Genomic DNA, 72,089 nt, shown 5'->3' on the forward strand with positions numbered 1-72,089 from the left:
TTCATCCACTTTTATCTTTGTCCTCTGTAATCTGGCTCAATTTCTTCAGTGTGGGGAAAAATATAGGAAGTCAATCTGCTTCACCTTCTCCTCTAAATATAAAATCTGTTTAATGCAGCAAAGAGAGCAAAGCCAATAATGGATGTAAATATTGACACATTTAAAATGCATCAGAAATCCTTTCTCTCAAAGCATCCCATAATTTTGAAAAACTAAGTCTAAAAATTATACTCTGTGGAAGACAATTTGGATTTTTCTCCCTTGACTTGCTAAATGGGACCTTTCTTAATTGCAGTGAGCACAGTTCAAATAATCTAAAAAACCATTTCAATTAAAACAAAAAATTGGTTTCACTCCACTAATTTAAATGAAATATTTGAAGTACCAAAAGCTTAAATAGGAGAATGCAGATTTAAATTAGCATAGATGCTATTGGTAATAGAATATAAATTTGCAAATCACTGACAATGAGGATCATGCTTCATTATTAACTCAGCAGGATATAGTCCAAAGATGAACAACATTATTTGATGTGTGTGCTCAACACACTGACAACTTCAAGGTGTGATTTGAACAAACTGAACTGTCATAACATTTTTTAAAGGAAATGCTGTCTATAATTCTATTTTTTTAAGGGTGGCAGAAGAATCTTTTGTGACTCTTTCAGTTTTTCTATATTAATGATGACTGTTTCTCAACAGTAATGACTAAATAATTTTTTTTTTTTTCTTCCTGGATGAAGTAATCCAAAAATACCTGGCAACTGTGAAGAATTATATGACTGAGATTCCACCTTCCCTGGGATTTTGTTTCTGTAGTGACAGTAATTAATAATTATGAAGTCATTAGGATTAAATGAAAATGTCACATTGATGTTATTATTAATGAAGTAGGTTTTCCTAGAGGTGATAATGTGCCTCGCTTACAAACCAGTGTGATGACAGCCACTACATATTTTTGTGGTAACTGGTGTGGTCCAAATTTTCTATGCTCCCAGGAACAGCAGCAACATGTGTTGGAGTCATCTGGCTCTATAATCAGAACATGAATGTAATTACAGACACACACACACTGCTCTGACTCCGTGCCCACGAGGGCTGCTGCTGCTGCGCTCTCCAGGCAGCACCTGGGGCCAGCTCCCACTTGGTGCTGCTTCCCGGGCAGGGAATGGCTTTATCCTGGGATTTTGTCCTGCTCTGGAGCTGGAAACACTTCCTGTTCAGTCATAAGCTAAGGAAAAGTCTGGGTTTCTAAAACACTTGGGTTTGCATTCTCCTAACTCCACTTGTGTTTCCCATCCCTGCTCCCTCCCAAAAGCTGTGTATAAAAGCAGGCATTGGATTCAGAGTATTTAGGAATCTAATTTCCTCAGTTGATTGTAATTCTAATAGAGTTAATAATGTTCCTCAGAAAGCCAAATTACCCAACTATTATACATTTATAGTGAGATAACATTGAAGCTGCCAGTCAGCAGCCAGTGATGCTGTATTTATTAAAAATGAACACAGTTTCTGCACTTCTCTGCTTGGCTTTAAGTGGTGGCTGGCTTAGTTTTGTTTTGTTTTAACTGCACAGCTTCTACTAATCTACTTCTCATTAACAGCACCAAGGCATATCCTTTCTTTCTGCTTTGGCTGGCAGTTTCAGAATTGTCTGTACTTATAGTGCAAACAAATTTTACCTTATTAATACCAACCGCCCACCTCCCGTGCATCTGATTAATCCACCTAAGATATGGTGCTCAAGAAACACCTATTGCTGTGGTGCAATTTAATTTCCAGGTTAAATATAATTTGATTTCACTGGGAGGGAATTACTTTCCATGGCACGGGTGGAACTCATGGAAGGTTTGGAAGAAGCTGCTTAATGAGCTACTTGGGGATTTAGTGGTGGTAACCCTCTCCTGGGAAGGCAAAACACTAAAGAACATAACCATCCCTGGTGTGTGGCTTGAACAAGGAGAAAATGCAAGTGTGAAATTAGTGAAAAAAGATATTGATGGGAGAATGGAGCCTTGCTTGGACCACTGCTGCAGTCCCCACCATCCTTGTGTACTGTTCACATCTGACTTTGGTTTATGTCAATAGGATTATAAAGCTGTTGATACACACGAATGCTATTACCTCCAGTAATAAGATGCTGAATTAGTAGTAAAATACTTAATCCTCTTCCACTGAGTTTAATGCTGTGAATACAGTGCAAGAGAAAACACAGACAAGTCTAAACTTCCTTGGAAGCAGACATTTAGATATTGACTTTCCTTAAAGGCACCTACTTGGCTTCCAGGGATTTCTGAGATCTGGAATACTTGTCAAAAGAGGGAAAATAGTGTTTTCCTATGTTGGCAAAGGCATTAATGAGTGTTTCAATGTGGATAGTTACTATAGTGGCTTCATATAGGGCCATAATTTATCATACTTAATTAGAAAATCATTGAGTTTATTTTCTATTTTTCTGACAAAACCTGACAGAACTTCTGATAAATCTGGCTTGAATCAGTTTGGTTTGATTTACTCTAAGAGTGATAGTAATTTGTGGTGAAAGGGAAAGAGAATAAATAGCTGCTAAAAACTGCAGAAAAACACAGCAGATATGATAATGGAGCCCCAGGCACCAAATGGATTCTTACCCCTTAAGAAACACAGATTAATCTGAAAACAGTTGCAAAAGTATTTAAAATTAGGCTCTCGTCAACAAGATGGAAAAGCTGTTGATGTCATGGATACACTGTGATTTCTAGTGCATGTCTATCTGCTGTACAGGCAGCTTCCTCAGTTATTTTCAGACTACTTTCAATCCTCTCCTTTATAGTAAGATTGTCTTTGCCATGGTGACTAATGACTTTTTCCTACATTTGTCAAGGTTGATTTTTGTGCTGCCCTTCTGTCTCACTTCACCGAGTCTCTAGTGAGACACTAAAGGTTCCTTCTCACACTGAGAATTATTCCCCAGGCCTTGGATAATATGTGAGACAGGGCTTCAAGCATTTCCACCACTGACTCTGTCACCTGAAGGGAAACAACCTGCCAGCAAATACAAAAATCCCTTTAGTCCAGCACTTCCCCAGCAATTCACACCTGACTCCCACCCAGATAATTTAATCTGTGGAGGCTTCAGAACTCCATTTATCATCTCTCCCTCTTCTCATTTACAAGACAGCTAAAGTTATCTCCACCTCCTTCTGCCTGGGTCCCATTACCCCCTTAATCCATTTAAATCCTTCCATTTTTTTTTTTTTTTCTCTGCTAAATCCTCAGCTTCAAGGTCCTATGTGCCACCCATTAATGTTTCCAAGAATATTCTGCACTAAAGTATTGGAGTGGCTTTTGCCAAGACTGAGTAGAGCCTTGCTGACAGTTTATCTTTGGCTTTCTTTCTGCTGCTTATGGCTATGTAGCAAAATGGACTTTGGGCTTTTTTTCCAGTCTTCTTGCAGGTTCAGGATCGCACCCATAAGGAAGTAAATAATGAGTGGACTCAATGATCTTAAAGGCCTCTTCCAGCCTAAATGAATAAATCTCTGAATGAGTCTAACTGGTAAATTTGTTTAGTTGAATACAGCATTTCAACAACAGACTAGTTTTTGTCTCTTTTTTTTCCCCCAGAGGAACTGTATGATCAAATTCATGCCTTTTACTCTTTTAACTTCAACTCGATTTGTATTTTTTAGACCTCTTTTTAATGAGACTTGTTTCCAAGAGAAAGCTAAAATAAGATGTGTGTTGCTCTACATCTAAATATCCTTTAATCCTTTTGGGCAGTGTACTCCATAAAACAATCTCATAAACTCTCTGCTGCCTCAGCCAGGCCTTTACCTCCTCTCCCAGGTTCCATTTCAATTGTCAGCATCATAAGAGCGTTAAGAGGATTTTATGAAGATGACACATGCATGGAAACAGCCAGTACCCAAACCCTTTGATTTTGTGTCCTATATTTTGGCCTCAGTTTGGATTTCTACAGTGTGCTAATGGCAGAGAGAAAAGGCAGAGAAGGGTGTTGGGTAATGCAAGCTGAGTGGTGGGAAATCAGCTAATGGAGAGCAGGAAGCCACTCAGGGATGCACCACCACACCCAGGGCTGACGAGGAGCTCTTCCAAAGCTATCATCAGGTTGGTTTTCCAGGTTCCCTGGCACTGACTGGGCCAAACCAAATGCTACTGAAAACCAAACTCCTTTGGAAAAGTCTGCACCTGTCAGTTCAGGGGAGTTTTTTGTCCATTACCAAAAAATAGGAAATCTGTGGAAGCTGTCACTGTTATTGATATTACTACTACTATTTTGGGTTGTAGTGGCTTATGACATTTCACAGGAACAGCCAACAAATATCCAAACTTAGTATCTGCCCTGAATCAATTTTATGTACTTTCTGAATCTCTTCTGAATTGCCTTTACCTTCTGAAGTGTCAGTAAATCACATGGTTTATGTGTTTGGTAAGTGCAGAAATAACTGGTTTTCCCATTATGATACAACAAATTCAATTTTTCTTCATAAAACCCTGATTTTTATTTTTTTTTTCATGTGGGGAAATAGCAAGTGGAAAAGTTAGTTGCTTTGGTGCAAGTATGTGTCTAAAGTTTTGAGTTATTTTGCTGTGTTGCATGAGGAAACACAATGTGATTATTTCCTTTTCATTCCCTTTAAAAGAGATTTTTTTTTTTATTCCTAATCCATTGGAATTAACAGTCTGGGTGATGAAAAACAGAGCAAGTTTCTTATTTAGGGGAAGGGAATGAAATTCTGCTTATCAAATGACACTAATGACCAAACTAAATTTACTTCCACACAAAATGCACATGCTGTTTTTCAATCAACATTAATTTGTCTTTTTCTTTCTATTTTCAAAGTCTAATGGGACATTTCTAAGGATATATTTTAGCTGCCTCTTCTAGATTCAGAAGATCTGCAATTAATCTAAGCAAACTTATCCAAAATATTCTCTAAAAATTCTTCATCTCACTATGTCTCATCTGTGTTTAGATATGTGTTAGAAGGGGACTAATTAAGTGGTTTCATAGATGCAGTGAAACAGATTAAAAATCTTTTCTATTTACCCCTGTTTATTACAATTTGTCATGAATAATTTTATTTTCTGAGTGTCTACAAGAATTTAGTGGCCTCAGCCTGGGGAAAATATAGTTTATATTGTAATTTTTTTTTTTTAGGATTATGCTGATTGTATTTACTAACTTTATGAGCACAAAAAATTCTGAATAGTATGACTATTCAACGAGACCTTGGTAGAGCAGTGGAAGATGCTGAAACAGTTTTGCAGGGGCAAAGGCCAGAGGAATTTTGAGGCATTCCAATGAAGAATTTTGCAAGGATCACCAGGACAGCTCTGAACTTGCTCCTTCTGCTCCTGACTCTTCCAGTGCTCCCACTGAGTTCCTGCAGGTGCTCCTTGTTCCTTGAGCCTCCTCATAAGAAAGGAACATCTGTATTTGCTATTTTGAGCACGCCCTACGCTAAGGGAACAAAGATGGGCATGACTGCATTCCATTTTATCTTCCAAAGTGCTGGTAAGTCTGGAAGCTGAGCTTATCGATAACCCCAAATTTGCATTTGATAGATGTAGCACCCTTACAGGTAAGGCAAAGGAAGGTAGAGTGCTGCCCTGGCTTCACAGGAAACAGGATGGGTGGGTGAAGTTTGTTTAAAAGGATGGGCAAAATGAAATCCTACCATTTTCTCACTTCTGAAGTGATGATTTGCAGAGCTCTCACAAAGTGAGAAGAAGGGCAGCAATCAGTGCTGAGCGACCTGGGCAGCTTGCCTGCCTGCCTAAGGATTGCAGTGGAGTGTCTAAAATGCACAAATTCACAAATAACATGAAACTCTTGAGCCAGGGTAAATAGATGGAGAGAAAATGTGTTAAAATGACTCATTATAGTATTACAGTGTGCCTTCTTGCATAAAAGCTTTTGAGCTACTACAGGCCTAGGGCAGAAGTTTGTAAGAGCTTATACAGCAAAAGAAGTATTTTGGTTATTTATTACTCCAGGTTTAGCCTGAAGAGTTTATGCTGATTCAATAACATCAGTCAAACTTAGCTGGTTGGAGCAAGTTTATGCCTATCTTGTGTTACTGAAGTGGTACAAAATATTTTGGCAAACCTTACCCTAGCTGCCATTTGACCAGGCATAAGAAAGGAGATAGGAAAGATTTACTGTTTTTATTGTACTGATGGAGAAATAGAAGCAGGTAAGGTGACATGAGTTGCTCAAGATCACAGAGCAGGTCAGGGCAAGTGTTCAGACACTGCCTGTAACACAGACTGATGAAAACACTGAGATTATGTGAGAAACATACATATATATATATATATTTACTTAAGTTATTTATACACAAAATTTCCCAAAGTTCACAGCTTATTCATGTGTTGTATAAAGCAAATATTTTGTTAGGTTTCACTAGGTCTATACAAAATCTTGTGTCAGCATAATGTCTTTCATTATTGTAGTTCTTTTGAATATTCACATGAGAATCAGTTGCCTAAGATTGTAACAATTTCCTCCATGCCTGGTCTGAGAATGTAGCTGAATATACTTCTGGACCAACTCACATAAAACGTTAGTTTCATGATTTAGCTTTCTCTTTTGACTTGCTGCTATGGATATTTTTTATTTCTACTCCACAGACTTTTTCATGCCATCACTTAACAGCATCTAAATTCTTCCCTTCCCAAAGAACAGACAATTATATTTTCATCCAGCAGGACAGCTGCAGCACCTGTTTTCAAGAATATCATTGCTTTAGTGTTAATTTTGGCTGGCCTTGTGCATTGTCAACTGTTATTAAATGGAATGGTGATGTTATACCACAACTCATATTGCACAAATATTGGGTAACATGTTACTTCAAGGTAGGAGGAAGCTGAAGCAGATTCATGTTCCTGTACACACAGAAGTATTTGAAATTAGAATGACACAGGCTGGACAGACCACAGCACTCCAGAGCGCTACACCAACATGCATTTCTTGGATATTAAAAGCAGTTGTTTGGGATATTTTGATTTTTTGCATAGCTGGCTAAAAATTTAACTGGGTGTCTGATTTTGCAGGCACCCAGCTAAACCCTTGCCCAGTAAGTATCAGAGGTTGAGCATCAATTATTAATCAGAAGATTCCTATCTTCCTACTTCTTTGAAGATGCATGTTTGTGTGCGTATAAATATTACACATACATATAAAAAAGATGCTGCAGCAAATCTTTAAAGCCAATGCCTGGGTTCTGCTCAAGAGGCATAAAAAGTGCCTCCAAGCCTATCAACTAAATTTAGTGTGCAGTTGGGAGGACGGTGCTCTCACGTCAGCACAGAGCAAGAAAAAAAGCTATTCCTGAAGGAATTCAGAGCATTTAGACTGATCCTCTATTTTGAACAGCCACTTGGCAGAGTGTTTTCCTTGACAGCATAAGCAGGGACAAGCAATTGGACCAACGTGATGATAGTAACACACAGTAGTAGATATAAGCACAGTTATAACTACATGTGATACAAATTATAATTTCCAGACATGGATGGTTGTCATTAAGCTACAAAATGAACATCCACCACTGCTGGGTATTCAATGCACACATGTACTTGTACAGAGGATGAGGATATGTGGATGCAAACCTCTGCTTTTCCTTTTCTGTGGCTACAGGACAGACCCTGGCCCCTGTGTACCAAGGAACAGAGAATTGCCTTTTCTAACCCAAAGCACAATAGCCATTTCTCTACCAAAATGGAACTAGATTATGTTGTGGTGGCAGTTCTGTAGTGACCTAGAAATGAATGCTGTCAGCCTGGAAATGGGAACTATTTCCTATTCAGGGAGAATGCGAATACAGCTCCCTCCTCTCCTGGCCAACTGTTCCAGCCACCACATGATCCTATCCCAGATCTTTTGTTTAATTTTGCTTCAACTTAGTCATTCTTGCATCCTTTGTTCACAGAGCTCCAGTTTCAATAGATGGGATAGATAGTACTCCTACCCAAATTACCTGGTAATGAGGAAGGGTGAGGAAAGAGCTGAAAGGAACTATTATGCTTCTTGGCTATATTCTTATGTAAAAGAACACTATTACCTTCATCTATTGAAAATCAAAATTGTGAGTGCAAGTCCCTGATAAGTAGAAAAAAAAAAAAAAAGCCAAACAAAACCAACCCGCATTATGTTCCTCTTGAAAAAAGACAAGAAGGAACAAGATGGTCAACTTAACCCAGTTCCTGAGGAGCTCAGGAAGCACATCCTCTTGGAGTCCATTCCCAAGTATGTGACTAAGTGACTCTGAAGGATCTAATAACTGTGAATAAAAACTAACCAGCCCTTTCTGAGGCCTTTGACATCCATCCCCTGTAGCATCATTTAGGAACTGAGAGATTCTGACCTGGGGCAATGGATGACCAGGGATGGATGGATGGATGGATGGATGGATGGATGGATGGATGGATGGATCAGAGACTGGCTGTGGCTGCCAGACTGGATACGGGCCACTCATGAACAGGACTTCCAGGGGATTTTGTGGAGGCATCTTATATGGCGCCTCCACAAAATCACCCAAGTGTATCTCAGCGTAGACAGATTTTAGGACTAAGACCTGAAACAACAGTATCAGAGGAATGCTTTTGCCTGAATAGTTCATGTGGCAAGATTTCCACTATTTGCTGAGAAATTATGACATTTTTTATGTTTATGTTCCTATGTTATCCTAAGCCTGCACTATCTTTATTTACCATCAACCTCACTAATTTTAACTGTCAGAGAATGAAAGCATCTGAATTAAAAGACAACGATGCATGAAAATCAGTAACTCCAAAGTTACAAAACTAGTTAAAACGACTACACCGTGTTTAAGCAGATAATCACGCCTCAGGCCCACCCTTGCAAAACATTTCTTTCTGAATGTGAATCACTGCCTGCCCAAAGCTCTGCCCAAGCCGTGAGGAGCTGGCGAGGATGTGCATCCCTGGCTCCGGGCTGGCTGGGACGTGCGTGTGCCCCGACCACGGACCCGCACGGGCTGAGCCACGCGCCGAGCACCGTGGAGGGAACAGCGCTCCCAGCCACACACACGGGACGGCTCCAGTTCTGATGACTCCAAGGATCAGCCTCACGCTGCCATTCTCATGGCGATCCATCATGCTCCTCCAGCCCATCAGGACTGCCTGCTTTCACATCCTGAAACATGCTTTCACATACTGAAATAATTTAAAAGCACAGAGCAGTCTTTGCTAATACTCTGCAAAAGATGTGGCAAACCATTTAGAAAGCATAAAATATTTTTCTTAACCCAGCCCCTCAGGTTTTTCCGTTGTTACTGCAGACTTCTTAATGTTACAACTTTTTCACTCAAAGTTTCTTCTTTTTTTAGCCTTAACCAGGTAAATACAAAACCACATCTAAAATCATGCACAACACAAACATCCCATCATTTAAAATCAGGGGCATCAGTGTGGCTCAGATTAACTAGGAAGGTTCCCACAGCTTCAGAGCACTGCAGCAAAAACTATGGAGTATTTTTGAGCTGGTTGATGTTTCTTTTTTTTTTTTTTTTAGCTAGGAAATTTGGCTTTATTTCATCTTCTTTTAGGCCTTATCTGTCAGCCCTGTAGCCTGCAAAGTTGCAGCCAGTTAGATCACAGCTTGTTTGCTATCTATGTCAAAGTAAGTTATACAAAACCACAAAAGTAAGGTTTGGTTCTTATCCTGATACTGTCTCATTAACTACAACGTTGCACAATTGTATCAGAAATATCTGACCCTTAGCTATAATAATTCACCAGGATGATGTCATCTGAGCTGTCACCTTAGGTATAGGAGGTACTACGCAAATAATCTTGATAACAAAATGCCTCCCTTTCTTTTGAAGGTTGACATCAGGGTCTTAGTTTCTTGTGTACAGATGAAAGATCGCGGCTGCGCCTCTTCATGACAACCTTGGGGTTTTAACCCTTTGAACTTATTTTTAGGGTTTTTTCTTTTTTCAAAAAAAAAAAAAAATTTAGCATGAGAAGTGTTTATATGCTGTTGCATCCTAATAGTAATTAGAGGGAAGGGTCAGTGCAAGGCCATTCACCTTTAGCTTGCACATAGAAAGTTTTTGAAAGGTCATGCTTTGGACTTTGCAAGATTTTGCCTAATTGTACTTTAGGCCTGCCACATTTTTTTTCTACCTTCTGTTCCTCTCTCCCTTCCCCTCTCCTCCCATTTGTAATTCCAGCAACTATTTCCTAGTCCTGATGTCAGCTGTAGGAAAGGGAAACTTAGCTCAGATGCAATGCCCAAGTGCCCACCAGTTAGTTTTAGGGGGTTAATAATTTTGTGTCCTCTGTACCACACTAAAACCAAATCATTGTCATCTGGTTCAGGATTTATGTATTAGCACGAAAGGTTAAGTATTTTCACAGTTATTATCTATAACTCCATCATGCATACACTTAAATATCTAATTTTAGCAAATCATGCTGTTGTTCCACCTGCTTCACTATATTCACACCGGATGTTGTGAAATCTGACAGCGCCTTTTCATCTAAATTGTCTTCTCACTTGTGTCTTGGTCATCAGAAAGGCAGAAGTTGCACTTTCCCCTGCATCTCATCCTTGTCCAGTGTCTTATTTTTTTTCCTCCTTGGGTCACCTACCAATCCAATGCTTCTGCCAAGATCTGCTTCTTAACCTGTTGAATCTGCAATTATTTCTTGTGGGTTTTTTACCTTTTTTTTTTTCTCTCTGTCAACTTCTGTTTTTTCTCTAGCCTGCTGAGCAGACTGGAGCTGCAATCCCATCACTCCAATCATTATCTGTCTCCATCCCTTTATTGTTTAAAGAAGAAGAATAAAAAAGAAAATATTTTACAGTTCAAAGTCTCTTAAACTTTTATTAGCATTAGTTTTGGAAGTCTTGAGTTTCCACAACATTTTGAAATGGAAGGGTGGTGCAGCTAGGAAGAAAAAAAAAAAAAACAAAACCATAAAACTAGCCTAGAGAAGATTATTTGCCTAAACTGTAAGGTTAAAAAAACCTAAGTCAGAAAGCTTAAAAAAACCCAAAACAAAACAACCACACAACATTTTCTTACTGCTAATCATATTTCTGTTTCTCCCCCACTCCCAATTGCTCTGCGAATTTGTAATTCACTGCTTCCAAAGGTTCTTAAACTTGTTCTACTGGTTTTCAGAAGCAGACAGACTTGTTTTTCTAAGCTCTTCAGTACACCAACTGAATTTATTTAATTTTTCATTTCACCCCTGCAAAGAACCCCGGGATGCTCCTTGAAGGGCCCTAAATCAATCACTCCGTTGTATCCTATGGATATATTCAGTGTACTCCACAATGCTGTAATTACCTGGTGTACAAAACCATACAGAGCCGTGCTAAAATGAAGGCACTGTTTAGCAACCATAAAGACCTTGATCCTTGATGGAAAAGTGCCTTATCACAACTAATGCAGCCAGCTGCAAGGGGAGCAACTTTTCATGAAAATCCTTCCTTTGCTCTCTTATAGACAAAATAAAGGAGAGCGGTTGCTTTGTTGTCATGGGTGGAAGGGGCTTCATAAGGGCCTCCTGAAGGTGTCCTGGAGCAAGATCCATTCTGTTTTCTTCCCTATCAAAGTTATCCTGGAGGACATTCTACCCTGGTTTCTTCCATATGAAGGTCCCTGGTTCCAAGGATTTGTAGGGATCAACAAACTGTAAAGCTCAAGGGTCGCTTTAATGTGGTCTAAGGGAAGGATGCCCCTTGGAGCTCTCAGTGTCTCGGAAACATGATTTTTGGATCTGTGTGAGGTTAGGAAGGTGGAAAAGGTTCAGAGTTGCTGCTACGATCTGGGGCGGCTGTCAGGGTAATTAACGGGAGCTCTGTCGGAAACGGGCCAGTCCGGGGCACAAGGAAATAAGGCAGCGAGAAGACCAAGCTCCGAGGTCCGTGCTGGTTCAGAAAGGCGACTCAAACAAGGCGTGAACGCGGGGCCCCGTGCCAGCCCCGCGCTCAGAAGGGCTCGCCTCCAGCCAGGACCTTTTCCGCCCGAGTTGGCGGCCGCGGAGCGGGGCCGGGAAGCGGAGCGGGGCCGGGACGCGGAGCGGGGCCGGGAAGCGAACCGGGGCCGGGAAGCGAACCGGGGCCGGGACGCGGAGCGGGGCCGGGAAGCGGAGCGGGGCCGGGAAGCGAACCGGGGCCGGGACACGGAGCGGGGCCGGGAAGCGGAGCGGGGCCGGGACGCGGAGCGGGGCCGGGACGCGGAGCGGGGCCGGGAAGCGAACCGGGGCCGGGAAGCGAACCGGGGCCGGGACGCGGAGCGGGGCCGGGAAGCGGAGCGGGGCCGGGAAGCGAACCGGGGCCGGGACACGGAGCGGGGCCGGGAAGCGGAGCGGGGCCGGGACGCGGAGCGGGGCCGGGAAGCGAACCGGGGCCGGGAAGCGGAGCGGGGCCGGGACACGCCGCGGGCCGGGCGGGAGGCGCGGCCGCCCCCTGCAGGGCCGCGCCGGGAGGCGCCGCGGGAGCGGGCGGGACGGAGGCGGCCCCGGGGCCGGGACAAAGCCCGGGGCGGCGGCGAGGGGCACCGCCCGTCTCCCTCCGCCCCGCACTACTTCGCCCCAGATGTCCCCGCCGCCGGAGGGGAAGGGGGCCGGGCCGAGGCGGGGCCGGGGCGGGCGGAGCGGGGAGCGAGGGAGGCGCCGAGCAGGGAGAGCACCGGGCGGGCTGAGGCAGCCGCGGAGCGGGGTGGCCGCGGCCCTGGCACGGCGGCGCCCGGGGGCGGGAGCCCGGGGGCCGGGCGGAGGAAGAGGAGGGGCGCGGGCAGCGGCGAGCGGAGCCTGGAGTCTGGAGGAGCCGCCGCGCCGAGGCGGCCGCGGAGGTGAGCGGGCGGCGGGAGGAGGCCCCTGCCCGGGCGGGGCTGACACCGGCCCCGGGGTCCCCGCCGGGCGCGGAGCGGGTGTGCGCGGGGCGTGCGGGGGCAGAGGCAGGGGAAGGGGAAGGGGAAGGGCTGGGGCGCTCCCGGCCGCCCGGGGCTTTCCCCGCAGGGAGGTGGTCGCGCTGCCGGGCGGCTCCGAGCCGTGCCCGGGCGGGCGGGGCGGCGGCCGGGCCGGGCTGAGCGCGGCTCGGGGGCGCGGTGCCGGGCGCGGGGCGGCGGCGCGGGTGTCACGCCGTGACCCCGGGGCTGCCGGGCGCCGCTGCCGCGAACAAAGAAGCGTGCGGGGAGCAGCGCTGCCCTGCAACGCGAACTCCCGGAACGCCCGCAGCCGGCAGGAGGAAAATGGGCTGAGGAGAGGGTTCGGTGATGAAGCCTCGCTAGGAGGAATGTTTCTAGGATGGAAGGATATATTCCGTTCTCCTCGGGAGGAAATGCAAGACTTGCTGTGGTTTTGAGGCCACTGTCATATCTGCTCATTGTTTATTGTTGGGGATTTTTTTTTTTTTTTTTTTTGCATGTGGCTAATAACGCTTGGTAACAACAAATTTTCTTTAAATCGTGTCTCTTGATTAATCCAACAGTATTAGGAAGAATAAGGAATAAGAGTCCTTGACTTTGGTCTTTGTTGTCTGCGTTTGCAGCTGACTGAATTATGACTTGCATGTAGGGTTAAAAGTGCTGTCTCCTTTATTTCAGAGCTCTAGGGGAAGATCTTGTCTCTCCTGACATCTTGCGATTGAGATACCTGAGAACAGGTTCAGTAAGAATCAAGTTCCTGAAGAAGACACTATGAATGTATTGAAATAAGAAGCTGTAAACATTTTTTTTCCCCTGTCGCTTGTACTGTATAAGAAACCGTAATGTGAAGCGCTTCTCGGACACTCTCCCAGATGTATGAAGTCTGCAAAGCTCGCTGGCCAGACTGTCTGCTTTAGTCAGTGCTACTCGCCACGTTTGTGGTGTGTATGTAGTACTCTGAAGAGAAATCACTTTTTTTATGAAATTCCCAGAAGGAACATTTTATTATGGACAGCTTTTTCTGTATGTATATCCAGAGAGATTAATGCCTAGAGTTGAAAGGCGTTTAGTATACACTGCAGAGTTGGCTTTCCCTCAGCTTTTCCAGATGTATTGTCTCCCCTGTACACTGGGAACACACACAACTGCCTGAGCCACAGATGCAGCCATGGAGCTGCGTGAACTTGTGAGCAGAAGTCTCGCCGAGGGCTGGTCCCAGCCGCCGCTGCACGATGTCAGCTGAGCTGTGATTGTGCCGTGCTGATCCCAGCACAGCGCACAGATGGAGTGACACCCGTCCTGCACAGGGGAGGCTGCTGAGTTTTACCGGGAAGGGTGACCGGTTGCTGTCACCTCTGTCAAGTTCCGCACACAAGGTCGTCCTGCGCCGGGTGAACGCGCCTCTCCCAGCTCCTGAGATGTTGAAGATGTGCTGCAGCTTATGACACATCCAAGAGAAGAAGCTTTATAAAATGGCTCAAACCAGCTTGCTGCAGGGAAAGCAGTTTTACTGTAGGGAGTGGGTTTTCCACAAGCTTCAGCACTGCCTCCAGGAGAAAGCGAGCTGCGGCGGCAGTGCTGCCAACAAGCCACCTCTTGTAGCGAATCCTGGGAATAACAGCGGTGTTGTCTCTGGGAAAGGAGCTGCCTGGGGTGTGTTGTTGGTAGGAGGGCCCGGCAGTGGGAAGACAGCCCTCTGCACTGAGTTACTGTGGCCAAGCTCACCTGCAAACCTACAGAGAGGCTTACATCGCCAGGCCCTGGCCTTCCACTTCTGCAGGGCCCAGGACTCCGACACGCTCTGTGTCGGAGGCTTTATTAGAGGTTTAGTCACACAAATATGCCGCAGTGGACTGATCCAGGGATATGAGGACAAACTAAGAGATCCTGCTATTCAAAGTCTCTTGCAGCCCGGGGAATGTGAGAGGAACCCTGCTGAAGCATTTAAAAGGTAAAAACAAATTAAAACAAACAAACAAAAACAGCCCTGTTGAAAACAAACCCAAAATAAAACAAACAAGAAAAGTCTGCTGTTTAGGTCTTCCTTCCAGTAAGCCTAAGATGCAGATAGTTTAAAACATGTTTGTTTCATGGCTTGTTATCTCTGTCGGAGCGTGCAGACTTAACATGGAAAAACCTAACTTTGTCGTTATAGCTGACATAAATAAATATTTACTTTTAAAACAAAATTTATTATTAACAGTGAATTTATTTACATTTGTATGTTAGTACCCTCAGATGTGACTGGGTGTTTTGGAAGGACTTGAAAGTAATTGACTTCAGAGTGGAAAATATCTGGTCCATGGTCTCTATGTGCCATAAAGGTAGGGCAGTTATCCTTCACAGACCTGAAAGAGACCTTACAGGACCCTTGGAAAAGCTTCCAATAACATACTCTGTCTAAGAGGAAACTGGGCTAATGGACCCCTGGGTCTGATCCAGCACATCGGTTTTATGTTTGTCTAAAAATATGTGGTAAGAAAATGTCAATTAACTCCTTATGTTACTTCTCACAATATGCACAGATTGTGTCAAATCTTTACTGCTGCTTCTTCTGTAAGTACTTCAAAGTGTTGATGGGATGAGAAATTGATTGAGAAATTGATCAGAAATGGATCACCCTGACCCTTAAGAGGTTTGTCAGCTGTCTAAGCTGAATGGAAAAGAAACAGGCTTTTGTTACTAGTGTTCCCTAACAAACCATAGTCTCCTGAGTATATCACTGATAATTCTGTTTCTTTGAGGATAAGGGTATATGAAAGGATAAATTACATGTATGTAAGTGTATATCCAGAGATACTTAAAACAATGTACAGTGTTGAGCACAGCCTTTGTCAGCATGTGTCTATTGGTCTTTATTCCTTTGGGTCACAATGAAGAAAATTCATGAAGGGTAAGGCTTGTCTTCATGAACAGGGCTTCAGATGAACGTGTTGCCAGTATAAAACTTCTCTGGAATATTGGTTAAACTGATTTTTTTTTTGGTACTGTGTAGCGGTGTAACTTTTTTTGGTACTTGAGGGTTTATTGCCTATTTCCAGTATGAAATTCCTCTCCTCTATTTTTTCTTTCCTGCCTACTAGGAATGTGGAGACAAGTACTGAGGTTGAACTGTAGTCCTTGCTTTCATTGTCATGGTGGTGTAAAAGAGCCTTTTAGTTCTGATGGCTGTTATGTCCTTGCCTGCTGAATAAACAGGATGCATGTCTACATTGTTCTCAGTGTAGTGTCTTAAAACAAATAGTCTAAACCGAGACTAGTTCTGGATTTTTTGTTTGCTGCTAAGTGAATATGCAACTTCTAACAGCTATTAGGGTCCTAATTTCAGAGGTATTAAGCCCTCTTAAATTCTAATGAATAAAAACTGGGTTCAATTAAGGGTCTATAAATGGAATAGCAGACTGGCCATCTAGCTTCAGGCAGTCTTTTAAAATCATGAAAGTGGATTAATCTGGTGCATAAGAGCCTGTTTATGTTTAAAAGTCTATTACAGGGAAATCTGACTAATTTAGTACAGGCAAGTTCTCAGTAAGAGCTGGAATCCTTCCTCTGTTCTAAAAGTGATGGCCTTACTGCACAGAACAGGAGCTAGGTAAATGTCTTTAGACAAAAATGCAACCTAGAACTATAAAATATAAGACAGATTTGTTTAGACTGATTTTTATGAACATAGGGTTTAATGATGGACTGTTTTGAGTAGGTCAGTACACACGGTTCTTGGTTTTGTACTGGAAAAATAAAATAGGCACAACATCCAGCAATAGTCTTTTCCTTCTCAAATTTTGCAGCACTGATTGTGAACTCCTGTTATTACACTAAAAATACTTATGGGGTAGTACAGCACCTTCAGTCATGGAGATTTTTCTTTTTGTCCTTCATGTATTCCCTTGCTCCCACTTATCCTGATCTCCTGCTCTCAGAAGCAGCTGTGGTGGCTGTTCTTCCTTCTCCTGTTTCAGATTTAAGAGAGATGAGGTGTTGGAGACAAGGTGCTGTGCTGGGAATATAAGTTTTCAGCACTGTGGCAGGGGACCAGGAGGTGGCTGTTGACAGCAGCACCACGAGCTTGTTCTGCTGGCTGATACAATCTCTGTCCACAAACAAGAGGCACTTGGCCACCCCCTTCCCACCATCAGACACCTCAATCATTTGTTTGATTGAACCTTTGCTAGTCTATAAACCGTGCAAGGAAGGTTTTAACAAAATTATCATTCAGGATGTTCTGTGGTTTCTGAGTCTTGCCACTGAGCACTTGGATCCTCTGCTCCGGTATGTTCAGAGTTTAAGTGGAGGTTGTTGTAATGTGAAATGAGTTCTAGGAAGGCTTACCAGTCAGATGATTGCACCTCTCCTTGTGTAGAGGCACTGAGGAAGTACAAAGTGCTTGTCTCAGTGCTCCATCGATTTTTGCCTTATTTTAGTTTTTTCAGAAGAAGAGGAGAAAGATTTTTCTTTAACGACGCTGTCAAATTTTTGCTCTGCTTTTCACAGCTGCTCCAGACCCAGCTGTGTATTCATGGCCTAAAATGGAAAGACTTCTCTTCATAAGTGCTAAACAGGATGATACCACTCTATTTTTGTGCTAATTGTCCTGGAAATACTGAGAAAGAAAAGCTTCTTAATGTCTGATAACATGCTAGTTTATAAGCAATGTAAAGTTTGTTAGTTAAAATGGTGACATGTTTTCCTGAAGGATGTTTCTTAAATAGATTTTCAGCAGTCCTGATGGTCAAAGTGATACATGTGAAGCAATGACCCTCAGAGTTAGGGTATTTCTCACACTATTTAAATGGCTTCTCTGTAAAACTTGTTATGCATTTATAAGTTTTAAATGCCCTAAACATTCTTTTGGGGCAGATCTTGAAGTTTTGAAGAACCAGAAGGGCTGAATTACACAAATGCATTTAGCATTTTGAATTTGTTGCTGCACTGACAGCTGAGAGAAAGAACAGTCAGTGTTGGAGCAGAAAGCAGCTTAAAATGTGAGAGTGCTGAATCCTCACACTCAAATTTTCAGTGAAAGTACAGCAGAAGGGAAGGAAAAGATGTTACAGACACCAGAAGTTAAGTAATTATGTGATAAACAAAGAATTTAATTCAAAAGGTCCATTAGGCTCTTCTTCCCTATTGATACAAAAAAAGTTAAATTATATATAACCCAAATTTTTTAATGCTATCTCTAGGGTTGTTTTGGTTTAGCTGCAGCAAGTTTATGCTTCCAGTGATTTGGTAGGAATACAGGCAGATACCACTTATCCAAGGCCATGAGGGCATAGAGCAACTCTGATATAAGCTGTGGATAATGCTGAAATTTGTGTAAACCAGGCTGTAGAAAGGTATTTCCCTTATGTTCCTGGTTTATGTTTTCCAGACAGAGGAGATGACATTAAACACCTTCAGACAGTAGGGTAAAGCACATAATTCTCATGTGTTGTGCTGCAGTTGGGATTCTTGGTGGGAGGCAGAGCTTGCTTCATTCACAGCTCAGAGAGTGTCTGTCACTAGAAGTGTGGGCATGGTTTACCCTGCAGAGCTGATTCTTTTTTGCAGCCATTGCTCTTGAGTTTGAAAGATAGCCAAGACCAAAGCTCCTGGGGTAGAGAATTTAGAGGTAGAAGGTATTAAATAACATCATGTTTTTTAAGTTCCACAAAACTCACCTTTAGTGTGTGTTGGTTTGGTACAAACTTAAACCAAACTTTGAATTTTGCTTGGGTGTGTTGTACAATTAATAAATCACCAAAAAAATGGTGAATTTTCATGTCTCCCACAGGCTGGTGCAGGTGGAGCTGCTCTGCTCTCACTCACAGGTGAAGTTTCTTTCCAGCTTCTGGGCATCTTTTCAAGGAACTTCAAATCTTGTGGACTTTTCACATCCTTATTTCTCACATACTGAATTTGGGTCAATGGTGTCCAAGTGTTTTTTAGCTTGTGAAATATCATAACATTTTATTACTGAAGTATTTCTCATAGAACTACGTTAATGTAAGAGGATCTGAGTGACTTTTGTCAGGAAAAAGAATGAAGCTATGAATTCAGATTTCCACTTACTGCATCACTAATGTTGCATTCCCATGCAAGGAGATGTCCCTGATCAGCAGAGACCCAAACTCCCCAGATATTTAAAAGAAATAAAGCCAAAAAACCAAACCAGAAAGAGCTGCTGAACAAATCTGTTGCTCTTTAAGAACTTCATAGATATTGTCTCAAGCTGATGTTAAATCTTTTTTACCAAAAGTGAATATAGGGAAGCTGTACCCCAGAACTTTTTTTTTTTTAATGTCAACATCGAAAGATGTTTATTTTCTTTCTGTTTCCTCCAGAAAGGACACCAGATTCTATGCATGCTGGTGCTAAATTCAGTGCAATTGTTCCTTTTGTGCAGATTCCCAAACTATCAGAGCTTTTCTTGTTTCTAACTCCTCATCTCTGTGTGCACAGCAGATTTGCCTTGTGATTTAACGTGGCCAATAATGTTAAGTGATGTAAAAGGCCAAACAGTTTTATAGTTCTCTAGAATATGCAAATACCTGTAGACTTCAGTGTAAGAGGTGTGAGAGGTCATGTAAGGTTCTCTGCTGACTGTAAGTTTGAAGCAGGGGTTTATTTTGTTTAAATTTGAAAGCCTTGTATGAGTTGTGTGAGTCACTCCCTTGGACAGCGTTAAAGTGCAGCAGGGCTTGTGCCAATTGCTGTTATCTATGTAAAGTTCCTTCTGCCTACTTGGAGAACTCCAAAGATTGAGCCTCTGGTGTTTTTTTCTTTTGCAATGTAATAGAAACCTCATAAAGGGCAGAATTCAGAGGAAAAACCTCTGAGTTTCAGCCAGAGCTAACAAGCATTTCCTTCCCCCAGCCCTTCACCTGTATTGCGTTTCCAGGTTACTAAGTTATTTATCTTTTTCTTACCTCTTCCCTCAAGAGTGGTATATCATCAGAAATTTGCAAATGTGTAGGTGATAGAGTTTTTACTCCTATCTAAATGAAATGGGGCAACAAGCTTTATTTCAAGTTCTGGTTTCTTTGTCTGACAATGTAGAAAAACAGTGGTTTGTTCAGCAAACCTTCTGTGACTTTTATCCAGGGACTTCCAATCTGCAGTACTGAAATGCATTTTTCCTGCTTAGATGAAGGAAAAGATTTAGACACTGAGTTGTAAACGATGACAGATGAAGTGTGAAGAAGCTGTTCATTTTTAGAACTCCTTGTACCATCTTTGAAGTCAGTAATATAATTAAAATTATAATGGATTGTGTAGGCTTTATTGAGCAATTAACTAGTGAGCTTTTCGCTGGTTTGGAGTAGCCTATTCTTAATTGCAAAAATCTGAGTGCATTTTGGAGTAAATTTGAGATGAATTAGGAGTATCCTGACTCTAATGGGTTTTGATATTGCACCCTACAAACTTGGGGAGTTTTCCTTGCTAGTGAATTAACCACAGTATGTGCTTCTACTGCAGTTTGCAGCACCCGAGTTCCAAGACTGCTGTGAAGAGGTGAGAGGCATGATTGGACACAATTAAAGATGCCTCAGCTTGGGCTACTGGAAAGCTAAAAGCTGCTGGGATTTCTGTCAATTTACTCTAGAAGACATTAGTAATTCAGATTAATCTTTCATAGATGATAAATGATTCACATTTTCTCACCCAGGTCTCAGACTGTCTGGGAGTGATCTACTTCTTTTTTCTCTCATCTACTTCCTTCTGGAAAGGGCTGCTACAGAGCCTTTCCCTCTGCTTCCAGAGCTTCAGTACAATCCTGGGAGCTGTAGCTCTCCAGTGGTTGCAGGAAGGGTGTGAGGATATAGATTTTGTCAGACTCTCTTAATTTTGTAGAGCTATAAATGGTAGAAACAAGGGCAAGGACTAACTGTATCCTGTTTCATGCAAAGAAGGATCTGAATGCATAAAAAATTAATTTACAAGATCTTTTATAGAAGTAACTTGTTAAAGCTCTAGTGTTTTTGTTACACATTTACCACATGTAAAGTTCAAATGTGCAACTGACTGATTTCAACCTTGAGAAGGTTGGAAGGGGAGCTCAGAAAAATCAAGTCCAACATCTCCTTCACCAGACAGAAAAAACTGAAGATGCTGACTTCATCTGCTCTTATGCTTCACAGTTCTTCTAGAAAAAAAAAAAAAAATTCCATATGTTACCCTGAGTTGGTTTCTTCTTGCTATAATCTTAAGTTTTTTACTACTTAGGGTGTTCTCCAGAGATAGGGAGAATGAATTCTTTCTTTCCTTTTTGGGACAGCACTTTGTCTTTAAATACAGCTTTATTCTGTTTAATCTCAGCCTGAAATTCAACAATTCATTTTGTTAGTGTGTCCTCAGAGGTCACACCTAGGAATGTGGCATTAAAAAATCCCTTACCTAAATAAAAGGGTTTGGTTTCTAAAGGGATTTTTTTTTAACCAATGTTTTAGCTGTGTAAATTGGCAACATTCTACTTTGGTAATTTCCCAGATTTTTGTCCATTCCTACATCGTTCACTTATGCTTGACTAGAATCCTGAAGCTCGTTGGACCCTAGCTCAGAAGAGCTTGATCTGGTAGAAGATTGAATTCTCCTTTTAGTAGGAGTCTTCAGTTGAGAACGATCTCATTACAGTTAAAATCAAATTGTTTTGTTTATCTGTGATTTATTTAATACTCAACAATGATGGAGGCAAGGTACAACTGAAAATCATACCAATTTATGGGTGAGATGAGAAACTGTTTCTGTAAGAGCATGCCACGAGAGGGTTAAAAGCCATCTGCCAACTCAGCCTGTCTTTCCAGTGGGGTTGCAGAAGGTAAATTTGCTTTTGTGAGCGCATCTTGACTCTGCTGGAGCTTCTGAGTATTTATGTGCAACTGGGCCTTTAGAGTTTGAACTGGTGCTGGGTTTCATAGGAAACTCTGTGTTCTGGTGCTCTCCAGACCAGTAGAACCGTTGAGATTGCCTGAAGCTTAAGTACTTTGTGGTATGTTTCTCTTTAGGCTTTTCCCTTAAATCTGTGGAGTTAACGGGTCACATAGCAGCAGTAGGTGTTTCTGCAAGAGCAAGCTGTATGTTCCTCTTTCATTGTATGGAAGCACAGCCTACAGACTGAACATAATACCGTTTAAGGTTTTAACCTTTTCAGATTAAATTACCATAAGAAAGTTTCCCCGAGGCATTTTAATAATGACAACTTACATAGACCTTTTTGTCTTTTACTTCTATAGGCATTAACATTTTGGCTTTAATCAATGTGGCTCAGACTTAAATCTTACAGGTTTTCCTATAAGCTGTTTAGTTAGATGGACCTTCATAGCAATTCTTACTTGTTAATTATTTCCCTTCCCTTCAGTTTTCTGTGCACACGTTCATAGCTTGTGCAAGGGTTTAGGTTTCTTTTACTGTCTTCTTTTTCAATTAAAAAAAAAAAAAAGGATTTGGCGGATTGTGAAGTAGAAAGGATGTAGTGTGTCTTACATACTGGGAGAAGATAATATTGAAATACTGCCTCCTGAAAGCCATGACTTGAAGAGGTTTCAGTTTCTTGTGTGTGATGATGAGTACAATACACTGGGAATGGTGAGAAATCTTCTGTCTTTGTCCAGGAGCAGGAGTGTTTAGTAAATGCAAAGACATTTTGTGATTGAAGAATGACTGATGAAAAAGAAATAATTAGGCCAAAAAGGCAAGAAAATAATTACATTGACCCAAGGCTTGAATTGTACAGAGGTTATTCAAAGGTATTGCAGAGGAGGTGCTAGAAAGAGTGGAGGTGGGTCAATTCCTGGTCTGCTTGTTGATATCAAAATGTGTGAAGATAGCATGAAAAAAGGAACTGAAAATGAGATAATGAAAAGAAGGCAACTGGGAAAATTTGCATAATGAAGAAATAAAATGGGCAAAACAATTGCTATCAAATTCCTCTCTCTCTCATGTTTGCAGATACCTTCACACAGAGTGAGGGCCATGCAGGCAGGTAGAAGGCCATCAGACTTTTGGGCTCAGTTGTGGATGCTGCTGTTTAAATTGATGGGAGTGAGAGGAAGGATGGAATAAAGGATCATATGTGAGTGGACTTTGAGTCCACAGACCACCAGCAGTGTCTTTTCCTTGGGTTTTTTTCTTTCTCATGTCCTAGTAAGAGGTGGTAGTGCTTATGTGAAGAAGGGGAGGTGGGCTCCTGGCTGTGCAGAAAATGCAAGTTGTGTGCTACAGATCTGTGATATCTTAGAACATGAGAGAAGGAAGAGGCCCTGGCAGCACCTTATTTAAGGTTATTTGCAGCATCATGGACTTGTCCTGGAAGAAAGAGAGCACTGTTCAGAAGTTCTACGTTGGTTAAGGAAAATACCAGCAGTGTAAAGATGACAGTAAGAGGCAGGTAGGAATGAACCTCAGGAGGAAAAACTGTTCAGAATGGGATTACAGCATGATCTCCATCTTAGAGCAGTTAATTAACAAGTCTTGATTTAAATACATCAGCTCTCCTGCAGTGATAGTGAGCATGAAACACTAAGCTGTCTAACCTTTTTCTACATTTTCCTGGAGTAGAGTTCAGCAGGACTTTTTTAGAAAAAAAACTCAGTTTGTAGGTAAAGTGAAGCTGATCCATGATAAGAGAAACAGTGTCCTGTGGGATTTTGGATTACCCTAAATGACCACAGTCTTAACAGATGTTAACTGTGTTTCTATATTTCTTTTTGTTAATACCTTCTTTAATTTTAAATTGTAGCTTTCATCCACAGTAAACAATTTGTGTACAAATAATTGGACAGGAAGAAGAGGAAGTTGTAGTTTCTGTCACTTGTTCTGTTGTAGCTAAGGCTAATAAATATGAGGCTACAAAAGCAGTTTCAAAGCTAAATACAACAGTGCAGCAAGATTATAGAATCAGGTCTACACAGTGCTAACCTAACCGTGTTTTTTGAGAGTAAATTATGGTGACAGTACAGAAAGCATCAATTGGAGTTTTGCAGGCAAAACAGAAAAACTGTATCTGCTTGGGGCTGGGGATGAAAAAAACCCAAACCACAAGGTAACTGATAAGGCCCCAAAGTGGTGCATGAGGAACATATGCTGTGAATCATGCTTTGGGGAGTAGGGGAGAATAATTTTGAATGGGACACATGAAAGCTGCTCCATGTGTTGCCTCTTCAACTAAGTGCAATAAACATTAGGATTGTCCGTTCTACTAAGATGGAAAATAAGATGGATAAAGAGATGTGCTAACAAACAGTAGGAAAGCTGTCTTGAGTGTGCTTGACTAGGAAGGTAAATTCTCAACAGCTTTTCATCTGGTATTTGTGCAGAGGATTTTCTCAAAATGAGGTTGGACAGTATAATCCTGCAATCAGTCCAGCAGTGAAAGTGTGAGGTGCTTTATGATGGTGTGCAAGACATGACACAGGCAGGTGTGGAACCACTTGATTAGGGAATGCTCAAGATTTTAAAATGTCAGCTGTTGTTTAGCCTGGCTCTTCCAGGCTGGCAGTTCAAGAGCCCCCTGTTCTGAAGGAGCAGCTTACTGCTGAAACAGCCACTACAGCTCTTCTCCCTGCTTCCCAATCAGCAGTTTTGGGTTTTTTCCCCTTTGGAATGCATAGGACAAATTTAATTAATTTGGGGGTTGTCAGACTGAACTGCAGTAATAATGGTGGCTCTTTTATTGTGTGTATTAATAGGCTGTATTCTCTTTTATGGTCATGGAATAATAGAACATAGTAAACAAGCATATAGCCTGACAACAGGCACACAATTGAATTTATTCAGTGCAGTTTTCTACCTGCCTCATCTGGGAGTTTTTAGATTTCTTTTTGTGCTTAGCATTTCTCTCATGCCAGCAAATACAATCATATACCTGGAAAGAAATATCTGTTCCTTCAGTTGCGTTTATGCACTGCATAAATAGAAACAGAGAAGATAAAGGGATTTTTGTCTGTTTCCAAAATGTAGAAGAATACCTAAAAATTCAAATGCCTGTAAAGTTACAAGAATTTCAATTCCATTGTGTCTTAATGTGTTCAGATGACACAGCTTATAGAAGTTACATTTTTGTTTAACAAAGAAATATTAGTTTTGCTACAACTAGGGAATCAGGTAGTTAATAAGGAAAGCTGAAAAGACTGAATGTATGGGTGTATATGTATTTTTCACTTGCTGTACCTTTGATTTCATAAATTATTTAAAACTAACCTTGTGATTTTGATACATTCTGTTGCATATCTAAACTTGTTCATTTTCTTATTGTGGTGCTCCACTCGTACATGTTGCATTTCAACCACAGGCTTTTGAATATTTCAAAGTAAATTGTTATCCTAACTTTACATGTATGCAAAATAAGGCAAAGTATAGGCAATTCTCTCATTTCTACTGATGATAGTTTTCAGTAAGCCTGATTTGATGCTTTCATCTTGTTCATTTGATCCAAAATGTATGTTCTTTGACACCTCCTACTTTTTTTTAAAGAGAGATGGATTTGCAGGAAAAAATACCATTAAGAACTTAACTGATTGCTTAACAGAAAGAAAAACATTGATTTTTTTGACCCTAAATAAAGAGCTTTAAAGCAAAACATTGTGGGTGATAAATTCCAGGAATAAATCTAAATAACAGCAACTTAGACAACAGTTCAAAAACTGGGGATGGAGGGGGAGGGGAAATGGGTTTAGTCATGTAGGTCATGAGACAGACAAGAAGATAAGTCAGGGAGTAATCAAATGCCGTAGGTGTCTATACTAATGGAAACAAGGTAAGGGGTGAACAAGCAGAACTGGAAATTTTAGTGTACAGTCAAGACTGAGTTCAGTGCTCTAAAAGATCTGTCAGGATAACTTGTGTAGCAGGTATGTGTTTAAAAAAAAGTAGCTTGTTTTGTGCATAATATGCTTGTAGTTCCAGAATAAAGTTAAGAAATGAAAGCCACTGGAAAATCTGAACAAAATACATATATCACATGTAGTGATAGCCCTACATGTGGGATTTTACTTCAAGGTTTTCTGGACTGTAAATCAAACTACCTACCAACTACCTATCAGACTATATTGTGTGTCTTAAGAGTTTACCTGCTTTGTCCAAGTAACTAAGAGAGAGTCCCTCACCTCAAAACCATGTCTTTTGTAAAATTACAAGTGCTTTACCCTGCCAAAGCAGCAAACTCAAGTAAGCTAAGCTGCTTTAAGATAAGAAGTGTTGTCGTCCATGGCATATAATTTGGATGATAATGTCTGCAGAGTTAAAAATTTGAATAACAAATAGGAGATAAACATTAGCTGGGAGGGCATGATACAAGGAATCTGCCAGTGACCATGCTCCTGATGGTGAAGAGGAAACAATAGCTTGTAGGGAGACATAAATTAGCTTTAGTCAGATTGGAAAAAATCAGCTGAGGAAGTGAAAGAAATCTTTTTGATATAGTGACTATGAAGTGATCTTAAATGCATGTGTTGGGTTAATGGTTGGACTCAAAGGTCTTTCCCACCCTAAATGATTCTGTGATTCTTTCCTTAGAAGGGGAGGAAGAAGAAAGACAAACTAAAAAAGATGGAAATGTTTACCGTCTCAGAGGATTTGTGAGTAAGATCTGATGAAGACAAGTATAATGAAAGGAATTGGCTGGGAAGAGCACTGAGGTCTTAAAGCACTGTATTAAATGTCTGGTTCAGTGAAACTGAGCTCCTCATAGCTTACATATTGAACTCTAGCAGGAAGGTGGCAGAAAGAAAGTAGAACGGTCACTAAATGTGAAAGTGATGTAAAAATGAGAGCCAGACTGCAAGTTCAAGGTGTGTTGATCATGCTTCCTGTCAGGTATGTTTCACAAGAAGTAACTCCATGTGTTAGCAGAAAAAAGACAATATCCACCAAGTTATTCCTTAGGGAGAAAAAACTGATATAGTAGGAGAGCTAAAATTTTAATGCTCCTGTATATTGCCCTTTCTTTAAAAGCACTCATTTTGCAGTCAGCTAACATAATTAAAAGTAGCAAGAAATAGGTAAGATCAAAGAAAAATATAGCCCAGGCCAAAAACCTCAAACAGGTATCCAACACAGAATAGGTGAGATGTTCTCAAACTGTTACTGACTGTCTTCAAAGGACAGGTTATCTTTATCAGGATTGCTGAAAATTCAGAGTTGAAAGAAAAATGTGTGTATTTAGTGCCTTGATTTAAGACTGATATAAAAGGTCTGGGGAATTAGAAGTGTGTCAGTTGAGATGAAAAATGCCAGAAGAAATAATCAATCAGACAAACTATTTCCAGACAGCTGGGAGATAACAAAGAGGTGAAAAACAACTAACATGGTATGACATGGTTTGGTTTTGATAAATTTAATCTAGTGCCTGTTTGGAAGAGTCACAGGACTTGTGGATAAGAGATAACCATAAATGCCATCTTGACTGCTTTGCTTACAGGAGACTGGTGTAAACAGGCCATGTGCAAGGTAGAACTATATTTGACTACGTGGAATAAGACATTAGTAACTGTACTTAATTATCAGTACACCACTTTCAAACTGACACAGCACATCAAGTTGGTTTCATAGGGGTCTATTCTCTGGGTTTTTTTTTTTTCTTTTCTTTTCAGCCTGTTCCTTAATTCTGTCAGGTGACTGTAGAGAAAGTTATAAATTTTGGGTACTACTGGCTTCCTTGTAATGACCCTGGTGATACCTGTGGGACAGAAGTTATAGGCAGGAAGTACAAGATTTGAATTGCAGGAAAGCAGGTAAAGGTTAGACACAGGAAGGGAAGGAGAAAACTTCCCAGTTTCAAGAATATTGAAGCGCTGGAATGGATTGCTTAGGGAGATAGTACTGATTTGTGGAAATCTTCAGAAATGCCTAGGCTTGGGTGGCAGGGTGGCAGGTGTGGAGCTGATCCTGCTGAAGGTGGGGAAGTGGACTAGTTGACCTCTCCATCACTATAAAACAGAACTGTGAGAGTTTGTTTTGAATACATTGTGCTTTTTATTTATATTACGTGTTTGGGGAAAAATATTTTCATTGTGTTGTGTACTCTTCCCCTCTTTGCCTTTGGGGACACAGATTTTTGTATGTCAGACAGTGTAATTTAGAATACATTTTATATGTTAGGACATACGGCAAGTATATTCCATTTAAAATACAGTCAGCCCGCTCCTGGTAGCATTGTGAATGGTTTTCAGCCACAGTTTGTCTGTCCTTTATAATAGCCAAGTTGTTTGCAAACTGTTCTGGGCAATCCATTATGACACCAAAATATTTGCTCTTGGGGCTTCTATTTTCCGAGGTTTCAAGTAAATGCGCGAGTAGATCCGCTGGCAGTGCTTCGCGGGCAGAAATCACCTCTGCATTTGTGTGAGGCTGTAGGAGGGCTCTAATCGCTGGCCAGGGTCCAGCATGGGCTGTTTCTGTGGGACCAGTGGTGCTGCTCGCACCATAAACTCAGCTTTTGTCTGGCCCGATGCCCTAGAGCTGGCTTTTGTGCTCTCCTGGTGGGGCTGCAAGGCCGCCTTACAATTGCAGATAAAATCCAGGTTGCTACAAGACATTGCAAAATCAGGTATTGAGTTGCACAAGACTCGCCTGCTGTTTCTAATTCACCACTTCTGAAAAGGCCAGACCCTCCATTTACATCTGTGTACTTCACCTAGAGCTTTCCCGATGGGTGATTCTCAGGCTGGCTTTTGTTTTGTTTGTTTGTTTTCCTCTTCTGCTTCCTTCATAGGATTAACCATGGTTGGGTAGAATTGTTAGAGCCGGTTTGTCTTCCTATGCAGCCTACAAATAAATACATTTACTAGAAACAATAATCTGTATTATACTGTAGCCCAGGAGTGTGCCTTAATTCCAGTATTACACTTAGTCAGGAAATCATAATCAGCTGCAGTGCACTTTATCTTGTTGAGAAAGTACAGAACGAGCTCCTCGATAACCAGATCAGATCTGTCAGTGTGTACACAGGTGTGCACACATCCAACTGGGTCCCTTCACTTTTGCCTTATGGGTTACATTTTTCAGCTTTTTAAAGTGTGGAATTGTTCCGTGCTTCGCAGCCCTCGTATTTCATAAATATTCCCAGTTAGTTAAGGGTCCCGTGTGTCTGTTTTTCTGGATGTTTTTACCAGTATGAGCAGCTAGGCAATTAGAAGGAAAGGCCTGTATTCCACATGTATATAGTGCCAAGAATTGGGGTGGTGATATACAGAAAGCAGCTATTGATTTGATCATTAATTTCCCTTTTAATCATTAGCCAGAATGCATTATAAGGCAGGTAAATAAACTGTTTACTGTAGGTCATCCACAAGACATAAATGCCTTGTCACAGGACAAAATAAAACTCACTTCTCTGCAAACAGTGCTACAAGTAATTTGTAAAGATGCTCTGGTTTTTCTTTCTGTGTGAATACAGCTGCTAAAAGTACTTGGAAAGAGGGTAATATTTCATCAGCTGAACAGCAGGAATTGTCAATTTTATTAGAATTTAAATTCATCTTTTCTTTTTTTATGGCGACCTGTGCCCCAAATGCAGTTTGGAAAACAAAAGAGAAAAATGCAGCTATTGGTGTAAGTCTGTCTTTGCTGAAGCTTCTAACAGTCTTTAACAGCTTTATCTTCACTGGCTCCATGCTTTTAAATGCAAATAGAGACCTGGGGGCGGTGGGGACAGACAGTTTTAATGGATTATACTCCCTGCTAACCAACCCCTGGATTATTACAATGTACAAATGAACATGTGTCTGTAAGCATAGGAGAAGTGACCTCTGGTGTTTGCAGTCGCTTGTGAGAATTTTTCAAGTCGGGATGATTAAAAATACTTGAGGTTTAGCATTTTGTTTAGCATCTCATTTAGAGGCAGCAGCATCAGGTTCCCCCTTAGTGGTTAGGATTTTTGCTAGGTCTCAGCATGTGATTTTTAGGCAAAAATCCCGCTGTTTCTTACATTGCTGGCAAAAATGACTACAACATTATGTAAATATAGCTGGCTTATTTACAGTCTTGCTGAGCACTTTATTTTCAGTTTTTGCCAAAACAACATAAATGGAAGTAAGTGTCTTAAAAATCACATTGTAAAGGGCTGTGATATGTCATGTTGTAAACCACTTACAAGGAGGAAGATGCTTGTTTGCTTGTTTGAAGATTGAGATGAGTGCTTGGAGAATTGTTTTGTTATATACCAGGTATTGTTAAACTCTTTATATATAAACATGTAATGACAAAGACATTGATCCAGTATATATAGAGGCATATTCCTGATCAATATGCAGGGTTTAGGAATATGACAAATAGCTGATGAATTTCCTCAAGGAATCTAGTGTAGAAACGTGGGAAAAAGCAGGAGGAGGCTATGTGTAGAATAATGATGTTGTCCACTTTTTTATGAACTTTCTTCAGAAAGAACAGTGTGTGAATTCCTGATGCAGGAATGTATTCTCAGGAATACAAGTTGGAAATACCAAGATATAACCTCTTGGGAGGTGTCTCTAGAAGCAGTTAGTTGAAGCATTGTTATATGGTTTAGAAAAGGAAAGGTAAGAACTCAGTAGTAGTAGTACAGCAGATTTCCAAGTATGTAATTTCCATCATAAAATTTGAAGTGTGTCATGCTTTGCTAAAAGTAGCAGCACTTGGAGTCTGACAAATCAGGGGTAGTGGTTGTGTTCTTCTTTGTGGGTTTGGTGGTTTTTTTTTTTGTTTGTGTTGTTGTTGTTGTTTGGTTGTGGGTTTTTTTGGGTTTTTTTTTTTTTTTGCCCTGCTGCTCCTGGCCTGCTTAGGAGATGATTTTTATACAGTTGTTCTGTATGTTTGTCAGTAGAGAATGCTGACAGCAGGGTAGAGAAACAGGAGCACTTCTAGGAAGCTATGCTCCCAGTTTAAGTGGGACATAGCTGAATTTTTTATACACCAGAGACAGTCAAATATGAGGAGCACATTATGATTTCTTTTGCTCCTAGAGCCACACTCATTAATTGCTATTTGGCAAAGTGTTTTCTTTATTCTTTTTTTTTTTTTTCTTTTTTAAATAAGTATGTGCACTCCACTGTGACTCTTTTCAGCTTTTTGGACAACGTTGCTGTCTTTCTTCTCTGTTCTGTTGTGTTTTTGTGGATCCAATCTAAAAATCCCAAGGCCAGCCATAAGTAGAACTTCAGCATAGCCTGTATATATTCCTTCCATGTGTGGAAAATCATGTTTGCATGTGTTCAGTCAATTCAGTAGCAATCTTGAAGAATTCTATGGGATGGCTCATTGTTCTGAGGAATTCTTGTTTGCTGCAGAGCATGTGAAACATCTTTGCTCTGCATAAGTAAGTCATTAGATTGCCATTAAAATAATTCCATCCTATAAAATACCTAATTGTGCTGTTTTCTCTGGAGATTTTATATTTTTACAAATATCCAGGTTAACTTGTTTTTTTTTTTTTAATTATTTTAAATTGATAATATTTTATATCTATATTAAATATACAACTTGTTAAGAGAAAGCTGTTACTCTTTCAGAAGGTAAAGAAAGTCAACTTGCAGTCTTTTGAGAGGCACTCTGCAATTAAGCAATCTGTTACAACAATCTGTAGATGAATCACCCTTGAGGGAAGTGCTTTAAAGACATTGTTAATTCCTTGTTGATTTATGTTATTTTCCTGTGTAATCAAGAAATGGCAGGGGAGTGGAATTACTAAGTCATGTTGTAGAAAAGACCTTTGAGATCTCTGACCCAGTACTGCCCAGCCCACCACTAAACCATGTCTTGGGAGAAGAGGCTGACTTAGGGAGGGCTCGCTGTCCAGGTGAGTGATAAGGATACGAAACAGAACTGGCCCCAAGACTGAGCCCAGGCAATCCCACTTGTGACCTGCCCCCAGCTGGGTTTAAATCCTTTCCCCACCTCTCTTTAGACTCCACCATCCAGGTTTGTGCAGGGGATGATGAGGGTGACACTGGCAGAGGCTTTACTGGAGTCAAGGTGAACACCATGCGCAGCCTTGCCCTCATCCCTGAGCAGGTCACCTTGTCCTAGAAGGAGATCAGGTTGGTCAGGCAGGACCTGCCTTTCCTAACCCCATGCTGTCTGGAGCTGATCCCCTGGCTGTCACATAATGGGACTTTGGCAAATTAGCACAGCACTTCCCGAAAAGTTTCACTATTATGTTCCTTGGCACCCGCTCTGAACTCGTGATGTAAAGTGTCTCGGAAGAACAGAATTTTATCAAGCAGTTTCAAAGGGCACTTAAAGAGAAAGCCTGATCAATATCTTGTTAATGCCACACTTTTATTAATATTGCTCTAAGCTGGGAGAAGCCATTGTGCCTCATTTCTTATGTGCATATATTTTTCCTAGTGGAATTTAAATTATGTTAAGATTCAGAAATAAAAGCATTGTGGAGTGGAAAGAAGCAGAGCACAGAGAGACAAGGGGCTGTGGAATAGCATTTTGTGGAGCAGCTTCAATATGCTAGGACTCATCTGCCTGGGACAAAATAGCTCAGAGAGGCTGTGGTACAAATGGCATAGATAGTGAGAATATGACATTACTGCTCACTGCCCCTTCCAGTCAGAAGTTAAAGGATATCAAATGGAACAAGGACATTTTGCTTTTTAAACCACAAAAGGAAGAACCCTTCCATTTCATGCAGTGTGCAGCTAAGCTGCAGACAGCCTTGCTGCTGTGAATGCCAGAGCCTTAAACCAGTTCATACAAGACTTGGACAGACCTGTGGAAGTGTGGTCAGTTAAAGGATGTTAAATGCAAAGTCCCTGGAAGCAGTGATTGCTGAGAATGATGGTAAAAGTTGGCCTTCTAGTGCTTGCCCAGTGCTTAAATTGTTCCTTACACATCTGCTTCCAGCCCTGTTTAGAGGCAGAGTGATTTGGGAATCTTTCCCAGACAAGACTTTTTGCTTTTCTTGGTGGTGTTCCCAACAGGTAAAAACTGACACAAGAATGTTTCTGGATGCTCCTAAGGTATTTCATAGGCATTTTGTTAGGGTCACATGGATTTTAAGTGAGATTTTTAATTTAAGATAACCATTACCATTTCTTTATATCTCATAGTAACATTCATTCTCAAAAAGTAATTTCATACAGAGAACTATGTGAGAAGAAAATTAGTTTTGATAGGGAATGAAATGTTGCAGGAAAAATGCCTTGACACACAAATAGCTGAGGGGGCAAGACAGCGTTGTGGTGGGGGAAGGGGTGGAAAATGTGATCATTTCCAACCTCCTCCTTTCACTGTGGGATTGGCATCACTTGGGAAAGTAATTTTAACCTCATGGCTACTTTAATTTCCTGTTCTATAAATTGGTAGCTGCTTAACTTCCCAGCGTAGTGAGCAGTGATGTCAGTTGTACATCAGGCATCCTCTGAAGGAGTACCTAGCTGGGGAATTACAAGAGTTCCAGAAGTCTTGTGCTTCTGAAAAAAAGGGGGGAAGGCCATGTTTTAAAATCCATGTAGTACTGAATATTTTCAGATCACAAGTATTCTGTACTTCCTTTTTATACCTCTGAGGAAATTACCCCCCTAGTCTGTTCTGCTAGATTCTGCTGTTACTGTCAGGCGTGAAAAGTGCACCGCTGTTTCCATTTGGCTTTTTTATCTGTCAGAAAACCAGAAAATAACCAACCTCCCCCAACAAGGCTTATGAATCATTTCTGAAGTGGGTTAAATTCTTGCATTAACAGGCAGGATTTTCCTATTCCCATTTGAATGCTTGGTAGGTGATAATATGTTGACCAAAGTCTGCTGAAGGTAAATTTGTTCAGTAAAATAAATGAAAAAAGGTTATTATGGACTTGAGTAAAACAAAAAATACTTATGATGGGCATGCCTTCTGGACATGTGCAAACAGCAAATTTACAAGAGAGTAAACTGTCAGATATGTATTTTTCTCACCTCGTTTCATTTTCCAAATCCTTGTACTATAAAGTCAAAGTTTACTTGCCAAGTGTATTTAAAGATAATTTAGTCAGTGAAACTTACAGGCCTAAATCACTATGAAAAATAGTAGTGTAGTGTGGAAATACTGAATAGATGTATGGATGGTTATGTAGTGCTATTTAAAGATACATGTAAATGCAGTTAGGTATATTTTTAAGAACCACCTGCTAAAGAGACCAACAGTAGATGCAAATTTGAATTTTTTAGTCACACAATCAGATGTGTTGTTAGAGCTGCATCTCAAGGATGCAGATAATCCTTTCCCAGTAACAGGAGCTTGGCAACTTCAATATAAATAAAAGCTAATACATCAAAGTCACTACCGAATGCCTCAGTCTGTTACTAATTTGCATTTTATTTGTGAAGGTGTGGCAGAAATTCTGTTCTTTGTAATAGTGTTATTCATTCAGACTTGAACTCTTTGAGCTTTGATATTTCATGTGTCTTTCAGACTTTTTTTTCATGACCAGCTATTGTTCACTATTAGTTTCTGATAAGCAGTTGCAACAGCTTTGGCAGAGACAACAGCAGTGAAGTTTTTAAGCTTTAGGCCAAGTAGGTTCTTAGTGAAGCAACATTTTTCCAAGTCTTCTAATTAGCCGTGGACACTATTACATAATGTTTAAGTATTGTTATAAATTAGAAGTTCGTGAAAAAGTAATGGTGCCTAAACAAGAGCTAGATCACTATCTGCCTGTTCAAAGTATTTCTTCTAGTTTAGTCTACTTCAATGTTTTCCATAGTAACTTTTTTAAAAAGTAACTTTGCATTTTAAGTTGATCATGACTTTGTCCTGGATGTGACAGTGACGTGGCACGGATGCGATGTGACAGTCAATGCATTGTTAAATGCATTTAAAATACTGATTTTGTGTCATGTTGCTTCCAGGTGCATTCTGCTGCCTCTCCTGGGAATGAAGCCCCCTCAGCAGAGCCTCTTCATGCTGGTGGATTCGGTGGACGAGGGCTGCAACGTTTCCGAGGGTGAACAGACTTCCACGAGTTTATCTGGGACAATAGCAGAGATTTTAGCCAGCCACTTCGAGTTCTTCCCTCCCTGGCTGCTCCTCCTGTGTTCTGCCCGCAAGCAGAGTAAAGCTGTTACAAAAATGTTTACAGGTGAGCACAGAGCACAGGAATTGTTTGGGACCTGTACCTAGGATGTTGTATTTGCCAGGCCCTGGGGATGGTGGGAAGCACTGCTGCATGCTTGCTTGTAAAAAATGACAATAGGAAAAATAGCAATTCTAAAAAACACACATCCCTCTTTCCCAAGGACTATGGAGAGTTTAAATCAACTACACATTTTGGAGTTAAATTTTATCTTTGCAAAGCATCCATGTTCTCTTCAGTGTCTTGAGTTTTCCTCTTGCTTTGCTCATTTCAGGAGGCTTCAAACGGCATAGGTGATGTGTAAGTACAGAAGTATTTCAGCTGCATACACCCATTCCTTACAACCTCAGAAGGTTTTCCTTTCATCTGCCATTGAAATCTCTCACCATGTTTGCAGAAAGTGGGTAATAATCTCTGAAGGTGAAATGGGAGAGAGGAACAATGTAGATGTGGATTCTTGGACTGTGCTTTTGGCAAAGGTTGCACATGAAAAAAGATTTTTACAGCTTCTTCATCCAGGCTCTACTGTGTCATGAGAACATTTCTTCACTGTAATGACATTGTTACTGGAAGTTCTCTGAAATGTAATAAAAGGCAATATCTGGACTGGATTCCAGGCCTTATGTATAAAGCCTGTGTGTATTAAGGACACAATTAGGACAAAAAATGTGATTATAGTACTTAGACCCATAGGCTTGCTCGTTTTTACAGTGGCAGAAGGTCAATGGGATAATTGCATTTTGGAATGAAGTACTGTATTAATCAGTGGCAGACATGAAGACTGGTATTTGGGAGTATGTGACAACTAAAAGAAACTTTGGGGTGGCTTCACCGGGTTCCTTCAGGCACTATTCATATGGGAATAGTTTTGTCAGAGTTTGGCTGATTAGATATGTTGTTATTGCCAAAAAAACAGACAAGACTTTCTCACAACAGTCCTGTTTCCTTTCCATTGAACTATACAATGTTACAGACTAGCCCTAAAAAAGTGCTGTTGTCTTTTAAATATATTTCCAGATGGAATTCCTGACAGGAAAAATCAGCAGAACTAATGCATATGCCTTTAAAATAAATTTAATTCCAGCAAGTTAATTTTTCATTTCCACAGAGTATGACCTGATGAATAGCATAAAGGAAATTGGTGTGTGATACTATAATCCCACCTTCAATGTGGAAAAGGTACAGCAAAGAAAGAATTGGATACAAATTGAGAAGAAATTTTAGGGTCTATTTGGAGGCAGTTGTGGTTTAGCCACTATGAAAGGAAAATGTGACAGTACAGCCAATGTGATGGCTGCCCAGTTAATTCACTGTTGGAGGATTTTCCTGTTACCAGCCAATATTCAGGTTTGCAGTAGTGAGGATCTGAGGAACATGGCTGAAGCTTCCATTAACTTCAAAAACTATGTAACTTGGTGTTGTAAAACTGCAAATAATGTGGGTTTCTTTTTGGGTTCTGGCCTGCAAAGGATTGACTGACATTAACTCTTCTGCTGGGGCAAGTTCTTCTCCTCCTTTGTGGTATTCGAATGTTTACTTTTAGCTAAGCCATTTTTTAAAGCTATTTATATTTAGTAGGTGGGCAGGCAGAAGTGGAGACCACCAATAGGTATTTGGACCAAATAAAAATCAGTTGCACTGTAACTTGGTGAGACAGATTGAGATCCCTTCAGAATTGATGAAGAAAATGTGTCCCATCTGTAGTTTTTTATTTTAAAATAAGTTTTGGAGTATGGTATGAAATACACATTGGCCAGTATTAATTTGTTTGCAGTGAGCTTGTATCTGTTTTCACTTAAAATTTTCATTCAGTGAAAAATTCTTCTGAGTCTGTCTGACAAATAAGTTTAGCTCTCATGTCAGCAAAGTGTTCCCAATGACTGGAAGCGGGCTTGCTGCAGTTGCCTTGTCCTGATGATGCTCTTTTTTGGGCGTGCAGTACAGATGGGAGTTGTGCAAGCAGCTCCTGAGACAAAAATAGTGATGACATGGAAGAAAGAGTCCAGTCTTTCTCACCCACTGTCATCCTGACACTGCCAGTGGTGAATAATCATCCCTAGCACTCTTAAGAATGAGAAGAGGAGGAGGGGTGTTTGTTCTGGTCCTCTTTGTTCTTTCACTTCTGGTGGCGACTTATTTATGAAAACTGAATAGCTGTGCCTGCATCTGCTGCAGCTTGTGCTCTGGGCCCTTCTGTATTCCAAGATTCTGTAGTAGCACAACGTGCTACAGATTTTTTTTTTTTCCCTTGCTCAGATTCTCAGCTTTCATTAATTTAAAAAAAAAAAAAAAAGTGAAAAAAAAAAAGTTTTGCCTCTTTTGGCTACAGAGACAACCTCAAAAATACGAACCAAATGTGAGACAATGCCTGGCTGAGTCTGTGGTCACCCTCCACAGTGAGCAAATGCCAAATGAGTTAAAAAAGGAGAGGGACAGATAACTGCCTTCTCTTCATATGCTCTGTCACCAACTGCCACATGCTGCCTGGTGGCTTTTCCTAGTGGATTTTCCCCTAAATTTAGCAATTCTGTCTTGCACCCGTAGTTATCCATGTTGTCTCCCCCATCATCATTTGTTATCATTTGGCTCCAAGTGTGGGCACTCAAGCAGCTACATCAACACAGCCTTTCCAACATGAAAGTGGCACAGAGCATAAAATGTATTTTTTTTCATTTTTAGCTAATGAGCTAATTTTAATGCTTCTTCTAAAAGGAGACTAAATCTTGAAAGCATAGAAAACATGCTTACAAAACAAATTTCCTGGTTTGAAAATCCCTCATATTAGTTGGAAAACTTGAGACATTTTCAAATCAGGCAATTTTACATAGATAAGTTGAAGTGAACAGCAGATAATTTCTCATTAACAGCATAAAGGTAAGTTAGCAAAAGTGCATATGTGCAAATGGTTTAAAAAGGCTTCTTTTTAATAGGCACCTAATTTCTTCTTTTTTTGCTAGACACGTAAATCAATTATCTGTGGCATGTGGCCTTGATTATACCCCTCAGTTAAACACTGACATTCTTGTGAAGAATTCCTTCTCATGCATGAGGCATGGCTGCACAACCTGTGCAGATGTCACATCTCAGGGAGTCGTAATTCTCATGAAGTTAATGGCAAATACCAGAAAAATACTGGAAAATTCAATTAAAAAAACGAAAGTGGAGGTGAAAGGGTTCAGTTTGGCATGAGAGGGAGTTTAAGCTCTATTCTCCCACATGTCCACAGGCAGAAACTGATAGTCATCCATTTTTCACTCATCCTTTTATTTGTCATTCAGTTCCAGACAGACAGGAACTTTTAGGAGTTGGTATTTATCCAAATTTGTTCTTGATTGGAAATCTCAGGAACATGTCTTGCTCATGTTTCTGCTGTTTACTGGTCTGAATAGATTTGGAGGGTTGTTTTCCTTACAACCTTTCCAAAAAATTAAAAAATTAGCAAAAATATGAAAATCTTAGAGAAATACAGTGAAAAATCACAATGCAGCTTCTCTGAGAAACTTCATGTTTTGGCAATTAGAGCTACTCATGTAGTTTTATTGCTGAATCTCCAAACCAAATCAGTTGCCAGATTTGGAGCCGAACCTTTCTGCCATTCCAGAAAATAAATGGCATGAGACTGCTTCAGGAGATTGCTTCCAAAATAAAAAAATCTAAGTTGTCCTCTAATTTTTCATTGTAGGTTGGAATTTATTTGGGTGATTTAATGTTTCTTTGAAGTCTTCGTGGGAGTTGGAGTCTTACTGTAAAAGATAAACTATATATTTATGAGGTTGTAAAACTTACTTTTATAATACTGAAGCTTTGAAAAAGTTTATTTCTTGTTTAGGTTTGAGGTTTGGAAAGAAACATTATTTAGAATGCTTGGGAAATACATAGGGAGCTTTTAATTACTGTGTCCTTTCTTTTCATTGCCACTTTGAAATCATTGTACTAGGGAATTTCATATTTTTTTGTAAAAAGTTGTGAGTGAACTTGGAATTTAATTGCTTTGTAATTAAAGAGGGAAGACTAAATAGTTTCAAATGGCCTATTACCTGTAGATCTAATTAAATAAACTTCTGTGCAGTGACACGGACCAGTGAGAGCAGCAGATTTCAGCCCCAAAGTCTCATAGCACCTGCAGAAGAGGCAGAGAAATTTTTAATGCACAATATACTGCAAATGCATTAAAAGCTAAGTGTGCTGCCTGAGTCTCCAGGTGCCCTTTACTCTGCTGGATAAGTTATTCTTTTTGAGCAGGTGTGCATAAATGGCCACAGAAGTATCTCATTCAATAGGTGTTTAGATCAGCAGCATAAAGTATTAATGCCAAATTACTGCCATGTTTGTAATAATTTGGATTACTCTAAAGCTAACAATTCAGTTAAATACATTAAAATGCATTTAAAACTTCTGTTACATGCTTATGTAAATCCATTTAAAGATATGAAAGTGGAGGATATTTTTAAGTATTGAAACTTGCTAGTTAATAGCTTTTTGACTATTAAAGTATGAAAAGGTTGACATGCTATAAAAGTATTTATAACCAAGATCCCTTTTTTCCCCTTTTGAATGACCCTAGATCTTGCCTAGGAATACATTTGGAACAGATTTGTTTACAGAACTGACAGAAATGTAATAAATTAGAACAATTCATACTGGAGCTCCCATTGGATTTAAACTGATGTGTTGTATGAAATATTTTAACAATGCAAGAAGCAGGGTCATGGGACTGTAAGTTCTGTCTACTGTAACTTCTGTTTTGCTGATCTTAAGTAGTTCATGGGAATGCATCAAAAACAAAATGAGCTTTCTCTTAATGTTTTGGTCCTTCTTGTCCATGAAAGTGACTTATTGTATGGGGCAGAGTTGCAAAGCAAGTTTGCAAGCCCTTTGTTTGGAAATGTAAAATGCCTTGCTTTAGGCAGATATTTGGGGAAAAAATGCACAGCTTTGTTTTCCTTCTTCAAGCTAGCAACAAAAAATTCAGAATTAAAAAAAAATCAGTTCTATCTATAGGGCTTCTTTTGAATTATTTGCTTATTATAGTATGGCCTGATGCAGTGGTTAAAATTAACATCCCATTTTATGTCCAAAAGTCTGCTGCAATGGCAGTTTTTTAATCCCAGCCCTTAAAAAGGTCATTTCATCCCTGGGATGTGTGAAGGTCTGTATGAGTGTAGTGTGCTTCTTGCTATCCAAGCTTACTTTCAGATACAATATATAGGATCTCATTAACAAATGTATGGTAATACTGTAGAAAAGAAAAAAAGAAAAGGGTAAAAAAACCCAGGTTTTTGCTTCCATAAAATGTTGCCAATCAAATAGTTTAAAACTGCTCTGAAACCTTCTGAAATTTATTTACTTGTCTGAAGTGCTTAGATATTTGGTGTATCTGAGGTAAGAATAGATCATTTTTAGCTCTAGTATGGAACAAAGTAATCGGAGCATCTTAGAATGTTTTGTGTTGGAAGAGACCTTAAAGCCCATCTCATTCCAACCCCCTGCCATGGGCAGGGACACCTTCCACTATCTCAGGTTATTCAAAGCCCCATCCAACCTGGCCTTGAACACTTCCAGGAATGGAGCATCCACAGCTTCTCTGGGCACTGATACATCATTTAAAGGGGAAAAGAATGCCAAACACACAAACCCTTCCTTTTTTACTTTTTTATTTGGAGGGCTTTGGGAGTTTTTTGTTCACTTTCCCACCTATTTGGGGAAGCAAAATGAAAATTGTTTTTCAAAGAACGCTTGCAAGACAGGCAAGAGTCTCGTTTTTGAAGCAGAGATACAGAGACTGAGACAGAGGCACTTGAACTATTACCACTGCAAGTTTTTGTGGGAAGGCTGGGAGTCAGGGGAGGTGAAGTGTAATCATTAGTCAGGCAACACTGAACATCAGCTGAAATCTCAGGATTGTTGTTGTGCCAGCCCATTGAGGGTTTTCTCATTGCAGGGAAATGAAATCCGCTACTGAAAAAACACTTAAGTGATGTAAAAACAAAAATAGCTTACGTTTGCAGGTATATATTGGAAGGCAGGATGTGGGCATGGGATTAATGTGAGAGGTTAGGGAGCAGGGTCACTTAGGTCTAAAGTCACAGAGAATGATTTTGAAGAGCTCCCTGCCTGTTCTGAAGTATCCCGACCTAGAAACAGACTTTCACTTCAAGTGGGAGCTTTGGGATCTGCAGAATCACAGGACACTCTTTGCTCTTACTCAGCAAAGTTTTTTTATTTGGGTTATGTGCAAGAATTGAGGGCTTCACAAAGTTACATACAGAATATTTTAATAAAATACATGGTAAAGTAATGAATTATGCTATCCTACAGGTCAGGTTAGGACATTACTTGAATTTGTGGCATGTTATGGTGGATAAAGCTGTTTCTGTTTTCTTTTAGAACCAAAAATAAAAGAATCCTCTGGAATGGAGAAAGATTATATTCTTGTTCCTGGCCTTCTCATTCAAAAATCTTCAAGTAGTCAATCTTACTTGTGTAGTTTTGTCCTCTGAACAAAATGTGCAAAAGTGTCCTCTCCAGTTATTTCATTTTGTGGAGAAGCATGATTTTGTTTTAGGTATTGTTCAGTCCTGTTTGTAGTGCTTCCATAATTACTAAGGGAAGCAGAAATATTTTAGTAACACTTACCTCCCTGTTCTCAGCTGTGGTGTTTGTACAGTGCTCATGTAGACTAAACAATTAGCAGAGTGACCTTAATGGGACATTCAGAACCTCTGCTGAAGCCACTGGGGAGCAAAAACCACAGCTCTGTTACCAGCCTGAATTTGCTGCCAAAACAACCTCAGAGACTGAGCAGTTTGATCCACAGTGTTTAAACACAATAAAAACATAAATATAGAAGCAACATCCTTCAGAGGCTCACTTAAAATGTTTTTTTTTGTATGGAGATGGGGCTGAAATGGAGTTGAACACATTGATCTATGGTTGCTTTTCCTTCAGTATAATTTAGAGATGAGTTACTTAGCTTTGGTTTGAAGAGTAGTTGGTTTTGTGTCTGATTAGCTGAGCTGGCTGTAAGGAAGGAATCACAAGCTGGAGAAGTGAGGTGCAGTTCTGACCTGAAACGCAGTCACTGAAGGTGCTGCCTCCGTGACCTCTGTGGTTTTCCCGTAACTTCCGCAAGAGCAGCGTTCAAACAACACGATGTGTCACTAATCAGAGAGGGTAGGTCCTCATCAAGTGCTTACCTTGGCCCTGCCAGAGCAAATGTTTAAAATGGCAGAGGCAGCTGTGTGTCCAGACGGCTCTGCCTTGGTTCAGCCCCATTCCTGAGAGGCTTACGGCTGCTAAGGCAGCGCGGGGAACTTCCTCACATGTTCTGCTGGGAACGGTGTCCCTTTCCTTGAGTGGGGAGGGGACAGACACAGTCTGTGTCTATGAAATAATGTCCCTTTTACCTCTAAAGAGTCAACGGGCTGCAAAAACAGAGAGATATGACTACGAGAAAACCTATGTCTTTATATGATGAGTCACCCACCCGATAACCAGGGTGTTTATCTAGAGCTCAGTCCTCACTTGCAAAATTTCAGTGCACAGAGGTCCAAAGATGTTTAAAAACATTTTTGAGTGTCTCTCCTGTATCATAAAAGCTTTTAAAAAAAGGGGTGGTGGTCAAGTTAGTGATTTATATACATTTAATCATGCATATGCAGCAGATGTGAATACCCTCTTCTGTAATTAAATAAACATAATAATTGTCTTAATCTAAATAGCTGAAAATTACGTAGAATTCCATTGTTAACCACATTGGAAAAGGGATTATTCCTTTAACGATATAATAATACTTAATAATATTATTTCAGTTGCAGCTTTGATGATTTTGCTTAGATGTTTAGTGTTGTCCAAGGCAGACACACAATGCCTAATTCAGAGTGATTTTCAATATTATTTTTGTTAATAGCACCTATTTTTTTCTTATTACTATACTTGTGCATATGATGATACCAGTGCATATAATTATCAAAGTTTTCTGCTATTATATTTAATTTATATTCACTGTGTTTACTGGGGAAAATATTTTATTGTGGGTGTTCCCCACCCAAAAATGTCTTGGCTTTTATTTATTCTTCTTTCAACATTGAGTTAAGCAGAGTTGGATCAGAAATAATTACAGCTTTCTCTCCTTTCAACAGGTTTTCGAAAAATAAGTCTGGATGACCTCCGAAAGGCCTACATTGTGAAAGATGTGCAGCAATATATTCTGCATCGTTTGGACCAGGAAGAAGCCCTGAGACAACACCTCACAAAAGAAACGGCAGAAATGCTGAATCAGCTTCACATCAAAAGCAGCGGTTGCTTTTTGTATCTGGAACGCGTCCTAGATGGAGTTGTGGAGAATTTTATCATGCTACGGGAAATCCGTGATATTCCAGGAACATTAAATGGCCTCTACCTTTGGCTCTGTCAGAGACTTTTTGTGAGAAAACAGTTTGCAAAGGTCCAGCCCATCCTTAATGTGATTCTTGCAGCCTGCAGGCCCTTGACCACCACGGAATTGTATCACGCCGTGTGGACCAAAAACATGACGCTGACAATGGAAGACTTTCAACGCAAATTGGATGTCCTGTCCAAAGTCTTTATCGATGGCCTTGGAAATACAAAAATCTTGTTTCATTACAGTTTTGCAGAGTGGTTGCTGGATGTAAAGCACTGTACACAGAAATACTTGTGTAATGCCGCAGAGGGACACAGAATGCTGGCAATGAGTTACACCTGCCGGGCAAAGGATTTAACACCATTAGAAGCTCAAGAGTTTGCACTGCATCTCATTAATTCTAATTTACAGTTGGAGACTTCCGAGCTGGCTTTGTGGATGATATGGAATGGCACACCTGTCAAAGACTCCCTGTCAACCTTAATTCCTAAAGAGCAAGAGGTGTTACAGCTGCTGGTAAAGGCTGGTGCTCACGTCAACAGCGAAGATGACCGCACGTCTTGCATCGTCCGGCAGGCTCTGGAGAGGGAAGACTCCATCCGCACCTTGTTGGACAACGGGGCGTCCGTAAACCAGTGCGATTCCAACGGGAGAACGCTGTTGGCCAACGCGGCGTACAGCGGCAACCTCGACGTGGTCAACCTGCTGGTTTCAAGGGGGGCGGATCTGGAGATCGAAGACACCCACGGGCAAACAGCGCTGACCTTGGCTTCTCGGCAGGGGCACACCAAGGTGGTCAACTGCCTCATCGGCTGTGGGGCCAACGTCAACCACACGGACCACGACGGCTGGACGGCGCTGCGCTCGGCGGCGTGGGGAGGGCACACGGAGGTGGTGTCCGCGCTCCTGTACGCCGGGGTCAAAGTGGACTGCGCCGATGCTGACAGCCGGACGGCGCTGAGAGCGGCGGCCTGGGGAGGACACGAAGATATCGTGCTGAATCTGCTCCAGCACGGGGCTGAAGTTAATAAAGCTGACAACGAGGGCAGGACGGCTCTGATCGCAGCTGCGTACATGGGGCACAAGGAGATCGTGGAGCACCTGCTGGACCACGGTGCGGAGGTGAACCACGAGGACGTGGACGGGAGGACGGCGCTGTCTGTGGCTGCGCTCTGCGTGCCGGCCAGTAAGGGACACGCCTCGGTGGTCAGCCTCCTCATCGACCGCGGTGCTGAAGTCGACCACTGTGACAAGGATGGCATGACTCCACTGCTGGTGGCCGCCTATGAAGGACACGTGGATGTGGTTGATCTGCTCCTGGAAGGAGGAGCTGATGTTGATCACACAGACAACAACGGCCGGACGCCGCTTCTGGCAGCAGCCTCCATGGGCCACGCCTCAGTGGTGAATACTCTCTTGTTTTGGGGTGCAGCTGTTGACAGCATTGACAGTGAAGGTAGAACAGTCCTGAGCATAGCATCTGCGCAGGGCAATGTTGAAGTAGTACGGACTCTGCTGGACAGGGGGCTAGATGAAAATCACAGAGACGATGCAGGCTGGACACCTTTGCACATGGCAGCTTTTGAAGGTCACAGGTTGATCTGTGAAGCTCTTATAGAACAAGGTGCTAGAACAAATGAAATTGATAATGATGGAAGGATACCTTTCATATTAGCCGCACAGGAAGGTCACTATGATTGTGTGCAGATGTTACTGGAAAATAAATCCAACATTGATCAGAGAGGCTACGATGGGAGAAATGCTCTCCGAGTTGCTGCCTTAGAAGGTCACAGAGATATAGTTGAGCTACTGCTCAGCCACGGAGCAGATGTGAACTACAAAGACGCTGATGGCCGGCCAACGCTTTATATCCTAGCATTAGAAAACCAGCTTACGATGGCTGAGTATTTTTTAGAAAATGGTGCAAATGTCGAAGCAAGCGACGCTGAAGGAAGAACAGCACTCCATGTTTCCTGCTGGCAGGGCCATTTGGAGATGGTGCAGGTGCTGATAACGTACCACGCTGACGTGAACGCTGCAGATAACGAGAAGAGATCCGCTTTGCAGTCTGCTGCATGGCAAGGCCACGTGAAGGTCGTGCAGCTTCTCATCGAGCATGGTGCTCTGGTTGACCACACTTGTAATCAAGGTGCTACTGGACTCTGCATTGCGGCCCAAGAGGGGCACATTGACGTTGTCCAGATATTACTGGAGCATGGTGCTGATCCAAATCACGCTGACCAGTTTGGGCGCACTGCTATGCGGGTTGCAGCCAAAAATGGACACTCCCAGATTATCAAATTACTGGAAAAATATGGTGCATCAACTCTGAATGGTTGCACTCCGTCTCCAGTCCACACAATGGAGCAGAAGCCCTTACAGTCAGTCTCCTCTAAAATGCAGTCCTTAACCATGAAGTCCAATAGTTCAGGGAGTACAGGAGGAGACGTGCAGTCTGGAATGCGGGGATTATCCAATGGGCCTGCACACGCCTTCAGTTCTCCTTCGGAGTCTCCCGATTCTACGGTTGACCGTCAGAAGTCATCTTTATCAAATAATTCCCTGAAAAGCTCCAAAAATTCTTCTCTCCGCACCACGTCCTCAACGGCCACCGCTCAGACGGTGCCCATCGACAGTTTCCACAGCCTGTCGTTCACAGAGCAAATCCAGCAGCATTCCCTGCCACGCAGCAGAAGCAGGCAGTCCATTGTCTCCCCTTCTTCCACAACTCATTCCCTAAGTCAAAATCATAATTCACCCAGTAGTGAGTTTGAATGGAGCCAAGTGAAACCTAGTTTGAAATCAACTAAAGCGAACAAAGGGGGCAAAACAGACAACTCCAGCAAGTCTGGGTCAGCTGGAAAGAAAATAAAGCAGAGTAGTTCCTCCCAACCCAAAGTGCTAGAGTATGAAATGACTCAGTTTGATAAACGAGTACCTATTGCCAAATCTGGCACAAGCATGCCACTCAAATCAATGCCGCCAGAGCCACAGTGCAAGATTTTGGTCCCTCCAGCTCAGCAAGAAGTTGGTCGATCTCAGCAGCAGTTCCTGATTCACCAACAGAGCGGGGAGCAGAAGAAGAGAAATGGCATTATGACAAATCCAAATTACCATCTTCAGAGCAATCAGGTTTTTCTCGGCAGGGTTTCTGTCCCACGAACAGTGCAGGACAGGGGGCATCAGGATGTGTTGGAAGGCTATCCCTCCGCAGAGACAGAACTCAGCCTTAAGCAAGCCTTAAAACTTCAGATTGAAGGTAGTGACCCAAGCTTCAACTACAAGAAGGAAACACCATTGTAAAAGGTAACTTACCTAGTCACAAAGGAACCAAATGCCTGCATTTCATTTAAAATGTGCTAAAATTACATTTTACTATCATTACCATCATAATTGCTTATGTGATGGATGTTAAAATCTTAACCTGTCAAGTATTTCCTTTGCTGTCATTTAAAATCACCAGCCATAGAGGAATTGGATCACTATTGTGTTGTCTCTTGAATTCAGTTGCTCTAATTGTGGCCCACTGTCTTTGATAACTGAGTTTCAGGTGGCATTGATTTGGAATTTGATTTTCAAATGTAAGGACAGATGAGAATTTCAGTTCATGATATATTCAGATGCAGTATTTATTTTATTATTTACAAAAATGCTCTTCAGAAAGTTTCTAAAGGTTCTTATAAGTTATAGGCAACCACTTTGCTGAATGTGGATTTTAAGGGTGAAGCGTAAGTACAAATTACTATTCTAAAGCTTTGATTTTGTATTTCTGTTACTGTAAAGATAGTCCTCCTATAAAAGAGGTGGCTTTTCTTAGTGCAAAATTATAATCTATGTTATGGTACCAATTTTCTGACCATTGTGTTGTTCTTAATCAGTGAACGTCATTTAGATATCTCACCTCCTCTCCAATACTGAATTTTAAGCTGAAAAAGTAATTATCAGTCTCTTTTTCAGATATGAATTGTCAGTGAGTCAGCTAAAATAGTTCTATGTTTCTCCCTCTTCCTGTTGAGGTGTATATTTTTTAGGGTATTTGGAATGTGTTAATATGTTTTCTATTGGAATTTCAGAGAAGCAGCATCTTTATGAAATGCGTACCCACCTCTTATTGCTCGCTCACTTTTGAAAACATTTTTTTGCCTGTGAATGCAGCATTTTGGACAGCTCGGGCTGCTGCTCCTTAGAACAAGAATGTTCTTGCCAGTTCTGACTCAGTTCTGCTGCAGGTCATCAAAGACAGCATGTTTCTAGGACAGTTTAAGGGGGTGCAGAATCCACACATGGAAGGTTTTCAGCTGTCAAAAACACATAAACAGGCATTTTCCCAAAATGTTCTGGAAATTGATTTTAATTGAATATATCTGTAGATGTAGCTGAGGTCCACAGAGAATTGTAGAGCAATAGAATACTGTGCAGGACCCTGTTGGGTTGGTATTTTGCTTCAATTAAAATGTTTGAAACAATACAGTGTTTCAGAAACATCTGCTCTAGATGTTTGTAAAATTTGTAAAATGCAAATTTTACCTAAGGGTCAGATGAGCTGTGGGGCAGGACAGCAGGAACAGACATAGAGAGAAATCATCAGCTGGGAGAGAAAAGTACCTAAATCTTTGTAAAAGTTACAAGGACTTCAGATTCCCACAGTAGTACATCATGCCCAAACAGGATTAGAATTTGTTTGTAATATTTTCCTGCTTCTGTAAAACTTTGAAACATGTAATTAAGGATTGTATTTCCTAACTCTGACGTGCCTGCACCTGATGCTCATTGCTTGCTTTCATGTTGTACTTTATTGTAAATCCATTGCATGGTTCTGACGTAGAATGTGTTCATCTGACCTGACCTGTCATCAAAAGCCTGGTTTTGGTGAATTTTTACATCTCCCTTGGTTTTAAAATATAAACAGCATATAAAGAAATCTGAACATTCCACATATCACACTAAAATTTGGCTTTGCTTTGTCTAGAACAAATGGTGTGCTACTGAAAATACAGGGTTTCTCTTAGTGAAATTCTTGGTTTTACAAATGGCTAAAAAATGAGGTGTAGATAACCAAATGGTTCCTTTTGCTTTTCTCTTAACACTTCCCAGAGCGTCACTTTAAAGATTGGAGTTTAGAGCAAATCTGTGTGGATTATGAATTGCTTAGCACAGGCTGTAATTTGCCTCCTCTCTTGCCAAATCTCAAGCAGAAAAATGGGTAATTTTCCTGACCGGTGGATAAGTGAGTCACCTGTGGGGAATCACATCAGAAACACTCCACAGGAGCACCACAGGAATGGCTTTCCTTTCCTGGCTGCTGCTTCCCACCAGGAAACTCTTGTGTTGTGGGGACCTTGCAGGTTCTTGGGATGGCAGAGAGCACAGGGAATCAATCACAGGACCGGGGTTAGGCAGGAAACACTTTTCCTCATCAGGTTGTTGTTGTTGTGTGCTTTTGACTTTAATTAGGGGTGATACAGCTCTATTTCTGACAATGCTGTTTGTGTTACAGACTATTTCAAAGCTTAAAGTTTTTATTTTATACTTCCAGGCCAATTCCATGATGCTGTGAACAGAAGCGCTTCTGCTCCCAATGATTTATCAGCTGGCTGGGATGAAAGCAAACAATGCTTGTTTAGTCCACCTAGAAATTCAAGAATGTGATTCCTACAGTTCAGTTACCTTAATTACTGTAACGTGCCTACATTTTCAGGCTGCCTTCTCAGTATAACCCTCTGTGCTTCGAAATTTTATTTTGTGTACTTTGTATTTAAAACACAGAACGAGCACTTTTTTTAATTGCAGAAAGATATATGCTGTATTTCCCTGACCACAGCTGAAAATGGTAAGAACCAGGAATTCGGATTTCCTATTCCAGATCGCTTGGTAGAGGTGCATGTGCCACAGTGAACTGTGTTAAGGAAAAGGCAGTGCTTTTTGTATTTATTTTTCTGTGGCTAAAGAAAATACGCAACGAGTTTGTCACATTTGCATTGTTGTCATGTATTGTCAGTTCCCCGTGTACTTCAAAAGGTTCCCTCCAGAATTACAGGTCTTTTAACAGTATTTTATAAATACTGTACTTGTGTGTTCTGTCTGTGTAATTGCTGTTCAGTGGTGGCAAAGAAGTCGGACTGCAACCACCTGCAGTGTCTTTGGGATTTTTAAGAGGCAAAAATCCACTCTCTGGTACTACAGCACCAAATCTGGATGGCAGACTGGGACCACTGAAAGCAATAGGCAAGTTTTGGACACTTGGTCTGCAATAGGCTCTGTTATTGCTATGGTGATGAGGTAACTAATATGGGTATGTCTGAGGTGCTAAAAGATCTGATCCTGCTTTCTTGTATATCTCTATACATTAGAAACAGCTCTTTCTCTTTTCCAAGGTAAAGGACTATTTTTGGGAATGTCAGTAAAGCAAACCATGGAAAATACAGACCCTTTGTGAGCAAGGCTGAGAGAATCCGCAGCGAGAGCGCAGTGGAAAAAAACAGAGACAGCGTTGCCTGGGGAGTACAGAGATGGCTGAGTTAGCCCTGTCCTGAGACAATAACTCCTTAAAGCACAAACTGGTATGAATGTGGTTACTGCTTCACGGGGATTAGGTAGAGCCAGCGTGTCTCTGTACCTGGAGCACGGTGAATCAGCAGTCAGGAGAGCCCATCCATGGATAATGGAAAGCTGGCTTCCCGCTCTTACAGCAGAAGTATTTCACTTGTGTGAAAAAGAGCAAAGTCAAGGTCATTGTTGTGAAAGCGAGCAGTGTGAGTTTTCCCTTTGAATGTGCACATCTTACTTGCACAGTTCTGCAAGTGATAAAATGAAATAAGTGGGTTCTTTTCTCCTACAAATGCAAGCTTTATTCTACTATTCACCATTACACAGCCTTGCTCTTTAGAAAATAAGCCTATTTTTGTATGCAAGTGTTTCTTCTAAAGGCTTGGGTTTCATCTTTTTCATACTCTAATTCTGATCATTCCAGAAATAAGATGATAAAGAGCTGAGGTTATTTTTCATAGATGATTAATAAGATCCTTGAACTTTGATGAAAGGCCTCTAGATGTAGATGTAATGCATATTCTGAGGTACTGAAGGGCTCCATGTCTGGTTATTATGATCAACTGTCATCAGAATACTTTTCTTCTTTTAAATCTTGCACCTCCATTGTTATTTGCTTTTTCCTAAATGTAAAAAAAAAAAAATCTTTTATAGTCAGGCATTCAGCATATAGTAAAATTAGATGTTAGAAGCTGATACACGGCAATATGGATTACTCTGAATGTTTCATGTATTGAATTTCTTGTCCCTGTGGGACAATTATAAAATAAACATAACAGGAGTCTGGCAGAATGGCCTTAAGAGGGTTAGTGGTTTAGAAAAGAAAAAGTACCAAAATGTTCTCAGCAAACTTGTTCCAAACCTCAAGTGTAGTACATTTGCAATACTGTGCAAGAATATGACTTTCCTTAGTGATTAGATGTATGTTTTGTTCTGTGGAAAGGGATCACTGAACGCCAACTTTTTTTCTACTGACCTTGACTGTCATTGGGATTATATTTATTTAATTTTATTGTGTTGTTATGAGTTGCACCTTGTGGACAGAGGACTTAAAAATATGGCCAATTTCACAAGGGGCCACAACTTAGAGATAGTCTGGTGGGTTTTGTGTGAATAGTATTTACATTTGAAACAGTCACTGGGGAAACCCTCTCTCCGTATCAGCAGAAAGTAGACCTGTCAAAAATGTTTTCAGAATGACAATTCTGCCACATTTTTGCATATCCCTTTGGAATGGGGCATGAATTGCTTTAAATCATCTGTTTTCTCAGATGGTCTGTGTAATTCGACATTGCTGTTGCGTGTGGTTTTTAGCATCACCATTTATCAAGGGTTTGGGTGCCAAGCAAAGTTGCTGTTCCCCCATTGCTCCCTCTGCTCTGCCCTTTCCCATCTGTAAATGGAGTGGAGGTGAGCAGAGAGGTGCAGCTGTGACTCAGCACAGCTCCTTCTGCCAGGGCAGCAGTTCTCACCACCCAAAAAACCTGAATAAAACAGAAATCCTGTTTCTCTTCATCCCATTTCACTGGTCCTTCCAAGGTCATCTCCACAAGACATCCAAAATTCTTGATGGGAGAGCTGGGGAAAAAGACTTGTTTTGTGGACATGGATATCAATACTGTGTACTTGTGGAAAAACTCATCTGGAGAGAAATGCATTAAGAGATACCAAGGCACAATTGATGCATTTTTGTCTTCTCTGTGAACAGTATTGAAAACATTACCATTTCTTTAAAACTAAAAAGGTGTTTTCCCTCCTCAGTTACTCTGCTATGCAAATGTCTGTTATGCTTAATAGTCCCCATCTGAACTCCTCAGTTAACTTGGTTTGCAGATAGACTGTTTTTTCCTGGAGTGTGTTGTAAATAGCCTTTAATGTACATTGAATGAATTTCACATTGTAAAATTTTTATTTTATTCCTTGTATTATATTAAGCGAAAATCCCTGTGTATATTAAAGTGCATAATAAATATATTTGCTTTTCAGCAGACATCTAACTGTTTTAATTTTTCTACCTCATTTCCTGGGATATTTCAGGAAAAGGTTATTAAACTTGATTAACTTTCATGTAGTGCTAAATGAAGCATGATTTGTGTGTCCAGTAAGCAGCCCAGGCTAGCAAACCTCAGACCCTGGCATTAATTCCTGTGGCTTTGAGCATATGCAGAAGATTTGCTGCATGTCCTTCTGTTTAAAGTGACCATTATATACTGTAAATACCACAAGGGCCAATAAATTAACTATTTCAGTTGCTATGAGTTCTTAACAAGTTCAAAGGGGTTTCGTTAATTATTGCCTTGATGAGTGTTTCTCGATAGTATTTTCAGCTTAAGGAAAAGCTCTCTTACTTTGAGTGGCTACTCATTTTTCTTGAATGTGTTATTAGAAAAGGTAGGGAAGTTTTCTGGTCCTTGCAATAATACCCTTTGGCTCTGTGATCTTGTCTCACTTTTTCAGATCGTAGAGCCACCATGATTTCTCTGCAGAGGGTTTTTGAGTGTGCAGGAGTTTGGCCGTGCCTTCTGCAGATGATGGGTTTACCCCCCAGGTATTCTGGTTCACACAGATCCCAGCAGCTGGTACACATGGCTCGACTGATTCCTAAGATTAGGTGAATGGCAAAATTGTCATTATCTTCTGACTTCTTTTCTGTGGATTTCTGTTATTGATCCTCTTTTGTTAAGTTCTCAGTCCAAAATAACAAAGTATGAGATCCATTAATTCAGTGGCTATTTTTCATGGAAGCAAAGAATCTTCTTTGAATAAGTTTTATTATGTCCCAGAGACAGACATTTTCTTCAGATAAGCACTGTAATAATATTTAAATAAAATTACTCAACACCTGGTTTAAATCTCTTGTTCTATGGAATATACACAATCACATTAAATAATGCTTCATGTCTTCTGTGAGATCCATGCTACAGTTTGGCTTGTGTATTATATTTATTTTCCAAAAGTAAACTGAGATTGGTTGGCACAGCAAACTAAAGCCTTTATGTTGGAGGCCCTTGGAGAGTTTGGCCTTGATCTAAATCCTAATCATCTTGTGCTACAAAGAGTTACAGAAACAGGGTATGGGACTGGGAAATCTAGTTGGCAGATAATTTTGATAAAGAAGTCTCCAAATGTGTATGTAGGTAACAGACAGATTAACCTTTAGAATTTAAATGTAATTTGCTGGTTGCGGGGACAGAATAAGGCATTGGGGTCTGGTTGTTGGTTTTGGTTTTTTATTTTCCCCGATAACTTTTTTGATGTAATGACTTTTAAGCCTGCATCTCCTAGGGAAAAAAATATTTTGAGATATTAAGTAATTAAAACCTCTTCTCTTAGATTGAGAGCTGTGAGCAGAGCTTTTGTGTATTGGTTTTATCTTGGTGAACATTAGGCAATGTCATAGAGAGACTTTAAAACTCAAAACTTTATCCATAAATGACAGAGTGGACCTTTATTATGATTTATTCTGTCATTTTCCATTATGCTGGCTATCTAGTTCACATTGTGTTTTCCCCAATAACAAAACATTCCAGTCTCGCTCCAGCTTTAATAATAGTGTGATAGTTCTGTTGCTGTTTTTTTTCTTACTGCGCTCACGAAAGGTGTTGCTATTGCTATTTGCCAGTAAATCCCAAAGCACAGAAAACAAGGGACAAAGACTGAGATGAGGATGCATTTGCTCTGTCAGTCACTGAACAGGCTCAAAAAAACGTCAGGAAAAGCCCCTGGGCTGCTCCTAGCACTAGGCAATTCTGCTGCCTTGAATAACCTGTTGTCTGGCATTAACTCATCTCCTGCTTTTTTTTTTTTTTTTTTTTTTTTTTTTCCTGTTGCTTTTTGTGCATTTGCAGCGCAGCTCGCTGGAGGCTGTCCATGCAGCTGGGTGCTGCCAGCTCCAGCTCCTGGCTGGCTGCTGGAGCAGTGGGAGAGGAGTCAGCTCCTCTCTGGAGGCTGCTCTGCCAGCAGATTCCTGCATGGTTGGGCTTGGGACCAGGGACCACCTCACTGCTCTGGCCCGTGCTGAGCAGCGTGGCTCGGGGAGAGAGCTTGCCAAGCTCTCCCTGGAGTTGTGCTCATTTTTCCTACTGCAATCAGAGCTTTAAAAAAAAAAGAAAAGAAAAAATAAAAAAGGAAAAAAAACCCAGAATTATCCAGGACCCTCGTTGACAGGTGGGAGCTCTGTGAGAGGCAGTACCGAGCATGCAACCAAGCCTTTGTGTCCTGGTGCCAGTTTTCTGCTAATGTAACACTCTGAAGTGAAGGGGAGATAAAGCAGTCTGAACGTTTCTGTCTGTGCTAACATTTCACGTCTCCCCTGTGCCTTGGTTAGCTGTCAGCCTGCTGACAAATTAATGGGGTTGCCTGTTTCTGAAGGCTGTCATTTGATGGTATTCATGGTGTGGAGAGACAAGATCTTTCTACAGGCACAGTGCTCAAAGCAGAGAAGTTTTTCAGAAGCTGGAGAGGACCAAGTGGCATACTTTCCCTTCCAGCTGGACTTCTCCATACAGGAGCAGGAGCAAAAGCACCTGGACACGTGATGTACAACATTTAGTTGCATGAGAAGAAAGCAGGGAGGAAAGGTTCACGTCATCTCTGAAGTCTTCAAAATGCAGCTCACTCTTTGGCATGTCTAAAAATGTCACTGCTAAAGCAAATCTTGAGATGATTAGAGGGTGCATAATTAAGAGTCCTCATTTGGCTGCCAGAGCTGTTCACTGCAGACCCAGAGCGAGGCAGAAGCGCATTCGCTCCGACTCTTGCAATGTTGGCCCTGGTAACACCGTGGTTAATTCTCTCTGCTTGTGCTCTGCTGAGATTTCCCACAAGAAAACTGGATGCAGTTGGTTTTGAAATGTTTTTGCTAATTACTTTTTTTAGCATGTGAAATTAATGAACAGAATTATTCAGGGACATTCTTATTTTCATGGGGTCGAGACTTCAGCAGTTACAATCCATTCATCATAGTAGTATTTGAAAAGTGTGATTCCCTTCACCTGAGGAAAGGTAGCAAAATTTGTGCCTAAATTGATACTAAAGAGCTTTTTGGCTCACATTGAGCTTTTTTGCTCATTTACATGCAGCCTATTTTCTAAAAAGGGTAAGTCTTTCCTCTTTGCCAGGATGGGATGATGGATTTAAGAACAGCCATTTCAGGACACTCCAGAAATTCATCCAGCTCTGCAATCTGTCATTAGCAATGACCAATATCAGATGTGAATAGAAAAGTACAACAGGGTAAATTTTCAATTTTTTTTTTCTCTAAATGTTCTTCTAGCTGTTTGTGGTTCAGAGATTTCCCAACCCAGAGACAGTGTTTTTATCATTAATATTTTGTGTGTCAGCCAGTGCTAACTAAACCAGGAACAAGTGGCTGAGATTGAAAAAGTGCACTGTAATCTATAAATAATATTTTTTCTTTAAGGGTAAGATAATCAGCTATTAAACACAAGTTTTAAGCTGTGAGTAGATTTAAAGAATTTGGTCTGGAATAATTGTGGAGCCATTCATGTGAGCATTATACAATACAGAAAGTGAAGACACTATTTGAAGCATAAGGATTTCCTTGCATCTGCTGAAAACCTGTTTTGCAACAAACTAGAAGGAAAATTTCCATGCCCCAAATCTGTGTAGGGGAGTTGGTTGATCTTTTTGCATAGAGAAAAGACAATCCCAAGAACATCAGAATTATTCTTCCCTTATTACCAACATGAACAAACTTGAATATTGATTTACTGCCTCTCCAGTTCTTAGCCAAAGCCGTCAGATGCTGGTAATAGGGAATGCACACTCGCAAAAATGAGTGTTTTCCAGATTAACAGTGGGCACAAAGGGGAGCACAGGTGCAGGAGTGTATTTCCATGGTGCTACTCGGCGGTGCCGCTGTGCAGCACAGCAGGAACCAGGTGAAAAGGAAAATTACTGCAGCAGATGTACTCCCCCCTGTGTTTCCTAAGCTCCCAGTTTGCCAAGCTGTATCCCCAGGATAGAGCACTTTCCCTGCAGAAATAATGACTGTGTTTGCCTTTTCAATCTGTTTTCATTTAACTCTGGGGTTTTCACAGATCACACGGACAGTGACTAGAAATCGCCAAGTAGTGTCAAGCTGCTTTAAACATGATATTCCCCACACTCCTAATCTACTCCTTCAGGAACAAAACAGGTTTCCACAACTTAGGTAACACCATGGTCAAAGTATTCCTTGGCTCCTCCAGTTTTCCCACTCTGGCAGGACCGCTAGGTTGTGGGCACCGTGCCTCAGATGGAAAAAACAGTCTCAATTAAATCTGCTCTGTTCTCATTTAGGCATCCTAATTATTAGGGGGTGGGGTGGTGCTAAGCGTGGAGATGGACGGACAGAGGATGGGTGTGGGAACTGAGGCTTGGTCTGTGCATGTATGTTTGTTACGTCCCGGGGGAAGCATGGAATGCTTGTTTGAACACCAAACTCCATGGTGGGCAGCACTGGCTAACCAGAGACTTCACAAATGAGAGGTGAGACTGGGAATCAAAGCCTTCCAAAGCACACCAGGGGCTCATTTTTGGCACAATCAGAGGAGGGGCTGTCCGTGCAGAGCATGGCGAGGGCCACACCAGCCAGGCTGCCCTCGGGATGGATTCAGCACGGGATGTGAGGTGTGGGGGTTTACCTTGTGAGAAGAGAGCATTGCTCATCTGCCCAAGAGGCTGCTGAGACTGACAGGAGTGTGACCTGAAGACCAAGTTAGGGACAGAATGTCTTCATGCTCCTGCTGATGTAGTCTGGGCTGTCCCAGCTTGGAGCAGCTGGTGGGAGGGCTTTGTTGGGATACCAGGCTAGCGCAGCGTGACCCCTCCCTTCGGAGGAGGACTAACCCGCGCATGTATTAGTTTGAAATTACATAAGGCTATTTAAGTGTGCTTCTTCCACTCTGGGGGCGTTTTCCTGAGCCTGTTGTGCAATGAAGGGCAGCGGTAGCCGGCTGTGCGCGGCTCCGCTGGGGCTGCATCCAGAGCTGGAGCACTCCCATGGGATAAATCCCAGCCGCCACCCGGGCTGAGGGCTGCCAGCAGGGCTGGCTCCCCGGGGAACAAGCTGAGAGCTATTCAAAGAGCTCGAATCTCTCTCTGAACATGAAACGCGGCCAGGTTATGACACACAGCTCATCCTCTGCTCGTTGAGATCAATCGGGGAGTCTCCAGGTACGCCCCCCGAGCCGCCGGCGCTGCGGGATGTGCGTGGGAATGCGGGGCACACACAGCCAGCAGGGTTCTGGACCCCAGGGCAGCGCTGGCTTCTCCTGGCCTGTGCTGGCTCCTACAGGGCACATTCATGCAGGCACTGAGCAGGCAGCAGGGGATGGTTACAGCCGGCACAGCATCCCGGACACAGGACCAAGTGGGGAGATCCCGTCTCAGCCCTGCCCATCTCCGCCTTCTTCCCGAGGGAGGTGGTCCCACCTTCCTGGCAGGGTTCCCCCCTCCAGCACCAGGTTCAGAACAACATCTCTGCTCGTTTTCTGTAACTACTTCAATCCCCAAATAGCTGTTCAGACTGAAGTTTACTGTATAGTGAGAGAAGATTTAGTTTAAGGTAACCCAAACGGAGCATGATGGAATAAATACTGCTTCACTCACTGTTACTATTTCATCTGGCAGTGGGTGAAGGATCTTTAGGAAGGGCTGACTAAAAGAGGAAAGCTACTCCACATAGCAAGAATTACCATATTGCTTTTAAAAATTAATTAAATAAAATGGAAGAAAGCAACCCTGAGTCCCTTTCCTCCTAGCAGACTGCAGCATCTCAGAAAGAATAATGCAATAGATGTGTGAAAATGCAGGCATTACTCCCAAATGCTTTCTCTATCTCTGTTTTTATTGCTTCAATAGCAGTTTATGAAACATTAGTGTAAAAAAAACTCAAAGTATGAGTCTGAAAAGACACATAAAACAATAAAGTAAATCCCATGGGAACAAGTGTCACTGTCCTTCAACATTCCATTGTTCAGTGTATAGGACCAGAATGTCAGTCATTTATCACTTATTGATCACTTCAGGCATTAGTATAGGAGTTCTGTGGCTGAAATTCCACTGAAAGAACAGTGTTTTATGGCCGAGTTCAAAACCCATGAAAAAATACTTCCAGAAACATTTATGATTGCATTTAATCTGTGACAAATCACAGCAGAATACGGTTTGGCCAGTCCCTGGCTTTAACCAGATGCAGAGGGATTCAGGCTTCTCCATTGTACAAGAAAATGACTCACATATTCCTCTTTCATCCTAGGGGACAGATGAAAAACTGATTGCAGACTTTCTTGCCACTATCCTTCTTTTGCTCTTGGACCAGTCCTGTGCTCAAGCTGCGTTTAAGGAAAATAAAAGATGTTTATGTCTAAAAGATCAAATATGCTCTGGCTGTAGCTATGAGTTAGTCCCAGCTGTGGCAGCGTGTTAAACTTGTGCTGTATCTCAATCCTGAGGCATGGTGACAGGGAAAAACCCTGAGTATTTGCCCCATCCCATTTTTAATCTCTTTTTCCTCCACTGGCTTTGCAGACTTTCATAACCACAAGACATTGGAGATTGTGCTGGCAAATTGCAATCTGGATTTTAAAAATATCTATCTATATATACTCTCTCTTTTCAAAAACCTTACATTCAGTGGAAGTTTGGCCTCATGAAATGTTTATAGTACAGCATTTTGATGACTGTAAATGCTGTTGAGACTTGGAGCCCAATACAACTGCAGTCGTTACAGACCCAGAGAAATTGTTTTCAGGCTCGTGCCAACAAATTGTGATTAATTTCTTTGTTGTGGTGCAAGCTGGTTTCTGAACACGTTCCCCATTAGCTGTGTGAGCAGCCCGTGCAGTCACTGGCACGCTCCACAGGACTCATCCACCCTTCCTTCTGCATCATTGCTGGCAAAATGCAGTGTGCAAAGCTCTGGGTGGTTTCCCTCCCTTTATCTTCACCTCCAAACTAGAAACTGCTTCTTTTTCAACTCCTCTGAGGAGGCATTTGGGACCAGCAAAGATGAGGGTACTGCTGTCCTTTATAGCAATTACATATATAATTATACACATAATGTATACATTTTTTATTATACATTGCTATATATATGAAAATAGCAGCAATTCATCTAAGTTGAAACTCTTCTGTGGAAAGAAGACTCAGAGTCAGCTCCAATTTAAAATTTCTGTGGAGTTTTAAATCACTGAATTGTTTTCTTTTATGATTTTGTTACTTCAGTTTTTTAAAGTTAAACTTACAGAAGGAAAAGGCAGGCATAAAAATGGGGGGCTTGAGATGAGCAGACAGCATTTTTTAGCTGATTTTGATACAGGTTCCTCCCCTTTAGATCTCCGGATCAGGGTGGCTTTCAGGTGTTGAGCTTGAAGTCTTTAAACACAAAAAGTTTAATCTTCACCCAGCTTTAATTCTCCAGTCTTTTCACCATATGAGCTTGTAAATCTGCCATGCACCACGTTTTCCAAAGCAGTAGTTTTTTGCCTGCTTTTAGCTTATTTTATTGTCAAAATCACTCAGAAGTATGAGCAAGCATATTCCAGTCTCTCATTCTCTGCTTCCTGGCTTTCCTCTGGCTGCCATCCATCAGGGACATGGGAAGAGGCACAGACATGACTTGGCTTTTTGGGGAGCAGTGGTGAGGCTTAAAAGCAGGTGAGACAGCACCAGAGAGCATGGGGGAGGAGCTCATTTCCTCCTCTGGCATGTTTTTCCCTTGATTTAATCATTCCAAGCACCCTATGGATCTAAAACCTGAGCACAGGCGTCTTATCTGCTGAGGTGTAACATTTCAGAGCTTCTGCTCAGAATAAACAAAATGAGGCCTGTGTGCTTTCACAGAATATATTAGTTCATATTTTTGGAGCATTTTTGGTCCAGCTGAGGGGAGTCAGGCTCATGGTCATACATACACTTAGGCCTGGAACCTGGTGTCTCCAACAGGCAGGGATGGAGGGATGATAAAGCCTGATGCCTTTGTCCAGGAACAAAGCTACAAGGGGAGGTCATATATATGTAAGACAGAGTATTTTAGGATGAGGATGGTGAAACAGGTTGCCCAGAGAGGTGGTGGAGGCCTCGACCCTGGAAACATTCAAGGCTTGGTTAGATAGGGCCCTGAGCCACCTGAGCTAATTGAGGATGCTCCTGCTCATTGCAGGAGTGTTGGTCCTTTCCAACACACAGCATTCTGTGATTCTTTCATCTCAAATTGCCCAGAAAACCCATCAGGTTTGCAATCCTCAAGTATAACCACATTTCCTTTATGCTTAGAGTAGCTTCATTGAAGTCAACTTTAGATTGGTGCAGTTGGAGCCATCAGTGGTGAGGAAAAGAGAGGTAATCTCTATCTGTAGGAAAATGTTATGGTGAACTGTGCTGAGCTGATTAATAAGAATAGAAATAATGCCTTTGTTCCTCCATAAGAATCAGTAATTATGTTTATTTTACTCACAGCAAACTGTTTGGAGCTGACTACAGGAGATGAAGTAGCTGCTGTGTGATCTCATTCTCCATGGTTTGGGAGTTACATTCTTTTGTCTTAAAACCCCCATCAATACCAGCTTCTGAACAGTTAATGAGGCTGGTAGAGGATCATACAAATTTGGCATCTAAGGAAGCTTTAATCAGCCTGAAAGTCATGTTGTACAGAGCTTCTGGTGCTGTTATTTGCTGCATTACAGTAATTTCTCTCTTCCTTAGAGCCACAACTCTGCCTAAAGTCATATCACCTACTGCTGTGATCAGATTTCACAAGTCAAGCAGAGTCACACCAGATCTGTGGGTGATGGGAGCCCTTAAAAATACATCTAGTGCTGCAGGCAAAGGCATCTGAGTCTCAGCTGGATGTCTGTGCTGCTTCTTGGGGGTCTCTCTTGAGGGATTAAAAGATATTTTTTGCACACAGCATGATGCAATATGAAGGAAGAAGGGTGCAGGAAATGCTCCTTTTCTTTTCTGCCTCTTTAATCCCTTTCTACTTTTGTCCTCTTGTTGTTCCCATGCCTTGTGATGAAAATCCTCTCCTGAGATGCTCTGTAACCTCATCTGAGGGGCAGGGGTTTGTGGTGCTGCCTCCCCAGAACTGATAAGGTGCCTGTCTACCTCCCTGCTGATGCTTCTTCATTCCTCACCACCAGCTTTTTGGCAGACAGACACAAATGTCACTACTAAACCAAACCTAGTTGCTAGTTGCTAATGATGTTTTTATTATTGTTATTACTATTATTATTGTTATTATTATTTTAGTTAGGGGCACAAAAGTGTCTTTCTTCCCTAGCAGAGGTTCCTTGAGTACTTAAGACCTGCAGAAAATGATAGTTCACATCCTCCTGTATCCTTCTTTTATTAAAGCAAGTGTTAAAGCTAATTATATAGACACCAGGGCAATTTCTGGCTCCATTCAGGCACAATGAATGTTAATGAGAATGATGCCTTTTTTTTTTTTAATTCACCATAAAACAAGGCCTGTTGCCTCCAGCTCTCTGCTGTATAAACCCTGGGATGTATTTTTATATCTTTCCATTTGGTTTAGCGTTGTCTTGCAGAGTGTTTGACAATAACCTTTAATTTGAGGAGATGCTGCTGCACACTGTAATTAAGGCAGTCAGTTGGGTGTTGTTTTTTTTATTTTATTTTTTTATTATTTAAAAAAAAGGCAATCAACCATCAGCAGAATCTTTTTAAAGACCATGAGACTTCCTCCTTGTTAAGGTGTTTAGAAAGGATGTCTCCTAGAATTTTTTTCCTTGAGAAAATAACTTTCTTTTAAAATATATTAAATATATCAAGGTATTCTATAGCTTGTCTTCTGAAAGGTGACTTCTTAAGGTTTTGCTGATGTAACAAAACCAAAACTGGGAAGTGTTTTGATTGTAGCTGAGCTCAAATTTCATTTTGAAGGGGAAAAGGACTTTTAATTATTTCTGAAATAATTGCTTGTGATAATACAATCTCCTTTGTAGTGTTTAGACAGAAATAGTTTCTATATAAATAGAGACATTTAATGTAAGAGTAACCTAATCTTTGTTTGGAATACTGTGATACTTCAAGCTCTATTGTGGGATCAAAAGGTTTTCATATCAGCAGATAGCTGTTAAAAAAACAATTTCAATGATAATTGAAGGCCTAATTAGTTAGTTTGTAATGCTTAACTAATATCTGTACTACTTCAAGACTTTGTATGAAAGAGAGACAATAGCTCTGCCAATTTAAGCTAAAGGAATTTATAAAATATGAATTTGAAAGGGCTGCTTAAAAATAAAAAGTAAAGGTTCTCTTATTAAAAAAAAAATTAAATTGAGCTAAATTAGAATGTAGTTTCAGCTTTAAAGAAGTTCTGAGGGTGGCAGTAACTGGCATCAATGGATTTCCATACAAAGCACAGAGGAGGGCAGTAATTGTGGCTCTGGTTTTACAGAGAGGAAAGTTAAAGAGTGGAGGAGGAGGTGCTGCAGAAGGCATCCAGTCCAGATGCCAAGGGATGGCCAAGTTCTCACCCAGCCTGTGTGAAAAAGGGGACACCAACCTGATATTTCCATTTCTTTTGCGACCATGGGCTTGTTCCACCTGTGAGGATTATCAGTGGTTCTGACAAGAGTAGGAGATTTCACAGCAATCAAATAAAAGGGATTATTTGCTGTCTCTAGGATGGTTTCTGGGTGGAGAACAAGGGAAGATGTGAGATTTACGGCATGGAAACCAAAATCCAGGCAAGGTTTTCAGCTTGGTTTTATCACTGCTGCTCAACATTACACTCTTTACTGTGCATCACCTGCTTTCTCCAAAACAAGTTCATCCTCATCATGGAGATATGGACTTGTGGAAAACCACACACTTTTTCTGAAAATATTTTTATTTGTAGCGTTCTAAAACAGAACCATTAACGTTTTGGGTTGGAAAGGACTTTAAACATCACCCAGTTCCCCACCCTGCTCTGGGCAGGGAATGTGAGCTGTATAAGTACAGATGAAAAAACAAATCATCTTCAAACATGCTCCAAGAGGGCTTTCTGGACTGCTGGAAAATGGTTTAAAGCCGTAAAGCTTCAGCTATCTTTAGGATTATACAAATTGAGCATCTTTGGTGGGACTTCTGGTCAGTGGCTTAATGGTTAGAGTGTACTGTGTCAGGGATCATGAACTCCCAACTGTATGGTGCTAAATTGCTTGTGCCTTGGTGTAGCAGAGGGAAAAAAGCTCTGACATTGCACCCATTACTTTTGATAGAGTCATAACAGTTCATGGCAGCCAGCTCAGAGCCCTTGTGCAGGAAAAATGGAAAACGGGATGGTTTTGATGGGATAGAAGAGTGCTGAAGAGAGCTAGGCACAGCAATTATGATATATGTATTTTTAATTAAATTTCATAGATTTTAAATGTCGTTCCAAGCAGGGAGAATTCCCAAGGCTACCAATCATTTTGCACCATTCATAATATCTGTAAAGTGCTGCTGCCTTTCATCAAGTCACTGAAAAAAAAAAAAAAAAAAAAAAAAAGGAAAATCTTTCAGCAAAATGTGGAAGATTTATAGCTCTGGAAAAGTTTGCAAGAATGACAGTGTTGATATCCAAACTTTTGGCACTGTTTGTTGTTCATTTAATCTTTCTGCTTTAATCTCAGCAAATGAAATCGACTTAAAACCTCTGATTTTTGTTATTCTCCAAGCTAATTCTAGGGCCAAAAAAAAAAAAAATCTGTGATGAATACGCCTGAAGGATAATGGAAATTGCTGTGCTTGGTGTTTGCATTAGTGTAGGGTGTGCTTTGTACTATATATGCAAAAGTGCTACTGCTTTATCATCATATGTGATCTTCTGCTATAATACTTCCCTAGTGTTTCTGTTTGTATTTAATTTCTCCTTGATATCTGTAGAATACAACTTTCCAGTGGCAATATCCTGGTAAAGAAAAGCCCAGGGATATTTTTCTACTGAGCAAAACCTCTGAAAAGAAAGGGAAAACAGATAAAGTCCCCCCCCCAAGAAAAAGCTCCTCTAGAAGATTCGGCTATTGGTGATATATAATTACCTAATCACTCCCATCCTGGTATGAAGCATATAATTAGCTGACATCCTCCCTCCCCTTGAAAGAGAACAAATGCTGCATGGATTCAATTAGAAAATGATTAAATAAAGTATTGCTGGAGCTCAGTGCAAGGAGGAACCCAAAGGACTGGGATGTTTCCTCTCAGTATCTCAGCACCTAACACAATCATATCCATTGTATGCTCTAAGTTGCTTAAAGCAAGGGCTCCAGCAATCCAGGGAGGCAAAACATGAATCAGGTAAAATTGTTGTGTAAATAAGCTGGCAGACAATGCCAATGAGAATATGTTTTAAATAATAAAGGTAGTAGGAATGACTCCACTTCTGAACCTGAGCTTTTCTTTAACATGGCCAAGAAAAACTACCTGAGCAAGTTCCATGGCCTCTTTAACAATAGTCATTAGACAGTATTGTTTATATCCCTTTGAATGGTATTATGACAGCTCTGGGGAAGGCTACAATAATTGTTAAAAGCTAATAATACATATGGTATTTGATGATTCGTTAAATTAATGAATCATTATATACCTCAGATATGCAGTAACTGTGATTCTGGCAAGTATCACTTTATAACTTAACTGTAGCAAGATTGAACTTAATGGAAAAGCTATTAAAATAAGAATGTGAAATCTTCCAGAAAATAATGCTACCATGTGCAGTGAAGACTGCAGAGCCTCTAGCTTCTAATCTGTTCACTGGCTTTCCCATATCTGAAGCAGATCTTTTTTTAAGTCAATTAATCAAATTAAATTATAAGTTAAAGATAACTGCGGGAGAAAATATTCTTTATAAGTATGTATGTGATAGATAAAAATATGAGAAAACTTAAGCAATTACAATTCCATGCACTTTGCTAAACAATTGCAGCTGTAGTGAGCTTCCATTCACTTATGGAGGTACAACTAGTTAAAATGCCAGCTCCACAGTTCATTTCCATAAATGAGCAATCCCAGCACTGGACATTTGTGCACAGCAAATCTGTAGGTACACAGGGTGTGGTAATTGGGAGCCTCATCCCTAATTGGGCACAGCTGTGGGAAGCAGGTGAGCAGCATTGAAGGCAATGAGTGCCCAGGGGCACTGACCAACCACCAAAGGGAGCAGAGGGCACACAGGTGCAGTGCATCAACATCAGGGGATAAAGGTTGGGCTGAAGGACAAGAGGAGCAGACACCTGCAGCCTTCTGAAGGGATGTTGCTCTGTAGGGGCAGAAGCCTGAAGCCTTCTGATGAGGTACGGTGTGACTCTCTTTGGGTGAATGCTTGATGCTTTCTGAAGTTATATGGTGTGTTGTGGCTGTCTCAGCTGTGACATGTGCTGTGGCACAAATCCATATCTGGAGTCAGCCATGGAGGCTGTAAGAGTAGTTTTTTCACAACTGTAGTTATTTTTTTCCAGGACATGAGCCCTGAATGTGGCTCCAGTTTTCCTGGCTGTGTGCAGAGTGTTCTTCCTGACAAATGCTGTCTCTCTGAATGGTTTGGGGCTTGCCATGTGTCAGCAGGACCCCTGTGGCCAACTGCAGGCTCCATCCCTGGTCCAGTGAAGTACAGCCCTTGGCACCATATAGTCTCTGTGGAAAATGCCAATTATTTCTACTCCCACAGCACAGATATGGAGATTTATGGTGATATGTGCATATCTCTATGGGTTAGCTCAATGTGGTACACAGTAAGAAGAGAAACTGGCAAAGAAGTGAAGAACTCAGCCTTTCCTCCAAACTCAGGGATGCACTGGCCTGGCAGCACTGTGTGCTGTGAGTTTCTGCTGGCATTATACTGATTTACTTAGAAATAACCTGCCCATAGTTTCTAAGATGGGCTTGCATTAGCCCTGAACTTCAAAGAATTTGTTTCTAAGATGGTAACCAGAGTTTACTGGGTTACATAATGGAATTTCTGTAAATAACATCCCATGCTGGCACAATGCTATCTGTTCTGCTGTGAGTTTAAAACAGACTTTGTCCTGCTGTAATTCCTGATTTTTCTCTGCTAGACTCCAGACATTTTTGCTTATGGCAATACACGTAGGAGAGGTAGAGGAATATTAGCAGGAATAGAGTTTTATGACAGCTGTAAAAATAGTTGATTCCATATACCTTTGTGCCTTGCAGAGCATTAGTAACTGGATCCTGGCTACAGCATGTAATTACCTTGCTTGATGCATTGTTGGGCATTAGTAGGATTCCTTCCATCTGTCTAATATTTCCCATCCAAGAATGCTATCACATTTTATTACAGCCATTTAAAAATTCCTGATCCTTTTCCAGCCTCACTCTGGGTGTGATGATACAGAATTTCACCCAAAATATTTTAAGGACAAACTAAGCATTAAAAAGCAGGCATGGATAGTGTTTTTTATTACCAATGTTTCAAAGCTATGCTTTTGCTGGTGTACAATGATTTTGGGCTCATTAGATAGGACCAATCCTTTTATTTTTATTTTCACAAAATCATCAGTCAAACACAAAAATGCTTATCAGACACTGAGGACTTCACAAAATAAAAAAATTAATGAGTCCATGTCCTCTTGTGTTAATTACCTATTAAATTAGCTTACTCCATAGGCAAATAACTTAGAATCAGATCTGAAGAGGTGTCAGTTGTATCTAAATATGAATTAATTTAACAGAGGAAGGCCAGACCACTCACCCTCCCTCATCCTTTGTTCCTCAGGCAGCAGCTGGAGGTACCACATGTGCGTGAGATAAAAAATATCCAGGCTTTGCTGCTGGTGTTTGGGACATCACTGCTGTTTTCAGGGGGAGCACAGGTCAGATTGGCCTTCAGGGCTGACAGGCTCTGTGCTGCTCCCCCTCTGGCACCACTCCCTGTGGAGATGGCTGTGGGGAGCGCTGAGCTGCAGGACGGTGTGGGTGAATGGAGACAAGAGATCTCTGAAGTTTGCTCTTGGGGTATCAAGTTTATTAGGGATGGAGAAGGGTCTTGGGGTATCAATTTTATTAGGGATGGAGAAGGGTCTTGCTTGGAGCTGCCAGATGCAGCACGTGGCAAGGCTTGAGAGGATGGGTGAGGGGAGAGACAAAAGGATGCTCTAGGAGAGGGTGGAGGTCCTATGAGGGGGAAGATCCAAGATGGGGGAGAAGTTCCAAGAGGCTGTGTGGCCCCTCGGAGCCCCCTTTTCAAGGAGCTTCAAGGTGGGCTGGAACAAGGCTTGGGCCAATGGGGTTACAGACACTTGATGTTTTAGGGGAGGGTTACAGGTGCAGGTGAACCATACATTTAGGATGTGAGATGGAGCAGTCCACTTGACCCCTGGACCCATCCGTAAGCAAGGGCATTGTCCGGCTAGCAGAGAGGACTGTTCTCATCCTGGCTGTATTATTTATGAATAATTATATTTATCTATCCTCTCCAACTGATGGCTGCAGCTCCCTCTCTGCAGGTGCCACCAGAGTCTCTCTGCCCTGGCCCTGTACCCTGGCAGGGCTGGCAAACACGCAGGGCACTTGGGGCTCCCTGCTGCCAGCCCTGGGGAAGCGAGGCAGCTCCTGGGCAGGGCAGGGCTGGCTGTGTGCCCTGCCTCGGGGAACTGGCTGCACCATCCCCTTCCCTCCCTGCCCCACTCTGTTGCCCTGATAAAAACCTGCTTTGGTCTGAGCTACCAATGAGCTTGGATGGTTTTGTAAAAAAGTTGAAGGTGTGAGGTGTGCTTTTTTTTTTTTTTTTTTGCCAGTGTTTTTGTTTTAAATGTAATTATTGAATGTAAAGGAAAAAGCTATCAGCTTTGTGTTGATCTCTAGGAGATATGGCTCCTTAAAAAAAACTCACATGTAGGCTCTTAAATGTCTTACTTTTGGGATAAAACAATCTAAAATTACATGTGACATCCCAATGCTAATTAATTTCAGGGTCAAATTCCTTTTTTTTTTTTTCTGAATACCCTGCTTTTGAAGTGATAGTTCAGTCGAGAGAAATAGGCAAAATATATTTCCTGTGCATTTTTGCCCTACCTGGATGAAAAATGGCAAATACCCACAAACTGAATGATTAGGCAGGATAGTAAATTCTGTGATTACAGTACACTGAAAAAAACCCTCAGGAAATTGCAAGACAGAATGTGCTTTTGGTCTGCAGTTGGTTTTCATATAGTGGGGTGAAGATTTCATTAACATATTGAAGTGGCACCTTTCTGCCCCAGATCAGGGAAGGTTGGAGTAAGAACTATCTGTTGCTGTCTTTATGAACAGATTAGCCAAAAAAAAAATTCTTGTTAACTGGCAGAAGAGGCTATTGCACTTATATGGTGATTTAGGGAGATGGAGGTGCTAAATTTCCTGCACACAATCTTTTTTTAATGGACACACATCTAGAAGTACCATTGTGTGGCTCCATTGAAATCTGAGCAGGAATACTATTCCCTGCCCTTCTCCTTGGTACTTTTCCTATTGTTTCAGCCGTCTCCAGCATCTTGCTTTGAATCCTTGATTATAAATGACCTAAATTCTTGAATTACCATTTTTGTATTTTCTTCAGGAAGCTTCTGTCAGATTCCAGGACACGATATTTTAGGATGAAGTGCTTAAAGTAGACACATATGATTTTGATAAATAAAAGAAAAGCACTGCAGTCTGCAAAGCCATCTGAATATAAAAGTGGTTTGTCTTTTGCCCACTCTAATTAGGCTATCAAAAATAGAAATATTGAGCCAGGCACATCCAATTAAGTTTGCCATTCACCAAGCTTGAGGCTTTCTTCTGGAGACTTCTACCATAATGATAAGGAGATGGAAAAAGAAAGCAGTCATTAGCAACGCTCAGGGAATTTGGTTTTCTTGATGTGAATGGTGGCCCTGGTAGATCTGGGAGGTGGTAGGACTTAGTGGCTTTTTCTTAGACAGTTCTCCTGGTGGTGCAGAGTATAATGATGGTCTTCTAGTGGCATCAAATGTCGGTGCTGCTACTGAAATGGGTTTGCAGACTTGGGCAATCACCATGCTCGCGTTCACTAAGCTGTGTAAGATTCCAGGGCTGGAAGGGACTGCTTTATTTTGATGGCTGCCAAAGAGGATGGGTGTGGGGTCCTGGAGCAGCTCAGAAGACTTCCACAGGCTTGGATTTTGTGTTCACTTGGAGGTGAGAGAGGGAGTGTTGACAAAATTCACAAGTCGCTTCCAGCCTAAACTTTTCTATGGTGTTTCCGTAAGATCTTGAGTTGATAAGGATTGCTTGGAGACAACGGTGGAGGACTGCTTAGGCTTCATAATCATCCTCTCATTCCCATAAGACCTTTTTACCCAATGGAGTTCATTCAGCAGCACTTTAAATGAACAAGTATCGTTTTCTGAATGGTGCTGGCCCGTGCCAGAAAGCTGTCATTCCCTGGAGGAGCCATGGCTTTCTGAACAGGGTGGTTTTTGTAGTCACAATCTTCTGAGCAAGAAAACCAGTGCAACCTGCACATGAGTGAATGAAATGTTGTCACCTGCAAGACGGGCTGAGAATCACTTTCTAGTAAGTGTCAGGAGGTTTTGGAAGACAATATGTCACTGAGATTAATTATTACACAGAACAAAAAAAAAAAATATTGGGAGGCCAGTGTACACACATTCTGGTGAAAACTCACCTGAAGTAACCTTGATAAGCTCTAGGACTAAATTAATCAGTGCTCATTTGCTGAAGGGAATTGGTAAATTATTAGGGTAATTTCTACCTGCAGAATTAGTTCACCAGTTCACAAAGAATATATCATACTAAGGGCTGGCTCACATTTCCAGCTGTGGATTAATAACAACTGCATGCATGCTGGCACATAATTTAGATTCCAGCCATGAAGTCTCAGAATTGTGGGCTGGAAGCTACAGTAATGTATTTCATAAATACAGCTATTGTTTTTCCTGGCATCGTGTAGCACGTAGCAGTTAAGAGAGCACAGGGCAACATTTAGCAAACTAAAAGGCCAAGGAACTGTCTGAAATTCAAATTTGCATTATTTGGGGGATTGAAAAAGCTGTTCCAAATGGAACTAAAAAGCACAGATCAAGTTGCTAAAATGGAAAGTGTGTGTCTATGGGTTTGAAGTTTTCCCTAATTTGAAACTTTTACTTATAAGGGAATATTTTATTTTAAAAGTTAAGATTTGATATTTATATAAATATCAGTCTGTAGTTCCTCCCCACTCCCAAAAGAAACATTTGCAGATCTTGAATATTTGGTGTCAAGCATAAATTAAAAGGAATCAAAACATACCACTGAAATGAACAATTGCTGAACCAAGGCAACTTCACTTCCTTCTTCTAATGACATTATCATGCACATCCCTACCAAACCACAATTTTTAGAAATTAAATCAATTTACATTAGTTTGGGTTATTTTTTTTTTTTGTCAGATTTGGGAGCAGAATCACTGCCACTGAGCCTTAAAGCAAATTTTAATCTAAACACCATCAATTCCCTTTTAAATGTAGGTTTTGCAGGTGTAATTCTCTACTCAGACTAATGCAATTTCATTTTAGGCATGAGACATCTGAATATTTTGATAAATGAGTATTCCTCTTTTGTAAGAAATTTTTGGAGCATGTTGTTCTTAGATTTTAAATCACATAAAATAATGAGGTTGAAATTGACTTTTTTCAGAGCATGATTCCCTATGGTTAAGCTTTTGCTTATTTATGTGAATATAAAATGGGATTTAAAAAAATTAATGTGATGGTTTTACTCATCCATATTCTAAAGCTGATGAAGGAGCTTAGGAGTGAATCAGATGTGCGAATTCAGGACAAATGGACAAGGAGGAGCAGCAGTTCTGTCCCCTGAGCAGAGATGAAATCAAGATTAGCCAAGTAGGTGTTATCCATCCTACTCAAAAAGCTTCTGTTGATTTCTGAGGGATCTCATGCTGAGTTTTTCCAAAAAGAAAACAGCACTTACTACAGGAATAGTGCCTTGACACCCATGAAGGTTATTATATTAGGAGTTAGTGACTCAAATAAAACACAGAAGCTTTGAGAAGCCACACTGTGGGCCCAGATTCACACAGCATTTAAGTCACCTGTGGTTTTGCCAAGAAACTGTGGTGTGAGAGGGTCAAATTGACACAAAAAAGCTTTTAAATTTACATTGTCTATAAGCTAGGCTCAGGGATGCAGCAGGAACATGTAGAATTCCCCACTTCTGGAGTAGGTAAGTGCCCACATGTGGCCAGCCATGCGTGGGAAAAGTCAGATATCTGAGAAGGAAATTGAGAGAAGACTGAGCAGGAAAGGCCAAGATGAAAGTTTTTGCTTGCAGTCCATCTTTCAAAGACACTTAGAAATCTCATTCCAGATGCATTTAAAAAGATGCGTTTTACCCTAAAATGAAATGACAGCTGTGAATCCTTCTCTGCAGTTAATCACTGGAGATGGCCTTTCTCAGCATCCACTTCAGTATTCCAGGAGGGAGGAATGAGCCCTGTTTGGCAGGGTTTTCCCTTGGGTTTAGAATCTGACTGATGAGAATACAAAAGCAAAATTGAAACAATTCTGTATATCCATTTGGACATTCAACATGAGGATGCAATCTCCCGTGACCATTCCAAAACTGTTAAATTTCCTTAGTTTGCCAGGGGGATTCCTGGCACGAGTCAGAACTGTAACTTAAAGTAAGTTAGTTATTTATGCTTGAATGAACAACTGATAAACACATCTGGATATAATTATCTTTGAGTAACCACTGATCTGTTCCTCCCAAATATAAAACAATATTTGTTGCACTCCTGTTTATTGAGGTTTCTTACCAAATTCACATCACTGAGTCATGGGAGTAAAGTACTCAAGTATAAACTTCATTGCCTGTGAAAAGCCACACTTAATTCACTGAGCTCAATTGCTCTGTCCAGGGCAGGATTAATGCAGCAGTGCTTAGGAACTTATCAAAACCACTTTGAGATTGTTTTCCTTTTGTCTCAGTTAAAAATAGGAGTATTAACTTTCTCAATAGGGGTATTGATTTCCAGATAATTTACAGGTGGAACTTGCATCATTATGAATGCATCTATAATGAAACTTGAGAGTATTCAGAGAAGCTGTCTGGAATTAACAGCCAATACACTGTTTGGAATCCAGCTGTGGGAATCCAGGGCTTCCCTCTGGCTGCCCTGGCATGCCTGGGACCCTGGCAGGGGTCAGGAACCCCCCTGGACAGAGACCCCAGAGACACTGTCTGTGATCTCTGGCCATGGA

The 72,089-nt window shown here is 41.1% G+C and overlaps 1 protein-coding gene across 1 annotated transcript; it reads left to right on the top strand.

Annotated features, from left to right (window-relative positions):
- The first annotated feature begins 12,722 nt into the window (after positions 1–12,722).
- On the top strand, positions 12,723–51,844 carry ANKRD50 (ankyrin repeat domain containing 50). Its single transcript, XM_021554927.2, has 5 exons — positions 12,723–12,838; positions 13,592–14,864; positions 34,702–34,931; positions 43,067–46,614; positions 48,845–51,844. The coding sequence occupies exons 2-4, from the start codon at positions 14,386–14,388 to the stop codon at positions 46,609–46,611; spliced, it is 4,254 nt and encodes a 1,417-aa protein (XP_021410602.1). The 5' UTR covers positions 12,723–12,838; positions 13,592–14,385; the 3' UTR covers positions 46,612–46,614; positions 48,845–51,844.
- Positions 51,845–72,089: the final 20,245 nt, after the last annotated feature.

Source organism: Lonchura striata, chromosome 4, assembly GCF_046129695.1.
Source record: "Lonchura striata isolate bLonStr1 chromosome 4, bLonStr1.mat, whole genome shotgun sequence".
NCBI lineage: Eukaryota > Metazoa > Chordata > Aves > Passeriformes > Estrildidae > Lonchura > Lonchura striata.

Excerpts from the sequence above, each read along its gene's own strand:
- ANKRD50 (XM_021554927.2), top strand. The coding sequence starts at position 14,386 with ATGGCTCAAACCAGCTTGCTGCAGGGAAAGCAGTTTTACTGTAGGGAG. Across the intron at positions 14,865-34,701 it reads CCTGCTGAAGCATTTAAAAG|GTGCATTCTGCTGCCTCTCC; the intron begins GTAAAAACAAAT and ends TGTTGCTTCCAG. Across the intron at positions 34,932-43,066 it reads TGTTACAAAAATGTTTACAG|GTTTTCGAAAAATAAGTCTG; the intron begins GTGAGCACAGAG and ends TCCTTTCAACAG.